Consider the following 61,285-nt stretch of genomic DNA (forward strand, 5'->3'; position numbering starts at 1 on the left):
CTTCTAAGTCAGGAGCCAAGATTCCCCCACCTTTTGCCACTTAGGCCCTCTCTTTCCCTCCCCTCCCACACATACCCTTTGTTTGACCCCATCTATACTACAATAACTATTTAATTAACAACAGTTGTTAAATTCGTTTATGGCCTGACCTTATAAGTTTGGCTGGCCAGTTAAGATGGAGCCAAACTGTTTTATATTTCAGTCACAAAAAAGCCTAGGTAGAGACCTCAGCTAAAGAGCTTTTTTTAATAAAAACTGAAATGCAAAATGCAACAAAAGAAGGTCATTCCATTTGTATCCCCCATTGGCCCCATCTACCATGGCTATCCAAGCTGCATTATAACCAAGACCTTGACAACAGAGCCCGACAGCCATTGACTCCTAAAGTTTTCTATTCCTCGTGCAGTAGAGGAGAAGGGGGACAGTCCTTTGAAGGTTTTTATTTAAGGCAAAGCTTTTTATTTAAGGTAAAAACTTTTCTTCATCTCTAACCCTGTTTTGCTTGACATTTGGAAGTTGGGTCTAATTTCTGTCAAGACAGCCCTAGGGTCTCTGACAAATCTGGGTCTCTGATGGGCACAGCTGCTTCTGTCTGAGCTTCTGATATGGTCCCAAGGGTAGGAAATTTCTGGTGTTCCCTGCAGTTACTCCTTCTTTCTCTCTCACTAGACATATTTCACTTCTCTGTTTCTATCTTTTTACCCTCCTTTGCCAAAATCTTCCTTATTTCTTGTGGGTTTATTTACAATTGCTCTTTCCTTTTTCTGCTTTTTGTCCCTCAGAATTTCCACATTAAATCACTTAAGAGTTGAACACAGAAGTCTTGGTTTAACAAAAAAAAAAAGGTGTTAGCTTTGGTTTGCCTATCTACTCCAAAGTGCAATAAATGTGGAAATCCTGCAAGGCAGAACTAAGATAGCCTCCCCAAGGACTGATAGTGTCCTAGATGAGTTCTCTGTAATTCACAAATTATATATTGCACAAATAAATCCAGTGGGATTTTCCATATTTCTTACGCTTTCTTCTTTTTCAGAAATATTCAGATAATGGTTTTGGCACTTTAGTGTTTTTAATACCTCAGTGGAAATACCTTTCCCTGAGTCCAGGATGGTTCCCCAAGCATTCTGCTGCTTAAGCAAAACTGACTTGTAAAATTTTATTTCAACTGTGTGAGGAAAAATGTGACTGCAGATGGGTCTAGAGCCAGACCATAGAAGGCTTTAGAGCGTATTTGCATGGTGGAAAAGAAAAGAAAAGAAGCAAAATCTGGCTGCAAGTGAAGGAACTCACCCGTTTGCCCTCTGAAGGCAGGTTGGTTGTCGGTGGCAAGGAGAACTGCTCTTCTTTGTGCCAATGTCACTGCTTACAGAAGAGGACACAGCACTCTTGTGGGTGCTGTCTGTGAAACAAAGCCAGCCCAGGCGATGAGAGATTTATTAGCACTTTTCATGCATACCTTGGCCAAACTGGTACTTAATTTAAAAAACAACAACAACAACAACAACAACAACAAAAAAAAAAAAAGGAGCAGAGCATGGGTGGACAAATAGGCATTCCATACTGTGAATATCAAGGTCTTCAGACACTGAAGAAAACTAGGTATTCTTACTCCTAAACAGCTCAATTCTTCTGTTGTGCAACTGAGTTCAAAACAGGTTTCTTGTGAGATCTCATCTACTTCCCAGTCACACTTGTGGTTGAGCTAGCACAGTGGAACTGCCATTAGAGTATCTCCTCACTCCAGATTCACACCAAGAGGACAAGAAAGCACAAACCTTCATTTTATACCGTGCTCTTTGTTATTCAAATGTGCAAAAGATTTCAGCTTGAAATCAGTCAGATTTTTTGACTACAGGCTCCACCGGTTTCTTCTTTTCTTCAAACAGACTTATTTCAAATTCTGTTACTATCCCTTTGAATCAGCAGTTCTCCTGCTCTTTTTTGTGTAATAAGCTGTACATGTTCCAAAACAGTCAAAGAGAATTAAATAATAAAACAGTAGATCTCTGATCCACCCGAGTGTGAATGAAAAATTAAAAACATATTTTGGAGAAAGGTTAAGGAATTGCATCAGCCACCAGTCTGGGTACTTTCAGAAGACACAGGTATATTAGAAAAGCTGAATTCAACTGGTGATACATGGTTTTTCTACAGAAGTTTGTGTTCAAGAAATTTTCGTCTTCTGTTCAATTCACTAACAATGTTGATAACAGAATCAGTTCCTTTACCTGATATGAAACTTTGGACTGAACTCATCTACATTTTCAAATTAAATTGTTCCAGATAGACACAAGATTTGAACTTGTATTCAACTATTCAAAAGAAGCTTTAATGAAACTAAATGAAAATTTATTCTATTTTTGCAGTATTTTTCTACATTATCTGAGCAATATTAAAGCACATAAACCACTATATTAAATACACATGTCTCCTAATTGCTATTACTTTTAGCATAGCTTCCCATCATTCCCACAATGGGGCAATCTGTCCTCCTCTTCTGACCTCCAGGGCCAGTTTCAATCAAATTAGAAAGAATAAGACTCAAATTGGAGTCTTACCTTAGGTTTTTAACTTGACCAAACATTTAAGAAAACTGAAGAATAAACTGTCCTAGAGCAAAGTTTCCCTCTACAGTCAGTGGAGACAGGTGAATACCTCTGGATCTCCCTGAAGGCAGACCTTATCTGCAAAAATTAGATGCCTAGTCTCAGAAAGGCAGTGATCTATTCTTGCTTTGGTAGGGCAGAAACACTGAAATAAGGCTGGCTCTCTGGCTTTCTTGAATCTAGTTAGGTCCCTCAGTTAGGCAGGCTTGAACCCCTCTCAGGCATCTATAAAACAATGAAGTTTTTCTGGAGGACAGAGGTCATCAGACAACTTGCCCTCACTGAGACAGAGACACAGTGAGCTCAGCTATGGCAGGGCCTGGGTGCCAAGAGCACACCCCAGCTCTGAGTAAGATGCAGCATGTGATGAGTCTCAGCTGGCTCAAAAAATGCAGAGGACCTGGGCAGGGGAGCTGGGGTTATGGTGAGGGAGGCTGAAGAACAAAGACAGAATTCCATAAGGAACAATTTGTTCCTTTTAGAATTTGTTTGCATTCATTAGTTCTGCTGTGCAGAAAACAACTTATTCAAGTGTGTCAGTTGCTTTTGTTTACTCTTGTAAATGCCAAGTGCATTCCAAATTCAACTGTTGGAGTAATGGGTAAGCCTGTCCTTACTGCACCAATTTTTTTCCAGGACATCAAATGAAAGTCTTCTGTTGTACAAATCTATCTTTCAGGGGCAGATTTGCTGATATTGCAGTCCAAAAGCCTAACTCTTACAGGAACAGCCATTGCACTGACTCTTGCTTACATTTTTAATCTTTCTTTGGCCCCTGGCCATATTCTAAATAAATGAAACATGCCTGTATTGTTCCATCCAGCAGACAGATGATAAAAGGTCTGTTTCAGACTATGGGCAAGTCGGTCTTCAGCCAGTCACTTCTAAAGATATGGAACAAGTACAGCAGTCTTTAAGTTTAATACAACCCTTTCACATTTTAAATCAATTTACAATCTTTCTTTGTAATCAGTTTGGTTACTTCCCAAATCCAGTACAGGGGATGTTTTATTGCCAATTCTTCATTTCTGGTATGATGTTCTTGATAAGGGTTATGTCAAAGACAATTCTTGATCTGTACAGAATCTTTGAAACAGCATCTAACACAGGTCCCTTGTTTCAATAAACCTATGGATGGTACATAAACATTAACAAGTTATTCTTCTAATTATCTGCCTTGAAGGTCACAAAATACTGTTAATCATGTTCCAAGTAACAAGGACCCCTTGCCTCCTAGAATTTCCCTTGAGAACACACTTGGCTGAAATAAAATTTTATGTATATTAACAATATAATCTTTTTGCAGTGCTCACAAAATAAGACTTGCATTAGTGAAGACACAACACTTCATAAGCCAATACATAATTCAACTGAGAATACTGGTTTTCAGTCTGAATTAAAAGTAACCTGAGAGTATAGCTAGTTTCAATATGATTAACATATGCAGCAAGCTAAGAATTCACCAAATACCTAATTACAAGTAAGATTTATTTTGCACGTGAATTCAGGAGACTTTCAAAAGATAAATAAAAAACTGTTATGAAGTGAAAAGTTTTATAAGGTACAGGAGCTTAAACCATTAACTCAGAAACAACTGAAAATCCTAAATTCTTAGGTATATCCCCACATCTCCAAAGAAAAGATCCCTTTTTCTTCCTGAAAATTTCTACTGTCAGAAAAAATATGTAGTCAAGGATTCCTGCATGCCTGGCTGTCTATTTGGAGCCATGGCAATCACTTTGCCTGGGCTGGTAGTTCTGGGTAAATGGACACCATGCATGCACCAGTACCTGCATTCATCTCTGGTTGTTACACAGTCTATTTCACACAGATGCAGATCTACAGTAAGTTTTCTTCATGTGCAGTTAAGTCTTACACTTCCAGAAATGTCAAGCTCACAGTGCATGAACTGGCCATGCCCATGAAATCTTCACCTTCAAGTCCTTGAAACAGGTGAGCCTTGCAAGATTTATTTGACTACCGATCTGTTGTGCCTGCCTGCAGTGATCCTATCTGGCAAAAATTCTCACCGGGCATGTTATGAGCCATAGTAAAGCATGTCTGTGTCTAAACTAGTAAACAAATCAACCCAGACTGACTTTCATGGACCCAAGGGAAGAAGCATGATGCTGACACTGTACTCTTCTCCCAAAACAGAATGGCCCTGTGTGGTGGGTTGACCCTGGCTGTATGCTAGATGTCCACTAAAGCAAATTTGTCATTCCCTTCATCAGCTCAGCAGAGGAAAGAAAATACAAGGAAAGGCTTGTGGATAGAGATATGGGCAGGGAAAAATCACTCAACAATTACCATCGTGGGCAAAACAGATTCAACTTCTGTCAATTAATTTATTGCAAATCAAAACAGAGCAGGGTAATGAGAAACAAACCCAAATCTTAAAACACACTCCCCTCGCTCTCCCTTCTTCCAGGCAGGGCTCAGCTTCACTCACAATTTCTCTACCTCTGCCCTGCCAGTGGCACAGGGGGATGGTGAATGGGGGCTGTGGTCTGTTCATCACACCTTGTCACCACACATCCTCAGCAGGATGACTCACTCTCTCTGCTCCAGCATAGTGTCCCTCCCACAGGAAAGAGTCCTTCACCAACTTCTCCAACATGAATCCTTCCTACAGGCTACAGTTCTTTACAGGTTGTTCCTGTGTGGGTCTTTTTCATGGGGTGCAGTCCTTCAGGAATAGGCTGCTCCAGTGTGAGTCCCCAGTGAGGCCCAGGTCCTGCCAGGAGCCTGCTCCAGCACAAGCTTTCCATGGAGAAGCCTCCTTTAGGGCATCCACATGCTCTGGGTGGGGTCCTTCACAGGCTGCAGGTGGATCTCTGCTCCATTGTGAACATCCATGGGCTGAACAGCTGCCTCATCATGGGCTGCAGGGGAATTCCAGCTCTGGTGCCAGGAGCACCTCCTGCCCTCCTCCCCACTGACCTTGGAGCCTGCAGAGCTGTTGCTCTCACGTAGTCTCACCCCTCCTTCTGCCTACAATGTTCCCCCCTTCTTAAGTGTGCTGTCCCAGAGGTGCTACCACTTGGTCAGCAGAGGGTCTGTGCTGGAGCCAGCTGGCACTGGATCTCTTGGACATAGGACACATTCTTAAAAAAGTGACCCCTGTAGCCCCTCCTGCTACCAAAACTTTGCCATGCAAACCCAAATCACACTGTTCGCTACTTATTGGGCAAAGTCTTGTTGTCACTGTCATTGTGCTGGTGCAGTGCCTGGGAAGTTTAATACTTGGCACAGGACTAAGCCTGGAGTTGCTACCAATTAGACAATAAAGATGGTTCCTGGTCAGTGTTTGAGGCCATGCTCTAACCCTGTTTATTTTACTTCTCCTGATATCACTCACAGTTACAGTAAAGAAGCCACAACCAGCAGTTATGTAACAAGCAGGAGATTCTGTGGGAACTGGTTACTACAATAGTGGAAGAACTAATAACTTCTCTTAAATACATTTCTTCATCTGCGTTTGTATTATGCGTTAAATAAGGCTTCTTTCACTTTAAACTCAGGTGTTTCAAACTGCTCTAGACCTGCCTATTCTTTCTAAACCCGCTCATATCTGTGCCTTCTGCTTAGAGCTCACCCTGCTTTCACTTGTAGGCAGAGTTCAGTTCTCACACAACCACTACGCAGCCCACACTTCTGGCTCCGTGGAGGGATTTCTGTGCCTGACCATAGATGGGCATAGGCAGATAACCCCTTCTAATATATTTAGGTTTTAGAATAACAACAAAACAATGTTCCAAATTCACCACTGAAGCTCACCTTCTAATGAATTTGTGGGTGATTGCATTTTCCTTTGAACTGTGGCATAAGCTCAAGTTCATGTTAGACATCACATAATCCATGCACATGTTAGCCATTTTACAAATGCTATTATTGAAAGCTGGGAAGCTTTCAGGAATATCTATACCTACATGTGTTGTGGTTTAACCCCAGCTGACAGCTGAGCACCCTTGCAGCTGCTCACTCACTCCCACCCTCCTTGGTCATGAGGAGAATCAGAAAATCTTCAGCCTCGTGGGCTGAGGTAGGAACAGTTTAACAATTCAAACAAAATAAAATATATTAATAATACTAATAATGTCAATTATAATAATAACAATATTCATCATGCAAAAGGAGAGGGAGAGAAATAAACCCCCCAAAAAACAAGCAATGCTCCATACATTTTTGCTCACTACACACTGACTGATGCCCAGCTGGTGCCCAAGCAGCGATCTGCCGCCTCTGGCCAACTTCCCACAGTTTAAAGACTGGCCACGATGTTCTGCAGTATGGAATATCCCTTTGGCCAGTTTGGGTCAGCTGTTCTGACCACATTTCCTCCCAGGTTCTTGTGCACCTGCTGGCTGGCGGAGCATGGGAAACTGAAAAGGCCTTAATTCAGAGTAAGCACTACTTAGCAACAACTAAAATGTCAGTGTGTTGTCAACATCAAGATATATTCTCATACCAACTTCAAAACACATCACTGTACCAGCTACTCAGAAGAAAATTAACTCTATCCCAGCTGAAAGCATGACAACAAGAAGGAATAATTAAGAGAGAGAAATCTTGGCTATGATGTTGATACTCCACTGCCTTACGGCATTTGAACATCAAAATATGACTAAGGCATTTAGAATTTGTGTTTCTTTATCCCATAATCCTCTTCTTCTCTAAAAGGCCACTAATGTCATCTGAGATACCTTAAGATATCTGACACATGTACATGCAACTAGAGGTTATGACAAAAGACCTAAGGAAGACAGTGCCCTACTGGACCAGAAGTGGGTGGCCAGGTGCTCCCAATCTGCAACCAAATTGAACCTACAGTCAGCAAATGCCATGAATTTTAGAGAGCTGATGGGCTGTCCAGAGATGGGCATCTGTTTTCGGGGGAACTGAATGTCACCTGAAATATGTTCTTTTCCTCAGCCTGGGTGTGCACTCTCATAAAATATGAACCTGCATCAAATGTGTCTGAAGTCAGTGACCACTTATTGAGGGAGGAGTCTGACATGAATACAAATAATATACTCCCCTAAGCCTCACTTCCTTAGGAGACTGCCTATAAACACCACTCAGAGTTTCCACAGTTATTTTACCATTGCTGTTGGTTCCCTGTCCCACTCTATAGATGGCAGAGAACAGAGATCTTTTATGGCAGCCTCAATGACAGAAATTCAGTGAGTCTGCTGCAAGACTAAGTCTGGGTTTGAAGTGCACAAACTGACCATCATTTGTGCTTCTCAAATTGGCACACAGTATTTGCTAGGAAAGAAATTAGGTCTGCATGGAATTATCTCTCTGTAGACAGTATTATAAACAGTTCTGTTCTTTGAGATTACACCTGGTGGGTTTTCTACAAGAGCATAAGCATGTTGGCTTAGACTTGTATGTCTGAAATCAGAAGTTAACCATTTTAGGTTTCTTAATTAACCATAAGGGACATCTTTAATGCTGTCTTAGCTGTTGTTGGATAAAAGAATTACGAATATGTTGCTTTAATATAGAATTGCTGTTAGTATACAGCAGGGAGGGAAAAATAGCACAAATAAAACTATTAATCACACAGTGGTTGTTCAGAGAGAATTCCTCAAAGTGAAGAAATAAGAACACCACAGATCTACAGAAATTATGTATGTTTAAAGATGTTTGAGGAGAAGAATAAGTGGCATTTTCTGAACTATATGGATAGTATCCTAGGATTAATAGTACTTTAGGATACACTAGGATACTCTAGGATAAACAGTATTCTCACAAATGTCTGAAAAATTTAGACTTCTTTTCCTCAGTATCAAAGGAATGAAGCCTTCAATAGAACAATGCACAAACATATGCATATACATATTTTATATGGAAGATATATATACATATTTAAATGGTTGTGTCAGTATACACATATACATGTACAGTGTATCTATCCATGTGTATAAACTGTGGTAGAAAGGTATTGTTAACATTTTTTTACCTTGAAGATATGACATTTCTAATCATTGATACTCTGGAAGGAAAATTGCAGCATCAAGACTGTCAAAGTACTTTTGGCTAATAATAATAGCAAGAATAACAATGATAACAGCAAAAATAAAAGTAATAATGCCATCACACAGCACTTATGAGGTTCACTGTAACATTCAATCTTAAGTGTTACTTTCTTTCATATCAACCTGAACAGTTTGTTTCATAGCTTTTATTCATGCTCTGCTTTTCAAGTGAACATTTGCTTTCTGAGAATGTCCTAATGGGGCTGAGAAATTTGTTGAAATAAACAGTAAAGGAAGGCATCATTATAATGTCTGCTATAATGCTTTTGATGCAACAACTTTTAATCTGAAAATATTAGAAAAGTCTCATACGTTTGGCATTTAGAAAAAGAATATTTCAGGGGCTTTGTAGGTGTTGGTTGGTTGGTTGGGGTTTTTTTTGGGTGGGTTTTTTTTTTGTTTGTTTTGTTGTTGATTGGTTGGTTTTTGGGGAGGGGTATTGTTTATGGTTTGTATTTTGTGCATGTGTGTGTTTTGGGTTTTTTTACCAGTCATATGGTATCATGGCATTATGTCTGAGTCATAATGAGGATATTTTGAAGTAACTTACTGCTGTGGATAAATGTATCAAGCACATTAAAGAAGTGTTGCTACTGTTCATTTCAAGCCAGCTCACAATCTGTATACTCATTCTACTTTTTTCTCTAAACAGTATACATCATTCTGAGCAGCTTCTATAAACAGACCAAGGTCTGCTTGCTATAGCAACACACCTCCAATAAGTGACTTTTCTAGCTGATTAAAGAGAGGAACAATAAGATTTCTTAGATCCAGCATACTTGTGTCAATAAATATCTGCTTGTGCTAACCCCACAATACGGTCCTCATCCATCCTAGGGTGTGATGGATGCACCAAAAACAGGAAGAAAGGGAGAATTGTAACAATGATCACAACTGTATGTAAACTGGGGCCTGTCCCAGTACAGACAAAAAAAAAAAAAAAAAGTAGTGGGGAAAAGTTCTTAACTTTTTTTCTGAGGTATCTTCAATTTGGTTCTTCCTCTAGATAGGTGGGCTAACTCTGACATAAACTTATGAAGTAGGCCAGATGGATGCTATTCTGTTTCTCTCCATTTAGCATAAAAAGACGCTATATAATCTGTATAAAATTAGGCAATATGAATCCCATGGTTTCTGTGGGTGTGCCTACATTTTCCTATATAATTCTGCTTTCTTCCTTTTCTCTCTCTTAATGCCATTTGACCTGACATACTGGCAAACTTTGGAACTCAACAGGTTATTTCTATTAAGGCCAAAAATTATAATTGTTACCTGTAGGTGCACAAGGTGATGCAACCTTGTTTAGTGCAAAGGACAAAGTGATTTCTCCTCAGAGCAGGTTAAAATATTTTTCGCCATTGCTTGAGTGCCTTTAAATGAACACTGTTATTTTCCTTAAAATGGACTATTTTCAATAAGAGAAATACTTGCTTAGACAAATGCTGTCATGAAGAGCTATTTAAAATAATTCTTTTCCAGCTTGATGGATTGACTTAAAATTTTAGTTAGAAATTCAAATGATGTTTTATAGGTTTGCAATGCTGGTGTGTGTTCTTTCAGGTCAATGCCATCTCTGTGTCTGGCCTCCATATTTTCAATTTTTTTCAATGCCACGCATGCTTTGTTTTGAATAAAACCAAACAAAGCAATAATTTGGCCTGTGATTAACTCAGAACAGTATTTTAAACCAGATAACTTAAAATGAATCATAATTATCATGGTACATCAGCTAAAGTTCCATTTATCACTAAGCCATTTACTGGGATTAAATATAACCCTTGCATCCCTACATACAGGTGGCCCTTAAATGTGCAGAGCAATGGATTTAAAGCTATGCATGTAAATGCTTGAACCACTGAAGCATAAAGTAGATAAACCTGTCCCATGTTTGTTGAAACAGTGTAAAATGAAACAAAATTATGTGGAAATATTTTTTGCCTTTTAAACAACAGCCTTTACTCAAAAATGAATCACGCTTCTTTCTATACAGTCTCTTTGTTTCTTGCTCTGAGCAAAGTTTAAAACTGCCTTCACTTAAAGCTAGTGTACGGGAGGAGGAAGGAGTAAATTCCGCAGCTGAAGGTGGACAAGAGGTAGTGTTTCTTTGGCACCAAAAGTAAGTAATTTTTGTTTGGCAAAAAGGGATGCTTGCTTTTGCACAAATATTTGCATTATAAGAAGCAGGCCTAGCAGAAATGAATGAACAGACAACATGCAGGTGAAGTCTGAATGCAAATCAAATGGCTCTGAAATGTGGAAAACAACTGTCCTCAGATTCGGCTAGGGCTAGTCCCATATTGGATGCATTTAACTTTCTGGACTTAATGAGTCATATGGACCCAAATGAGAATACCCATGTGCATGAAATTAAGATTTGAGTATTTAAAATGATATCACTGCAGCAGTTGAGATCAGCCTAGTGTTTTAAACGTCAGCATTTTCTTTCAGGGAGACACTACTACAATTTAAAAGTGTTGGCAAGACTGAAGGTAAAGTATTTAATTCTTAAGCAAGTAAGATTCTAGTATCATCAGCTTTTGACTGAAATCCCTAATTAGTTTATCTTTTGCTTATAATGATATAGTATATCCTCTGTTTATAAAGGGGAACAGCATATATCAAGTGTGCATGAGTAACAACAGAAAGTTTTAAATATTTAATATGTATAAATTACTGGATAATTTTTATTCCAAAACTGATGTCATTCTAGAGCCTTGTCCAGGCCTATTTGAGAATTTCCGTTTGAGACATTTCAAAGTATCTGAGAAAAACATTTCTATCTGAAAGTTCCTGGAAAAGGACATTATAGATCCCAGGGCCAATATACATCTAGAGATTGTGGGATTTGCTCGTAAATCAAAAGAAATGAACAGCTGAAATGTCCATTCAGCTCAGTTGATGGTAGGAGTACTCAGCACCTCTGAAAATTAGTTTGCTTACCAGGTGCCTAAATAAGGATCGATTGGTGCTTTGAAATATGTGAGCTTAATAAGTCAGTTTTGTAAACGTACAATGTTTGCTACATTTCCATCACACGCTACAGTCAGGGAGGAAATAGGAGCTCTGGAACAACTGCAGCTTATGCTTCTAGACTTGATCCTGACACATGCTGCATCTGGAGGCTTGCAGACTTGGATTCCTGGCTTTTCCAGAGCTTTGTTAAACTCAGTGGTGTACAACATGCTAAGACTTGTCATTTTCAGGACTAGAAGGCAAATCTTATGGAGAACCCTTTTTTCCACATGGAAGGCTTTACTTCTAGGAAGGTTTCAAACAGCAATCAATTCTATTCTGCTCTTCCAGAAGTATTGTGCAGATGACAGCACAACTGATGAGCTTCTTTCTCTCTTTGCTAACTCAAGTAGTGAGCACAGTTTTACAAGACCCATCAGTGAATGGTGCAATCCAAGCATATACCACAGCAAATTGCAATCACTCTGAGAGGAAGTGATTTCCCTGGGGACTTCAAAACATATGGTCTTTGGTATTTAAATCTTGCCTTACTTCAATCAGTGGAGAAAAAGTTAGAAAAATTAAAATAAAACAAATTTAGATTAATGTAATCTCAGTGATGAAGGTATATGCTCAAACTTCAGGAAATTATTTTTTCAGCCTTACATCAGCTCAGCTGTTTTGCATATGCTGGCCTGGGTTGGTTCTGCTCTGTTTTGGGGAATAAATGTTAGTATGTTTTTAATATTGATTTCATATCTCTGAGATTTACAATTGATATGTATACTTTAGTACTTTTGATAACATAATATTTATTCCTAAATCTCTGGGAAGGTGGCCATCAATCCAGTCTGTGTGGGTAAAGCTAAGTTTACGTACACATTGTACATACACGTGCGTGAAAATATGCATTTTGTGCTGTGGCTATGGCTCCTCAGATCGATCTGGAGGTAAAGATCCTATTTACCAGGATCATGTTGTACACTGGGTAGGATGACAGCTATGAGAGAACTGTGGCTCTGCCCTCGACCAGCCTCGTAGGACTGAGGTTCCATTGAGTGGCCAGGGCTGGCAGGCACCTCTGAAGAGGGTTTATTCCTCAGGGCTTGGTCAGCTATTCCTCACCACTTGGTCAGTGGTGGCCCAGAGCAATACCCAGCCTGATTTTTAATACCTCCACTGATAGAGACACCACAGTCATTCAGGACAACCTGTTCCACTAAAGACACGATTTCTTATGTTTAAATGGAGTTCCCTTCAGTTTGCAGCGTTTGTGTCAAGGCCTGTTGCACTGTTAGAAAGAACAAACTGCTACAGTACAGACATGCCATGAGATAGAACAAGATGTGGCTGGGGAAGGGGACCATGCAGAGGTAGGGCAGCACTTTTCCTGGACAAACACACTTGTTCTCGTTCCTGGAGATAAGCATAACCCAGTACAGTTTAGGCATGGGAATGATGAAGCCAGGAAGCAGGCATGGATTGTAAAGAAGTATCAAGGCCACTCAAGCCCCACGACCCATTTCCAGAAAGATCTGAAAGGTCGGACTGCACTTGGTAACTAACTTACATGGGAAGTGAGAAACCTGTTTTCAGGGTGGAGAAAACCTACCCATAAAAAGGTACCCCTCCCAAGCCTGGGCAGCGGCCCCTAGGACCATGAGCTGGATCAATGCTGCAATCAGGAGTGGTGATCTCTTTTCCCCTCTCCTTTCCTTTTTCTTCCTCTCTCTCTTTCTCTCTGCCCCCCTTTAACTCACCTCTTACTTTCTCTCTTCCCATTCGCCCTACCCCTATATCCAAAACCCACCGCCGTGTGCTTACACAGTAGGTCAAGGACTAAACAAAACTACTTCCACGTTAAGTGTGCAATTCAGTAATACAACTTTCTGATTGCTTGCGGACCCTGTGACTTCTGTCGCTCACTTCGGAGCCCGGGCGCTCCCTTCCCCCGTCGGGCCGGGGGAGACGAGATCTGCAGCTGCCGCCCGCCCGGTGCTTTCCGGGCAGAGGAAGAGGCGGAGCGGGCCGAGCCATGGCCGCGCCCCGCTGCCGCCCGGCCCCTTCCCGGCCCGCCCCGCCCGCCATGTTGCCGCGGCGGGAGCGGGAGCGGCGGGATCGCGGGGCGCTGGGAGCATGCGGGGCGCACGGAGCGGGCAGCCCGCGCAGTGGGTGCTCATTGCCCCAGGTAACCCGGCGGGGCCGCTCCGCGGACGGGCGGCTCTGCCGCCCCGCAGGCCGGTGGGGCAGGAGGCGGGCGCTCGTCCCCGGGGACCGGGGCAGGTGGCGGGGCTGCTGCGTGCCCCGGCCCCGGCTCGGTGTGCTGAGGCCGCTTTGGGACACGGCCTCGAACGAGGCCCCTCACGGCACCCGCCCTCCCCTCTCCGGGGATCTCGTTTCCCGCGCTGGATCACTGCGTTTAGTTTACGCGTGTCATTAGGGCTTTGCCAAGGGCTCTTGCCACCCATGTCCCTGGTGGGGTCTCGCTGTCCCCTCCCCGGAGCTGGCGGCCCGCCTGGCCTCCATCCCCTCAGTCCCTTCTTGCATTTTTTGAAGGAAACTGTTTAGTGCCCTAAGCCACAGTTGTCAAACAGACTTCAGACCTAGGCCAGAGGGAGATATCAGCTCTTTATTCTGAAGCAGCAGAGCTCCACATGGCAGCTCTGCAGTTGTGATATCCACTGTGCTGTGGAGGCTTTCTCTCTCCAATGCTGCTCTGAATCAGTGGGAGGATGCTTTTTCTCCTTTACATGTATTTCTGCCTAGTACCAGCTGTAAACAAACATCACAAAATGTTTTGCTATTGATGAGTGAAACAGGACCTGTTCAAATGCTAAAACATAAGAGGAAGGAGACATTACTGTCTTTTTCTAGTTTGGTTTTTAAGGAAATGCAACTTCCGTGATTAGCTGTGGGCCAACTTTGTACTGTATTTCTTAGCTTACCCATAACTGAAAAGCGTTAATAACCAAACCTGATAAAAAGGAGGAGTTCTTTGCAGTAATTTTCTGAGCTTTGCCTGTGATGATGTGAGAAACGCTGTAAATAGCACCACTGAAGGAAAGGTATAGCAAGAGCTTCGTTCAGCAAAAGTTGAAAATAAAGCAGGAGCTCAATCAATGAGTTGTGCCCGTAAGAAACCAGGCTTCTCTAGTTACATAAGAAACAGAACCAGTTGTTATGATTTCACTGATTCCTCTCTTCTTCTAGTTTCAATTTTTTGGTTCCACCCTTTGGTACATGACATGCTTGATGCCTAAGAAAGGAATTTATAAAGTGAGGAATTCCTTTTTTTAATATTGACTCTACGTAGACTAGGATTTAAAGCTGAATCTTTTATCAGATGACTGGCTATGCCAACAGATGTCCATACTGTGCAAATATTTACAAATATGCTTAGCTTATGCATGAGTAGTCAGTTCTGTGCAGTAAGTTAAATTCTTCAGTAAGTGTTTGCAGGATTGGAGCCAGAGCTTGTAACTTTCATGAAGCCAGACAGTTTGTATTACCAGCTATGCCAGCACAGCTCTGACAAAATTTATATAGTACTCCAGACCTGTAAGAAAGTTTATTAAGCCTTAGTTGAACTTCAAAGCACATAGTGATTTTTTTAAAAAGTCTGTGGCTGATAAATTCAGAACTCCACAGCTGATGAGACTTGCCAACCAAACAAAACATTTCATGATTTTAGTTTTGTTTTAGCATTATTTTCAGAAAAGCTTTATTAAGTTCATGTGTTACCACTTTTCAGAATTTTGCATTTCATAACTGCTCTGTTGAATGAATCTCAGAAATTTTTCATTGGCTGCTCAGCAGAATGTGTAGTAGGAAAACCTGATTATTTTCTGGAATTAAGATGGTTGCAGTTGGATTTAGAGCAAAAATGTCCTTTGACAGTAAAATTATATTCATGTGACAGTCTCTATCTTCATAATACCTGTATGGCATAATGATACACACATACATAAAACCAACTGGTGCAAATAAGTACACGTTCTGTTTCTGGTTGTGAGTTCAATGCCATTTGTTCCTGAGTCTACCAAAAAAAGCTTGTCTGCTTTGGCATTGAAGGTTATGAAATTACTACTAATTTCCTTCTTTAAGTACACATTTATATGCTGTTATATTTCATGGACAATAAATTGCTGCTCTGCCATTCAGAGCATGTGTGATGACTGAGGAGACAAATTTTAGTTTTATTTCTGTTTCATAGTTTTTATATTGGTTTCAGTGTTCTAGAAACAGTTCAGAAACAAGGAATCTCTTCTGTCAGGTAGAACTGCGCATGTTCTTTGTTGAAGTCATGATTCTGGCTAGAGGAATGCAGTCAGAGTGGATTTTTTACCAGTGGTGTGAACTGTTTTTAGAGGGACAGCCTGTCACTTTCTGTAGCAAGTGATTAATTCTGTCATGTTTCCAGTACTGTAAAAGTTTGGTAGTTAGTGGTCCTCTCATGCCTGCACATCACAGGACAGAGCTACAAACCATATGCTCAGCAGTTACTTTGCATGGTTTGTAGAGAAGGGTGAAGGTGGGGAGGGGAAGCAGGGCTGACTGAGGCAGTCTTTGCCCTCACCAGCTCTTCCGCCACACCAAGGCACTCAGGCTGTTTGGCATGGGAGAATCGCACAAAGGGAAGTCCAAGTAGGAAAGGGAGAGCCTCAGTCATAACTGTAATATCTGAGCTGACTGCTAAGCAACTTCAGGGTGAGATATCAAATTTTACCTTTAGATAAAAAGGTATTTCTTATGTACAAATTTACCAAGCTTGCCCTTGGCCTTGTGAGAGGTCTTGTGTTTCTGTTGATACTTGCATTTTTTTTTATTTTTTTTTTTTTTTACTTTTTTTCCATAAAGACAGGACAGTTTGACGTGGAAATACAATCATATTTTTGTTTTCCTTTTATAAGCATAGTGGTTCCTTGGTTAGGGATTGAACCACCAAGGACAGGACAAAGAGGGAAGTGGTAGGAGAGGAGTTAGGAAGTGCTGCTCAGGCAGGATGAGAAGCAGGTGGTAAGCATGTCAGTCACTCCAGAAAGGCTGGAAGCTGCTGATACATGTTCTGCAGCCTTATTGGGGATGTATAGTGAAAAGCTGAGGAATGGATGTGAGTGGCCAGGAGAAAAGAGTGAACAAACAGTAGATGGAGGTATTGGTTGTGGAGGAAAGTGAAAGGACAGAAAACTTGGTTGTGCTGGTAGCAGTAGAGCTGTGCATGCTGGGTTTGAAACAGTAACTGCACAGTGGATATACAAGCACCAGATTTAGCCTGGGGCAGGCTCGGCTCAGAGCTAGCAGTTTATTAGTTCAAGTACTGTGCCATGTTAACACATCTCTGCTGTTTCCAGAACCAGCTTTGCAGTGCAGCTGCTTTCAGACAGTGTCTGAACTAATAAGTCCTGGTGGACCAAGCTGGCTCTGTGTAGACCCACTTGGGTGTTTCTGTGCTGTGCTCTATGTTCCAGGGGATTTTATTAGCTTGGCTGGAAATCTGGATCTGAGCTTGCTTTGTGCAGAGTAGTTGACGTCGATGGTTAAGAAGACCTCCCGAATCTGGAGTTCTGTAGGAATCATGGTAGAGACACCAAAGTGCTAACGACTCCTGAAGGACCACATGGGCTTCATTGGCAGATGGCTAAGTTTCCAGATAGTGCTTTCCTGCATTTCTAGTGGTCATTGGATAATCAAGGCTGTTACATTACCCATGTATCCAAACTCTTTATCCCTGAGAATGTAGAAATTCCTGTACTGCCTTTCTCTTGTTGGTCTAACTACTGAACAGGTACAAGAGAAAAGTAGTAGCTCCTGGGGATTAAACCTTGGCTCTCTCACAGCTACAAAGTTACTAATGATGTACTTTAATGGAGCAGATTCTGCTGTATTTACAGAGTATCCATGTACTTTAAAAAAAAAAAAAAATAAAAATCCTGCTACTTTTTAATGTGTGTGTAGGAAATTTCTACCTGCCTTTTGAGCTGGGCCCATGGAAATACCGTTTTTTATGTGTTCTCTGAAAATCATAAGAGCTAGAAGTTATTTTTTAGACTGAGAAGTTGAGACCCAGCAGTATTTTAGGGCTATCTAAGGCAAAAGATTTTTAATTTTAGGGCTGTCTAAATCTAAAGGCAGAGCATTGGAAATCTCTCAAATACTGTGGTAAAGTCACTGTGTCTGACATAGATGTGATCTGGGCTCTGTGTAACAAATAAACATTCTTATGTAATGGCTTCAAACAGGTCTTACCAAAATCACGCTAGCTGCTTAACAGGATTGGTGTGAAGGACAGTCTCTTTTTCAGTATTCCTCAAGGATAGGTGTTATGTCAGAACTGGAACTATTTATATCCTTCACTGGTTTTAGCAAAGAGGTCAGGAATTGAAGGCAGTTTTCTAAGTCTGGTGTTCCATTCTACACCGAAAGTTAAGACTGATGTATTTAATATGTTCTCCCTTTGTCTGTGTTAGGAAAATAAGTAGGGGTTAGCTGCGTGCTGAAAATTATTCTCAACCTTTATTTTTCTGAGCTAGACAAGTTTAGCTGAGCACATTTTTTCAGTCCGCTGTTTTCTTAAACAGTAAATTGATTAGCTCTTTTATTGTTTTATGGGAACTGCCATATGAATAGAACTGGAAGGGTTGCAATGGGGGAGAGAAGTTTAACAATCCTATTATTTTTAGGAATTACTTATTCAAAAATAAAAGGAGCAGTTTCACATTAGACTTGGCAAATTGTTTGAACAAATCTTGTATATGCCAAAAGTCAAATGGAGGCAGAAATAAATGGACTGTGATGCCAAACCATGGGGCATCAGCACGCATTAAATTAATCCTCCATCCTTTCAGTTGAGACTAAGGAACTTTTGTCTCCATGCAGTAACCGAGGAAGTATTTGAGTTGAAAATTTTGGGTCATAGTGAGAGAAGGTATCATGGCCAAAGAAGCTGTGGAATACTTAATTTGTGAAAGTAGTTTGCTTTAAAAACAGAAGTAGACAGGTTTTGCATAATTTTTTTTTTCCATCCTTGCACTTTGATACAAGCTTTCATTTAGTGTTTAAAAAAAATTAAATTTATCTGCTACAAAATAGATCACACTGCTGGGGTGTTAGGGTGCTTGAATAAAAAATTGTAGTGAGCATCAAAATTGAGCAGAATAATTGAACATTAATACTTTCCAGAATAACCTGGGTAAAGAACTTGGAAATAATGTTTGCAATAAACAAATGTGTATTTTTTTTTAACAGCTGTGTCAAAACATCAGAAAGCCTATATGAAATATGTGCACATATTTATCTACCTTTTTAATAAGGGGGATGTGAACATGCTTAATTTAGAAGTTAGCAATCTGTGGGCATATTTTACTAAACCTCCCCCTAAACTGGCATTTGCATCTCCTGAACAAAGCCTTTTGCCTGCAGGTAATTTGCACTTTTTTTTACATGTCATCTCCTAAAAGGCATACTGAGCTCTGCTGTGAATAAAGCAGATATAACTGGCAAGCTAAGGAGCCAGAAGGAAGCATAGCAAATAAAATAACTGAAAAGAGATGTTTTAATGTGTAACACCATCTCCCACTTCTGCTTTCTGCCATCTGGCTTGGAAGAGACCAACTTATGCCAACTTAGGCCTCTCTGCATATGGGAATAGGGCTGATTCAGCCAGTAATACAGCTGCACCAGTGCTGACCCTATAAATATTGAGAAGGGAAGTCTGTAGTTTTTACCCTTTCAAGTGATAACCAGTTCTTGAACTTCTCAAGAGTGACCTCCCCTTTATTCAGCTGAAACTCTGCACGTTCTGCCAAGCATCTAGACTTCAGTAATGGATGAATTAGTACCGTCCATTGCTGCTAGTGAGTCCATGAACATGTTTTTTTTTTTGGCTAAGAAGTGAATTGTGCCAGCATAAGGGGAAGCCAAAAGATGCTCTCAGGCTTACGTCTTAAAATTTAGCTGTACTTCCCAGCTGTGTCCCGGAGCAAAAGACCATTCAAACTGTCAAGTCACATTTCTTTTTGAAATTGTGGTCAAGATAGAAAACGGTGCCATTTTAGATACTGTGTTTTATTGCAGAATGTTCTAAATTATGTCACATTGAACAGTGTTTCCTTGGGGCACCAAATAATAAATGTAATGATTACCAAACTGATAATCATTCTCTTTCACAATAGTTATGGCAAAAGTCCCCGTACTGAAGCAAATACTATGTACAGTCAAAGGAGTAAGGTGGTGAGGTAACATCAATTTTATATAACTGAATAACAGCTAAGATTATTTCCAAAAATAAAGTCTGAGCAAATACAAACCCATACCCTCTCTGTAAGCACCTGCAAAATATTGGCTGTTTGCAGAGGTGAATCAAGCTGTGATCTGTTTAGTGCTCCCCTGAGTACTGTGAGCCAAGGAAGCAACAGTGTAGATCTGTGGCTCATCTCCTGATTTCCCAACTCTGTAAATTCATATATGATCTGGTTTTGTAATTCATGTGCACTGGTCAGACACAAGATATGTTCTACACCGTCTTGCTCCTGCCGTGGGTTCTGCCTCTTGCTCCAGTGAGCTTACTGATAGGATTGAAAGTTGTTTACTTCTTCATTGTGGCAGGTTACTTCTCAGCTGGATGAGTGAACTGAGCTGACTTCCTGTGGGGCCTTGAGATTGCTAGTTTTGGTGGAAAAAAACAGCAGAGATGCAAAATAAGAAGGGAACCAAGTTGGGGACCCCAGAACTTTTCTGTGCACTTTTCTATGACCAGTGATCTTTGGTCATTTGAAGCCATTTATGAAACTGTATCCTCAGTCTGTACACACCTGAATTCATTTATTAAGCTTGCAGTTAATTACCTTGTAACCTAGAAAAATTACCAAAAATTTGGGTGATACAAAGTACTGGATTTATCAATTATTTTTCACTGGGCTTTTTTTAGGGCATGCTGCACAACAAAGGACATGGACACTGAATTAAAGCCATTTTCTTGAGGGTTGAGATTCTTAAAAGAACACAAATAAAATTTTTATTAGATCTAACCTATCTGTACCCTTAGGCTACATAGTTTAAAGTCTTCCATAAAATGTCTATTTAATGGGCTCCATCATAATGTCTCCATCTGACACACCTTTCATGCACACTTAGAAGTTAAGAGGGGAATGGAAAAGACTTGTGTAGGTGACGTATGGTTTAATATCTGTTTTTAAATGAAATCTTAACTTTATATTTCCAGACTTAAATAGTCCTTTTTCTTTGCAGGGTGGTAGTGGTTGGGAAATTCGTGCTCTCAGAGGGTTTTTTCCTCTTACACATTTGACAGATATTTACAGCCCTTTTGCTTGCTTGGCTGGCAGCTTTTTACATAGGAATTCCATATAACTTGATATTAGTCTGTTATATATAGTATTCTATAAGCATTTTTTAAAAAAGAAGGTGAATAGACTTTGCATCATCCATAACAGTTTCATAGCTCTTAGTGGGAGTTTTACATTGTTTTTCAATTTATTTATGTTGCTGTACCAGGTAAGGCTCTTTTGTTTCAATGACTAGATTCATTAGTGCCTCATATCTATCCATTGTGGAAGAAATTATTGCCAGAATTCCTTTGAAAGCTGGTTCATTTTCACTTCATTGTGTAGATGTATTTTATAGAATTTGCCTGGTTGTATAACTGACCTCCATGAAATACAATAATCTTTTCTCCTTTTCTTCAGCTGCCTCCTGGAGGTGTCTGCCTTCTGTCTTCCCAGGCAGTTTAAAGAGTGACATGCTGGCTGAGATGCCTCCTTGAGACAAGATTAATTGAGCCCCTCTGTACCCTCCTATCAGTTTTTTATATCATTGTAGTGTATGTTGTCCTAGGAGAAAATCACTAATGACACGTGTTAGGAAACTGACCTGACTGTGAGTCACTGTTGGTAGAGAGTATACTGGGCTGAAAGGTCTGACCTCTGTCCCGTAGAAGAACAAGTTTCTCAGGGCTGAGTTATAGGAACTGTTATAATAAGCATGGTGGCGATCATCTGATGTTTTCCTTTAGAATTTAACAAAACAGCTCTTCCTGTAATGTTATTTTTTTTCTGTTTCTTTCCCGGGAGGTGATTTCTTATCTGGAGGTGAACCTTAAAATTGAAAAAAATATAAAAATCCCGACCTACCTTAGCTCTCAGTTTTGCTAGAAAATGGCTATAGTACTGCTTTCTAAGAAGTCTGTGTTTACTTAGCTGTAAGAGATCCTTGCTGAAATACAAGGACTGATAAATGTAATGGCATTAAAGAAATCCAGTTACCTTTCCTGGCTAAAGTCCAGAACACAAATAAGTTAGGTTTGGACACCTAACATCAAAAATCCCTTGCTCAGCATTTTCCTAGTCATGAAGTATTTAAATTCAGATAAATAGGGCCTTCTTTGCCCTTAAGGCCATATTAATACTGCATCCAGTTTTCCAAGCAGGCATTCTCCCAATTGCCTTTTTTTTGTCTGCCAACTTGACATACAGTAAAGCCAATCTATAACAAAAATATACTTCAGATGCCCTTGGAAATGGAGTGGAATATTGCCTACATTTTGAGGCAACTGAACGTTAAAGAAGCTCAAAGAAACTGCTTTTGCCTTTTCCCAGTCCTTCCCTTCTCCCTTTGTGTCTGCATGTCCCTTCAGGCAAACTATTTTCCGTGGCAGCTGTGTGGAGAGTGTGACATACTGAGTCTGATTCCAACGCCATGCGATACTGGGACAGCAGCCTGCAACTCGGACAGTGTGTTAGGGTTTGGTCCCTGCTGCCCTCTGTGCAGTGGTGAGCCCCTTGGAGCCTGAGCAGCACCAAAGAACTCCATGGGCAGAGCTGTGCTGCTCTTTGCATGGGGAGGAGCTCCTGGCAGGGGCAGAGGGGCAGAGTAGAGGGTGCTGAGCCTGGGATAGCATGGGGCAGGCCCAGATGAAGGAGGGTGGTTATCTGGGTTGGGAAGGTAGAGGATTGATGAGGAAGACAAGGGACACTGTGTCCCTTGGGTTTGTTATGCTCCTTAGGTTTAGTGGCGACGGATAAATTCAGTGTGTTACTAGCAGGTTAGGAAGAGAACATCTCAACCCAGTAAAGATGCAAATGTCATTAAAAACAGCAAAAAATTGGGAAGGATTGTTGACTTAATTGCTGACAAGATGCAACTTCAGGCTCAGCTGGACTCATTCCCAGTGTTCATCAATCTATGCATGAAGAAAGCAGAGCAAGTGAGCGCTGAAAGTTCCTTTGGGGTTTTTTTTTGTTTTGCTTTTTGTTTTAAATTTTGAAACTCACATTTACTGTGTATATTTTAACATGTTCATGTGAAACACATCAAAGTAAACACATGCAGTGTGTTTCTTTCACTATCATTAATCACTTCAATGTTTTAAAAAGTAACAAAAAATACACTAATGTTAAACTGTGGTCAAGAATTGAAATATACACAGCTCTAGAAATTGGAAAGTCGCCTTTGCCAGGGCAAATGTAGCTTGACAACCATGTGTTTATGTATCAGCATATAAAGGAAGTCTGGCTAGCAAATACGGACTTTTTCCTTTAAAAGCCCTCAACTTATATTGAAACTTTTTGAAGCCCTTTTTCAAGCCACCTGAAGACTCAGTTGAGTATTGGAGGGAAGAAAATTACTTTAAATTCTCCAAACAACTCTGAGGATTATTACCCTCCAACACATTTATCACTAAACACAGTTGTTTTTTGTGTCCTGCGTATGTCTTTATCTCGGTGACTTTTGTTGATGACACAACTGAATAACAAGGAGTAGATATGAAGATTGAGAGCTATTTGGACCTTTTTTTTTTTTTTTTGCCCATGAGGTGTTTGTGAACAGCCAAGTGTGAGAAGTCCACTTGTCCTTTTCAGATATGTTGGAGCTTTCAGTCAGGGAGGAGGACAGGTACTTTTGGTTGTTTCTACTTCCCTGTTTGTCAAACAATTGTGCCAGCTTCGTCTTCCCAAACCTGCCGGATGTTACTGAAAGGGGAAGGACAATGTGGCACTTCTGTTCCTGTGAATAATCATGCAGTCTGCCTCTACTGCTCCTCTCTGCTTTCCTCAGCAGCACCGTAACACAAACATCAGCCTGATCTCTGTCAGTGCACTCTCTGGGGTCTGGATACTCATTATATGTGAAATGTTTTAGTAACTTTCCTTGCTCTGATGAATGCCTGTATGAAAAGAATTGGGGCAGAACTGGCAGTGTGCAGGCTAAGAAAGATGATGCTGTCATGGTGCTCTTTACTGAGATGTGGGAAGTTGTTTTCATAAATATAAGTTAGACTTTCCCTACAAAGAGAACTTGGCTAGAGTATAATTAACTGGGGATACTTATACATGTGTTTTTTTGTACTTGAGTCAGCATCCTTGTGGTAGCTGTTTCCTTCTTTTTTCAATTTCACAGAAAAAATTGTACTTCTATGGCTCTGCTTTTTATTTTCTGTTTGTTCGAAGATGCAGGAAAAAGAATAACTGTAAGGGGCTTCAACCAGAGGTGCTGCATTCTCTCAGCTTCTTTGTCTTGTGGAAGGAATGAAATGCAGTCTTTATTTTTCAAGTTTATACATAACAGATAAATAAGTGTGCTTGTTTTCCACAGAAGTAACAACTAGAATAGGCTGATTCCTGCATAATCTGACTTCGTGAAAGCTTTAAAGGATAGTTTTCTTCCCATATTTTACCTTTTGCACTTCTTTAGTGTCCACGTTGTGCTTGGCCTAACTAACCAAAGCATTCTTATTGTCTTTGTGACTAATCAGGGCAGCATATCAGTTCATCTTACCTAACTGGGATGTCAAATTTAGGAGCTCTCTTGCCTGAAGGCTCTCTAGGGGGAAGTGGTTTTCAAAATCTAAATCATCCCCAGGTGCATATCTTTCCTGTGACAGATAGAGAGTGCCAGGAAGTCTGGAATCATAATTTAAGTGTCTTGATCAGGTAGGATGAATTTGGGCTGAGGCATATAATTTTTAGGCAGATGTGTGTGTGTGTTTTCAAAAAAGTGTCAATCCAATTAATTCTGAATATCTTGGAGAAGCAGATGTGAAATACTTCACAATTTACATGTCGATAACTTTTTTCTCTCCCCCTACAGAGGCTGCTATTGACCCCCCTAAGACACCTGACAGCGAACCCTTGTTTACAAAACTGCGCAACCCAAGCACAGGCAAGTTCTGGAACTGTGACATCAGCCTGATAAAATTCTGGTTGATATTCTCCACCACCCAAAGATTCATATTTTGCAAAGCTGAAATAATGATGATAGGTAAAAGTCTTAAGTGCCAAAGATACTGCTGGTTATGCCAGATGTTTAATGCTGTGCAAACATTTAGGATTTCTTTTATAATTTTAATTGGTTGAACTGTTTATTCATCAGGAATATTGGCAGCACAAAAAAGGGGTGTAATTTAAGTTCTGTTTTTAAGTGCATTAGTTTTGGGGAGCTTACAGTGTTGGGTGTTGAATCCAAGCTTTTTTTTTTAAATCCAAATTTAGGCTTCTTAGCATTCATCTTATGCTATAAAATAAATAGAGTTAGAAGAAATTATTCAGTTGTACTTACCAAGCTTTTTGGGTCTTTTAATTTCTAAATCTAATTTTCTTTTCCTGGCCCAGGTCATGGTGTCTCTTTTCTCCTTAACAGAGCATGAGGCACTTTGAATTCAAAATACATTGGAAAGACCAGAAAATGCAGGCAGTACAATGACACCACCATCCCACGATTACTTTCTTGTTGTCAGATTGTTCTTTTTGTCAAGGGTTTGTAATTATGCTATGATTAATTAATAATTGGAATAGGTGATACTGCAGCAGAAACTTGCAGTAAGCCTTTATTAGGGTTAATACACCGTTTGAAAAACATTTTCATGCTGGTTTTTTTTTTTTTTTTTTGCCTAAGCTCGTTTCTTTTCTATAGATTAAAGTTTTATGGTTTTGGACTGAAATTGACTGCTTATATTTATATGTATTAAAATATATGTGTGTAACTGAGTCTTCAGATGCATTTTAGTGTCACAGTATAGGAACCATACTCGTTCTTGAAAGAGGAAAATTGTCAAAAATAATAATACAGAATGTAAAGTCATTTACTCATCATGTTACCTGTTTTTTGATTGCTCAGATTTACAGTGAGAATATCTATTTTCCACCTGTGTTATTATTGCCTGCTGTAGCATATTGGCTTTGTAGTTTGTTATGTTTTTTAAAGCATAGATGTTAATTTGTTTTTCTTCGTGTAAAAAGAGATCTGTTTACCTTGTAGAATCAGGGATCTTGGGAAAGTTTTCCGGGGAAATCCTGATGTGTACTGATTGCCTGGGTGTGTTCCTTTAGAATTTACAGGACCTTATTTATAGGCCTGCATTGACTTTCAGTTATGTAGCCTGTTATAAATACAAAGTCTGAAAAGGGAAGAATTGAGAACACACTATTAATGTATTTTCCTTACCTTTGGGTCTAACAGGTGAATTGTTGATGCCTAATTAGGCACTGAAGGACTCAGCACACTATAGAATTCATGCTAACCACTTTATTTAATAAAAGTATGCTTTGTCTTTTATATAGACAGGTAAAAAGGAGAAAATTTCTATCCCTTACAAAGACGATGAAGTAGGATCAGATTGCAGTTTGGAAGTACTACAAGAAGCATTGGTGAAGTTGTGAGCAAAGTTTCCCAGGTTCTCCCTCCATCCTCTGGAGTTCCTGTCTAACAATACTGTAGGGAACCTGTGGTGACTGTCCTTTTAGCATTATGACATAAATTAAGGAGCTGTACTTAGGTAATAAGAAGGGTCCATTTCCCAAGATTTCGTAGCTCCCCACTGGATTTGGCTAGCACACTCACTGGTAGGAGTCTTAAGTTGTTCAGTCAGCACTTCTATGAGTAGTTTGATGTGGTGTAGACCCTTGTTGAGGGTGCACATGGTAATGATTGAAACCTCTGCTCCCCCTTATGACTACTTGTTGCTCTTCTCCTCCCCTACCCAAAAGAAAAATTATTGGAGTACTGAAATTATATCCTTAAGTGAGGTTAAACATCTGGTCAGCCTTTTGGATAAAGGGGGAAAAAAATGCATTATCAGTAATTTTTTGGAATTCACATGTCTTCCCATTTTTGCTGACCTCCCTCCGCACCTGGGGATGTCTGGGGGTGTCTGCAGACTGAGAAGAGCAGTGCTGATGTCAGCTTTCAGGGCTTACACTGAGGCTTCTCTGAGCCAGCCCATGACCTGCAAGTCACTGCAGCTTTGCAATTTATGTGCTCTGAGCAGGACAGTCTTGCTGTAGTTGCTCTTGTTTCTTGAAGATGGATTGATAATCAAGATAGAAGCAGTCCAGCCAACAGACTCAGCTGACTACATTTCAGTGGCCCCTTCTGTAGCTGTGGAATCTTTCCATTTCAGATATGGAAAATGCCAGTCCTGTTTGCAATGTGTTTGTCCTCCTTTCATTGTAACCCAAAACTAATGTGAAATGGCAGAGCTGTGTTATGGGATGACCTAAAATAAAGCTTTCCTTTTCCTTTCCCAACTATTAAGGTTCTGATGGGCACTTCAAACCAACTTCTTCTAGCTTCCTTGTTTACTTTATATGTCTACCCATACAGAGTCATCACAATCCATTTTGGTGCACATAAAAAAGAATATTTCAAATTGTCCTTTAAAGGTTTGAGGCTTTTGTTCCCCTAATGCAGAGTATGATATCCTCAAGACAAACATGATGGAAGGAGAGGGAATTCTCTTGTTTTCCATCTTCCCCCTTCACTGCAGAAAAAAGCTGATTTCTTGAGTGATTTTGATTTGGGCTTGGATCAAAGGCTTTGTGTTGTAAGATGAACTATTCACACATCTTATTTATTGATTCAAATTCAGTTTCGTTTATAGAGCTGGTAAATGAACATCTGTATATAATAGTGGGTTTTGTCTGAGCTCTCTTTGTAGTGAGTTTATGTAGACTGTGTGTATGTTTGTGTGTCTGTATGTATATAAGGCACATTCTTCAAACATATTGGGTATTCTTTTGATTTTTCTGAAAGCTTACAAACACAAACCAGATTTCTTTTCAACAGGGGAAGCAACCCTTTACTTATTCAATAGTGGTGCACAGCAGCTGTTTGAAGTAAAAGCTTTTCACGAGGAACGTCGTTCCTGGTTTATAGGTCAGACTGTTCAACAAGGTGAGCTGGATAATGTGTCTTTCCCCCATCTTTAACTGATGTTTGTACACAGACCTTCCCTCTCTCTTCTAGTAAATTTACAGGTGTTTTTCCTAGTTGTTTGAGACATGCTGCATCCTATCCCCACCTTCTGATAGAATCATTTACCATATGGATTTAACCAGGGCTGAGGGCTTTGTCATTTCTCTTTAAAAGGTTGCCTTTGGCAGCCTCAATTAGACAGATGTTCATTTGTCATTTTTTGAAGGGGGAAGGAGGGGTAAGTAATTCAATTGTGTTCAAACTGAAGTGCCATAAAATAGTTAGCTTTCCTTGTCAATCACACCAGCAAGTCCTCTGTGTAAGTTAATATGTATTATCCTATGGGAAGGAAAATAAAAGGCTGGAAGGCCTTAGCTAGCCGAGCAAAGTGGTGTGTTAGAGCTCCAAGCGCTGGTGTGTATGGTCTTTAAATTACCTCTGCAGTCCCCAGCCTAAGTGCTGGGTTCTCAGGAGAGGCCTGCTGTCCAAAGCTGCCATTTCAGTGTTCTCTCTGAAGGGAGCTGGTCTGTACTATCCTGGACATTCTCTGATCCTGCTTACCTGTCTGAAAATGAGGAGGAAACTTGTGTAACTTGCTTGTGACAGCTTTCACAATCCCTTTTCAGTAAGGATGTTAATGTAGCAGTGTTTCTCTGCCAGCGTGTCCACAGACCAACATGTCCATAAGTATTAATTCAGGAGATTAAGGTATATTTATTTTATTCCTTTTCATTAGAGAAAAGTCCATTTATAGTAACAAATAAAAGCAACCCTTCCAGACATATGCCTTCTTTAACGGTAATATCCCAAAGTGTGTGCTAACTTTTAAACATCCTCTGCAGGCACATAAAGCAGTGCAAGCAGTATGTCTCTGAGCTTTTCCTTGCTCTGTCTTGGGGGTGAGCCAACAGACTGGGTCTGCTCCCTGCTCCCAATTATGTCCGTGTTGTTTTCTCTCTCCCTTTCTAACCTTTATTTTGGCCCTTGGGAAACTCTTGCCTTAAGAAATCATGCCCTCAGTTTTCTTTAAAAAAGACAGTGGAAAAATTGCTCCTGAATGTTAGGGCTGCTGTATCTCTGTAACGGTGAGGAGAAGAGCAACACCAAAAAATCTGTGTGTTTGCAGTTAAAACAAATTGTCTAGTTATCTGCAGAGAAGGGCAGAGGTCTTCATATACCTCCAGTGAGTCTGAATCTTTAGAACCACCAAAAATAGCCCTAGAGGTTCAATGAAAAGCATTTAAATGGAAGCTTTGAGAAAGTGGCTAGTGGGTTTTCCTTCCAATTTCAATATCAAAGCTTTTGTGTTTGTAAGTAGTCCTGATGCTTGCTTTGCCTCACACAGAGCATCATGTCCTTAATACACATGGTAGGTCAGATATCAGCTTTGCCCAAACCACATTCTTCCCACATGATCTTTTGTTAGTTTTAGGGACATCATAATAGGATTTCCTTTGCTTTAATTATCTTAATCATGTGATTTAAAACAAAAAAAAATACATTTATTTGTTTTTGGTTTGCTAATTGCTGTCAAATTGTCATCAATTATTTGGTCTCATTAGTGAATTTCCTTGATGTTACATTGTTTCCAATTATATGCAGTTATACAAAAAGCCTGACTAAGCCATTGTCCTGCAATGAACTCCAGATGGGCAGAGGTGTCTGTTTCAATGGGAGACCATGTTCTTCCTTTGTGTGTAACCTTGAATGCAACACACTGAGCCTTGTTTTCTGATCTAAGTTTATTTTGTTCCATTAGGAGACTGCATCAGATTCTCTCTTTACAGATGAAGACAGCTCTCACTTAATTAGCCCTTGAAATTCTTTCTTGTCCTGCCTATGTCTTCTGCCAGCACAGTGTTGCTTTGCCTAGTGTTAGAGGTGGAGTATTGCTGAGTATCTCTGGTATCCCAAACCAATTTCTGTTGCCCCCAAATCTGCCAATAGATGGCAGCTTCAATTTTGCTGGTTTTAATACAGTCCAGAAAAATGCAAAACTCAGAGTACATGAAGCAGAAGTCCTGAAGTAGAGCTTGTGCTTTGGTTTGACAGGGTAGAGAATTGAGTTATTTCTGTATTTTTAATATAAAATAATAAATAGAATTTTTCTGTTTGATTTATTGAGATATTGGTATACTTATTTAAAAAAAAAATAGTTCACACTCCTAAAAAATATCCTAAAGACCCAAAAAGTCAATATATTGTGTAAGCTTACTTTTGAATGTCTGTCACCTAGATGGGCGCCTCCTGTTTGTTACACCAATGGACCCCTTATTTCTGATACTTTACTACCTCATAAAGGCAGACAAAGAGGTAAGCCTGCTTTATTATTTTCTCTGGGATTCTCAGGAGAAAACATTATTTCTGACTTCAGTTCTGCAGAAGTTATGTTAATTTTACAAAGAGTACCTTCCATAATAATGGAAATCTAATTTGCATTTAAAGCAGAATTACATTAATACATTGAAGTATTTTTGTTTGGATCAAGTTTTTTGGTCGGTAAATTATGTTACAAGTGTCAGCTTTCAATCTCAACAAGCACTAACCACCTTCTTTTTCAAGAGAAGAGAATCTCTTTTGTCTGTTTCTGAGAGTCTGTCCCAGAACTATTGAATTTAAAATGCTGACATGTCATCAGATCAAAACAAACTAGTGCCCTTTCTGAGGCATCAGTAAAATGGTTATTTTGGGAAAGGGAAAAAGAAAGAAAAATTTGGATATTATGGAGGAGGAAGGAGGAACATTTCTGTGCCAGTTTGAACTTGAAAGGAAACAACATTTGTAGAGATGCCATGCCATGAGCAGCAATGGGATGACTGACTATCCAAGAGTTGAGTAATTAAAAAATGGCTTCATTGGTTTATCTTGGGTGTTGCAAAACCTCACTTAAATTTCTGAAGTATATCAAAAGTCATAGGCAAATTTACTGATTTTTTTTTTATAAGCAGCCTGAGAAAAAAGGGGCACAAAATAAAATGGAAATGTTTACTTTTTTGTTGTTGGCTTTTGCTTGTTTGTTTTGTTTTGTGGAGACATTGGTTTCACTTTATGCATCCTAAGAGTTTTTGCTCTAAAAGAATTTCTACAAGGTTGCTTGCTATTTTCTGCTTTAGACTGCATGTGGAGAATGCAGGAGAGCAGGTGTTTTTTATGGTGAAGATATAAAGTCTTCCTATACCTTTGTAATAGTAGCTTACTGTTCTGTTATGATTGTTTAATTATTTGAGGTATAGGGTGTACAGATGTATTCTGTATTTCTGTGGTCAGGATGGTCCATCAGAAGAGGTCATTCCACAGGTAGTTCAGCTTGTTCCCTGGGCACTGCACTCTGAATTCATCATCCCTCTGAAAGCTTTATACCAAACTTAAATTAGGGAAGTAGTAAATCTCCTCTCTTTATGTGGAGGGGCGTTGAGGTAGCCTGAGTAAAGGACAGATGCTGCTGCTCTTTTTGTGCATGGGAAGTCATGTGCTGCCCTTCACTTTTTTGGTACATTGTTTTCTGGTTTTCTGGACCAGGCATGATGCCAGATAAATGCACAGAGCTGTTTTGGGTCCTAAAAAAGGGCAAATGCATTCCTGCAGCGCCTTGCCTAAGTCAGCATATTCTAGTCTTGTGTCAAGGTTAGCCTGAATGCAGCACAGTCACTTCCAGCTTGAGCTAATGGATATCACTGGATATCATAGAATCATCCTTTGCACTATCCTTTGATTTTGATAGTGTGATGCAGGATTGCTTGGTGTGTCTCTGAGCAGAGCCATCTCCTGTACAGCGCCTTTCTTAGGCTTGGGCTCTGTGCCCATGCATGATGTAAATGCAGCTGTCTTGCTTTGGGACACAAGCAGGTAAGTTATCTATAAGGAGAGCTTACTGCAATTTTATTTTTGTGTCTCCTAACTTCTTTTTGTCACTTCTTTTTGCTATTGTGTCTTTTCCCTTTTAAGGAGAAAGCACCCTCTAAATACTTTCTTTGTTCTGCTTTTTGTGTGTTTGTTTGGGATTTGTTTCTTGTTCTTATTGTGATTTGACAATAGATGGTTACTTTTATTAAGCCCTCTGAGTGTCTAGCAAGAGAATTAATTAATAGTGAAAGCAGTGTACCCCAAGTGAGTTTTTTCATGCTGACCTGTATAATGAGTTCAGCCTTGGCTTCAGAGACTGCACACTCTCTAAGCATGAGAAGCTCACACAGTCTTTGTACTGATGCACTAAAGGATCTTTCCAAAGGGAAAGTTGCCAGTTGTGCCAAACCATGCTGAATGATTATGCATTGTTTGGCAATGGCAAAATTTGTTTGATGGTTCTGTCATGTGTGGGGCTATTTAAGTTGTGCCAAAATCACTTTATTTCCCTACTCTGGCCAAACTGGAATTGACTTTGCGGAGGTGAAAGGTTAATACTGTGTTCCAGAAGCTGCCCTTCTCCTTTGAGATTTATCTTTGTGGAAGGAAAAGCAAAATTTGAATGGAAGTTATGACACTGGATTTAATCCAACAGGTTTTGGTCTAAAACACTATTGGCACACACTGACTGCTGTGTCTTATGTCATCTTCCAAAAAATCCTGCTGTACTTCACATTAGTTTCTCCCTGTGTTGTTTTAAATTTGGCCTTTTAAGTGCAGTGTTTGAAGAGTTCAGCATTTTGCAGGTATTTACTGGTCTGAAATAAATATTTATAGCTTGCTTTGTAATCAGTTTCTGAACGTGTCATGTGTTACCATTCAAAATACAATCTTCTTTAAATCCTTTATTTTAAAACTATGGCCATTGCATGCATATATATTTATATACATATGTGTAGTGTGTATTATATGTGTCTTAACATTTTAGTAATGTTTTTGTAATCCCTTTGATGTATTTTCAGCAGCAAGGAAAGTTCCAGCCACTTGATCAAGTTGTGCTAGACCCAGAATACCCTAGCTGCCCGTTGCTGCTGAAGTGTGCAGATGTTAAACAGTACATACAGCACGTAACAGAGGAAAAAGGTGAAAAAAAGGGATGGGGGGAGGGAGGACAAAAAAAAAAAAAAAAAGCCTCAATTTGTTAGTGTCACCTCATTACAAGATAGATTTAAATACTGTTTTTTGCTTTACCAAGCAACCAAAGTGCTGGACACAGCTGTACTTTAAAAACAGAAGCTTAGGCTTAGAGCTTGTCATTGCAGTCTTGTGAACAGAAATGTGTGGATCTCAGACTATCTGCTGCAACTCTGAAAAACTCACGCACTCTTGTTGCTAGCTGTCATAAAAATGATAAACCAATCAGAGCTGGCTTCTTGACATTATTGTATATGTTGTGAACTCTCTTTGACTTGGATCAGAATTTTACATCACTCTAAATTCTTTATTTGGTGTAGGGTAGTCTGGCATGGAAGTGGTCCATTTTACTTTTTTTCATCCTTTGTCACAAAGCATTGGAACAAAAAGTTGAAAAAAATCTGGAGAAGAATGAGTATGCTGCTGAGAAAGGAGAATACAAGTTTTCTGGCTTTGCATAATTTAGTGTTGTGGGTTTAAGCTTAAAGACTTAATTGTTTTAAAATACAGGAATTGATTTGGATGTGTAAGTATATGAGAAAACTCAAATGGAAAGTTAGCAGGCTGTCAATTCCGTACATAGTTTCCTCAGCCTTTGCTCAGAATTCCCTTTGGTGTGGGGGCTTTCATTTTATTTGAGGACAATATATGCTTTCTAGGGAAGGGACAGGAACATGACATTATTTTTGCAGGTTTGCAGATATGCAAAATGTGCAAGACCTCAGTTTTTATTTTCAGTCCTTTAAACAGCATTCTACTTAGGCTTGCTAACTCCATGATAGGGAATGGAGATTTTCCTATATGCACATGGAGATCTACAGGAGAACATACAGGAATCTTTTGCACCACCAAGTGCAAAACTAGTTAGTTGTCTGATTCTTATGCAGTAGAGCTTCTCCAAGGAGTTGGGGTTAAAGAGAAAAGAACAAATGAGAAGAAATATTATGATGATCTACAGATAATTGGAAAGTGGCTTAAGGAAAGGTGATGAAAAAATAAAGTCTGCTAATTAAGAGACCACACCTCCTCCTAGCTGCATAGAACATTAAGGTGTTTGTATGGGGCAGAAGCTGGAAGTTAAGTTAGGTGCACAAGTTCAAGTATTTTGGGCTTCATATGGTGCATGTGCAGTAAGGTAGGCAAGTTGCATTTGAACTTCAGGGCAGGACATGTTTCTGTTGAAAGTGCTCACTTTCATGAGGGAGCACAAAATCTAGGCAGCAAGGCTGTTGTCACATTTTGTTTGGGACTGGGGTAGTTGGAATTGTGTGCTTCCATAAACACGTAATTGTGGAGTAATATTGCTATTCCTCCTGCATTTCCAAAAGAACCTACAGAAACATTTAGTTACATTTTGTATCATTTGGACCAAACAATCTTTTTCTTTTGGTGAGTTTTGACTTCTGAGAAGGCTTCTTTAGGACAGATGCATCTGAAGTGCAAAACCCTTTTTGCCTTCTCATGGAGTGACGGGTATTTCCATTAAAAAGTATTTTTAAGCTTTCAGGCAATTGCTGTGCCCTATAACTTGTCTAACATGTGATATGTGGCCAGGGTGAGAGAAGACCTATTAAACTTCTGTGTACAGAATGACACAATAATCAAGGTTGGAAGAAACCTTCAAAATGGTCTAGTCCAAGTGTCAACCTAGCACTACCATAATCACTCCTAAACCGTATTTCCAACTACCATATCCAGACTCCTCTTGAATGCTTCCAGAGACTGTGATTCCACCACTGACCTGGGCACTTTATTCCAAGGCCTGACCACTCTTTCAGTGAACACATTTTTCTAATATCTAATGTGAAGGAACTTAAGGCCATTTCCTTTTGTCCTTTCACTTGAGACATGGCAAAAGAGACTGACTCCCACTTTAATGCAACTCCTTTCTGTTTCTGTTAGGTGTAGAGAGCAATAATGTCCCCCCTGAGCCTCATTGAGAGGAAACACCTCCAGCACCTTCAGCTGCTCCTCATCAGACTTGTGCTCCAGACCCTTCCCCAGTTCTGTTGCCCTTCTCTGGACACAATCTTGCCCCTCAGTGTCCTTGTAGTGAGGGGCTCAGAACTGAACACAGGATTTGAGGTGTGGTCTCACCAGTGCTGACAGGGACAATCCCTGCCCTGCTCCTGCTGGCCACATCATTGCTGATAAGAGGCCAAGGGTGCATTGGCCTCCTTGGCCACCTGGGCACACTGCTGGCTCACGTCCGGCCACCGTTTCAGATGCCTTTCCTTTCCCAGATTCCTTTCTGCTGAGCAGCTTCTCAGCCCCTGCCTCCAGCCTGCAGTGTTGCAGAAGTTTGTTGTTTGTTGACCCAAGTGCAAGAGCTGACATTTGTCCATGTTGAACCTCATGCCATTCAGTCTTGGGTCATCAATCAAATCTTTCCAGATCCCTCTGCAGAGCCTTCCTACCCTGCAGCAGATCCACACCCCTGCCCAGCTTGCTCTCATCTGTGAGCTGACTGAAGGTGCACTCATTCCCCCTATCCAGATCTTTGATAAAAGTATTAGATAAAGAATTGGCCTTGGGATCACCATTAGTGGCTGGCTGCCAACTGGATGTAACATGATTCTCTGTGCCTGGCCATCCAGACTGGCTTTCACCCAGTGAAGAGTGCGCCTGTCCAAGCCATGAACTGCCAGCTTCTGTAGAACAGTGCTGTGAGAGACAGTGTCAAATGCTTTCCAGAAGTCTGGATAGACAACATCCACAGCCATTCCCTCATCCACTAAGTGGATCACATTGTCATCATGCAGGTCAGGTTGGTCACCCATCTGAGAAGGTGAAAAATGGTGCCACATCCTTTTGGCTGTCAAACCTAAATCTTCATAGGAATTTATGGTAAGGTCTGGATTATTTTTTTGAAGGGGAAACTTCCTCCAAACAACAACATAGCCTTTGGGCAGTATTTATGTTCCCAAAACAAAAAAATACTTGCTATAGAAAAGACCTTGTGTCTTGATCTAACTTCTGTACCCATTCTGATACTGTATTTGCAGTTGTTATCCATCAGAGCATCCTTCCATAAACTGTATTATGCTAGACAGTAGTGAAGATGCTTCACTGCCTGGTTTTTTTTCCATTTTAAGTAATATATTATGTATACCTATAAGTTTGTGTCATTTTTCCAACAAATTATATTAGCTTTTAAAGGTGTGTTCACTTCCAGGGTTTTGTTTTGAATTGCAAGGTGAACAATGCTTTTGTCATGGAAGCTGTACACACATGCACACATCAGCTTTATGTGATGTTCTTGGGTTTTCCCAGGCATGTACCTGCATGTATGTGCTACTTCTTTTCTTGCTCAGGTTTGGATTGGGTTACAGTTGTTCTTAGGATTTCTTTCTTTTTTTAGAACACCAAGAGTACTGTTATGCAACAAACCCATTGGCACCTGCTTGCCTGTCATGCACACATCACCTTTCTGTTTAATCCACTTCTATGTGTTTCATATTCTCATGTCTTTTATTGCTTGTAAAAAATACCAGCATTATGACTTCAGGTACTCACTCTTTTCTGGCTCCTAAGACCTGTTGTCCATTTTGTAGCCTTTCTCATTTAAAGGAGTAAAGCATTAGGGTAAGAAATATCAGTTGTGTTAGGGCTTCTGCAGCTCTGTTCTGCTTGACAGAACTTCACAACATCATTATTTCACTCTTCATTTAGTCTTAAGACATTTAACATCTGTCTAACAAATTCTTACCCCAGAGCACTCACAGTTTACTCTTACTGAATTAGCAGAAAATCCACCTTCCCTGGCCTCATTCTTGAAGGGCACTGAAAATTCATTTAGCTGAATTAAATTCTGAATTACCTGCTTTAGTAGTTGTGGAAAGGGTGTGTTACAGCTCACTAAGGCTATGGGTGAGGCAGGTTGTTTGCTAATAAATTCTGACATTGGATTGAATGTACAGTAGAGAAGGGTTATGAATTCCAGTTCCAGAGTGTTACTCTTTGTTTCATTTTGCAAGGCAAAAGCTGCACTGTGATCTTGTCTGATGTGATTAACATGAAGAGCCAAGAAAACTTACCTGATTAGAATAACTAAATAAGATTGCCAAGCTTGTATTCCCAGAAGGTAGGAAAAAAGGGGCTATATAAGTTTCAGAGTTATGGAAAACACTGAGAAAATGGATTTTAAAATGTGCTTTAGGCAGTTTGCTCAACAATACATCAGGGAAACTTCCAAGTCTACATAGCGATTACCCGATCACTGAACATATTATTTAATTGTAGAACCACTTATATTCCATCTGTATTTCTCAAACCCAATCTTTCCAGATGTCTCAGACCAGTTTTATAGGCACCAGACACATTAGGGAACAAAAGGCTTTCCAATATATACTCGTATTATCAAACCTAGTCACTAACTCTCACCAATATCAAATGTGCATCACATGTTAAATCCACATTCCAGTATTGAATCCTTTTGTCAGCAGTTTGTGACTTTCATAACTCACTTTAATTCTTCAGAGGTCTCAAATATTGTCAGTTTCTAGAGTTTAATAGTCAAAACTGTCAAGCACACAAAATATTTTCAAACAAAGTGATCTCTGAAGGGTTCAGTGTAATTATTTTTCACATGTTTTAATGAAAATGGCTTCACAGTTCTACATTTCCTTTCCCTGAGTCACTCTGAATCATGCTGTTGTGGGGGAGTCTGCCTGGGAATCCAGACTAGAATTACTTTTCAGCATGGGTTGGGGATGATGCCCAGAGGATGTCCCTTCCTCGAACTTTCGTAGATAAGAGAGGAATCCATGAATTGTACTCACTGTACTTGAACCCAAACCACGTTAGCCCTTTGAGAAGCAGGTTCAAGTATCCAGTGTCTCTCCATTTTCTGTTTCTTTTCTTCCAGAGCCATTTAGAAGCTTCTAACTCCTAAAACCTGCAGCCAACAATGTTACGGCTAATTGTTTTACCTGCAGCTCATCATAAAGCACAGTGTATATTAGTGTATTTTTTTTCATTTTTGCTCTGAAGAATTTTTGTATTTTGCTATTGTGCAACTGCTGAGACAGATTTAAACTTTTATCTTACAAACAGCTTTCCTCGACCTCTCCATACCCCCTGCCATGCACACAGAAAGAGCACATAATAGTTCACTATTTGTGTGCAATTTGGAAGAGCCAAGATAAACCCCAAAGAAGGAAATGCTGAAGGAATCATAAATAATACGTTGTTGTTTGCCAGGGGAGAAGGAAAATCCATGAAATGAGTGTTGGAATATGACACTGTATCAGTAAATGACATGAAACAGATGTAGGTATTTATGGGAACAGTATTCAGGAGATTAAAACTTATTGAAATACCTGTTAAAGGAACACTGAAGCAGCAGGCTCCAAAATCTCCTGTGAAATCTTATTAGGCATCTGATTCCATTTCCCAAATGTGGCTTTCTGTGAGTGAATACTGAATTTTTATACTGAAATTTCCCCGAGCCTTCATAATTTTCTCTTTTGCCTGGGTGTTTTGAGCTCATGTGTCTCCAGATAACTGATCACATGTGAATAACAAGTGTTCATGATGCCCTCATTATCACAGGGGAAGCACTCTCTGAAATTCTTATATCATCAAGTTAATTTGTGTTGCTCCATAAATCATGAGTGAATCATGTACTTCCTCCCACAAGGAGTGAGTTTTGCTATTTTGGATTCTGTGGTTTTTTTTAACATTATATTGAATTATGTAAAAGGGGGATAGAAGTAAAAATTCTGCTTTAGTCACTGACATGAGAGAGGAGAGCTGACAGGGAAAGGCTTTGTTGAAAAAGTGGATGGTTTAGCTTCAGTAACCAACTCTGTCCTGGCCCCTTACTAGGTGCTGGAATTCAGTACCTAAAAGTTTAAGATAATCTGTTTCAAAAAAATAAATTGTGGAATCAACATTTTGTGTTGTGAACTATGAAGTTAAAATCACCAGTGTGGTGACACTGGGCAGTGAAGTGAAACTACAAGAGCTGAGAAGAGTCTTAGTGAATTAAGGGAACCCAAAATTACACATAAATAAATAAAATCTGTGCTTTTCTGGATTAGGTACTAACTAAAGAACTGTCAAATTTTTCAGGCTTGTTCATATCAGCTCAGTCTGTTTTACCAGTTGGTTTCGTTTTTTATTTGCTTCCAATATTTTTGAAACTTATTGCCCTGATATCAAACATGTGCAAGATGCAAATTAACTTTTATATTGTATCTGCAAGTTAAAAGATTTTAAAGGTATTGAAAGTGCAATCCAAACCAGACATAACTTTTTTCCCCTTGCTTGTTTTTTCTCAGAGATTGGCAGTCAGAAATTCCACAAATACAGCCAAGAGAAGACACTGAAGTGGTTAAAGAAAAAGGTATTGTGTTTATCTTTTGCTTTAAAAATTGCTATATGTTTAAAATGGAAATGCTTATTAGCTTGTTCATATTTGCATTGTAGCCATGTGCTGTGCCTCAGTTCAAGGAATGTGTCCTGTCCAAGAAGGAAAGACATCACAGCAAAGTTGTTCCACTTGGGAATGTGATCAGGTGTTAGAGATATTAACAAGCTTGTTGCATTTCTCTTTTTGATGGGACTGGCCATGAAAGAGGCTTATGGGGTGGGGGTAGGAAGAAGCTGTCAGCTTATTTCTGTAGCCTTTGCATAAGGTGAGGGGCTTGCTTTTGCTTTGTCCCTTTCATAGATGGGCAAGAGGAGAATTTTGATTGCTACAGCTTCTAAATTCTGCCGGCTTTGAAGCTGGCTAGAGCTGTCTTGGTTTTGTGCTACAAATGTGTTTCCTGAAGTTTTGGCAGAGTTCACTCAGAATGGTCCTGGTTTGGTTGCTATTATCCTGATCCAGTCATGCTGCTGTTCAAGAGGTCTGTACAGTATGCCAGAAATAAACTAGTGTTACGGCTGAACTTGATGGGGTCTTTGTTCTGGTATAAAGAAGGTGAATTTCATTTTACTCGTGCCCATGTGCCCTCAATACTGTGCCACTCTAGAAAAAGATGGTATGCATCATATGATGAAGAGGACTTGTCATTTAGATTAATCAATGCTAGCACAAAATCTGGTCCACTTTCTGCAGTGATTAGGCATGGGAGCGAATACCTATTTTGCAATGATTACCTGAATATTTACATGGGAACAGCTACCTGTTTGTGTTGTTGAAAATATCTTCATCTGGCAGTTCTCTCTCTATTGGATCTAGCACAGTAAAGTCCTTAATCCTTGATTTCCACCAGGACTGTCTTTGCCATCCTAATGAGCTCAGGAGTGCTGTCTGAGCAGGTGCATTTCTCACCTGTATAATCATGGCTGTTGGGTCTGACCAGCTCAGCTCATCTTAGGGTGATGCAAAAGTGGTGCTGTGTTGCCACGGCAACATGTTCAAAGACATGCTAGTTTCTTTGGGTTTTTTGAGCTCATCTGCTAGTCATTACAAATGTATATTAAATTTCACCACAGTCCATAACTTGAGTGTTTTATAAGCTTGAAACAAAATTACAAGAGCTTTGTCACTGCATTAACATGTGCATAACAATACTGATACAGGCATTTCATTCTTTGGTTTTCTGTAGGTTAATCAAACAGTGAAAGCACTTAAAAGCAACGATATATCAGTAGGTGAAAGGGTGCTTGCAAGTACATTTATCAACAGTAAACAGATCACAGATGCTCAGGAAGGTAAGAAAACTAAACATAGTAATGAATTCTATTTTTGTGAAGTCACATAAGCAGAGATAAAATACATGATTAGAAAGTAAAATACATTGAAATTGGCCTTTGCAGTAAATTTATTCCCTGTACAGAAAATTCCGTATAAGTTGTGACTGTGTGGCTTGGCTTTTCCAAGTTCTTTGGTATCTTCATCAGATGACATTGTAATTAACAGTAGGTCTCAGCTGGGGTTCTCTTAACTTCTCCACAGTTCAAGGTGGAAACATTTTTCTTAGTGAAATATATGCTGAATTGCTTTGCTGAACTGAGACTGTGTTAAAGAATAAATAATATAATAAATTATATTTATAAAATATATGAGTTCCCACTCAGTAGTATGTCTGTGTTAGAACCTGATTGTTTACATTATTATTTTTATTATTTTTATTAGGATGCATGGGATATTAGCATGTTGCATTCATAGAATTCTTCAAAATGGTGAAGAGATCTTACGAAGTCATGGTCACAGAGAAAAGGCTCCTGGTCCAAACATTACTTTATGCAATAAATGTATGAGTTGGATGATTTTTGTGGATGCACTGGTGTTTTACCAGCCTCAACCCACTACAAATACACAAATGTGTTATAATTAAGGTCAAAATTTTAATAATAGGTGTATTAAATTGTATTAAATTGTAACAATCCCATTACCAAAAAGTCTGGTGGGAGCCTGTTTGCTTCTATTCACAATTTTGCTGGGAAGGACAATGTCCTGAATGTTACTGATGTGAAATTCTATAGAGAAACCTGAAAATGGAGTTGGAATAAAATCTTCAGATGTTAATGAAAATTAAGAACAGTTTAGAGCAAGATGAACCAAAGAAAATTTTTTCTTATTACAAAGACATTCAGAAGTCTTCATGCTGTTGAAAATTAAGAAGAAACAGAGCAGCTTGCTGACAAAGTGGAAAATGAGCTACCAAGTAATGATATTAAAGGAAGCAACATAAATGAGATTTAAGAGGCAAATAGACAGTTTTATAGAACAGAGATTGTAATATATTGTTTTTAAAAAGAGACAAAATTGCAAAACTTGTGACTTTAACTTCACAGTAGCTTTTCATCTTTTTCCCAGCCCCTACTTTTTTAAAGAAAGGGGAAAGTTTCAAGTTTAAATCTCTCTGATAATCTGGCAACAACTTGACTATGCTTAAATACTTTTTCTCTGAAATTTATAATTAAATTTTAATCTGCAGTGTTTTTTTTTCCACCTTGCTCTTTATTTATAGTGACATGGTTATAATAGTTTTTTTAAAAACCTTGAGTTTTCATGTTTGACAGAGCCCCATTGAAATTTGAAATACTGGGGTTTAAAGTAGGTGAGTTTTGGAGGTACTCCCACTGTGGCAAGGTGAATGACAGGAAGTCAAATGGACATTACTCAACACTTATTCCTAATAAGACTCATTTTCTCGTCTGATCCTTTCATTGCTGTGACAGTGCAATTTATTTCTGTAAAGAATTGCTTTCACGGGGTATTATGAAATTTCAGTACCTTAAAAATAGGTGAGCATATGTAGTTAGCATCTACAAATGTAGGGCAAAAATAGGGGAGGATATAATGAGAGCAGAAAGGTAGTAGGGGAAGTTTATCATATGAGACTTGACTATTACATTCAGAAGACGAAGGGAGATGTGCAAGTATTCCTGATGTTTGACAAAAGGTTAATAACAAAGCTACACTAGGGTGAGAACACAGACTCCCCAGGAGGCAAATAGAGGTATTTTTAAATTGGTAAAGGAAGTCAGTGAAGATTGCTTCGAGTCAGAAATGGAAAGGGAATGGATTTTTTATTTAGTATGAAATAATAGCAGTTGACTGGGACTCACCATTCAGTGTCATAATGCAAAGAGTGAAATGATGGGAATATTTTTCTTAAGCAATAAATTGGACATATTAAGTGCTGAGGTAAAATGTTCTTGGATTGGAATTATTTCTTGTTCTCTCCTGACCCTAAAGTGGGCTTAGAGAATGAAAAATCTTTGATTAACTAAGCAGTGAAGGAAGGAGAAGTGCAGATAGGTGATAGTAAGAATTTATTCTCAGTATAGTTGAAATGTGTTTGCTGCGGTCAGTTTGTTAATGCTTTCTCCTTCAATGCCAGTTTACATTGGACTTTTCAGGTTAAAAAAAAAGAAAATGGAAAAAAAAAAAGATAAATTTATCTCTGGCACTAAAGAACTAGATCTTTGTTACCTTAAGGTTGGTATACCTTGTGCTTCTGAACTCTCTAAGTGCATAGGCATATGAGCAGATAAACTGGCCTGTTGGAGTTGGAATTCAGAGGTGAGATTTTACCTTAATATCTATCTGGGAAATGCTTCCTGTGCATGGGTGCAGTTAATCCCTAGCAGCCTCAACAACAGCAAGTTTAAAAAGTCCAGCCCACGATCAGTAAGTGCTTGTGTAGAACGTGACCGGAAAAGATGTGGTTTAGGACTTCATGTTATAAAAGGACCACTTTTTTTTCCCCCAGTGTCTCAGAAAAACATTTATAGCAGGAGTGCCCTGTACTGAAAACAGCTTCTAGTAGTTCATATTTCCACAGATAATTATCCTGTCTTGCCAGTGATGTTTAGATAGGCCTTGGCATTTTCTATAAAGTACTGAAAATTAAGTACAAGACTTTGAAATAGACTCATTGTCTCATCTAATTGTTTTCAGTTGAAGCCAGAAAACGTTCTTTAGTACTGAAGCCCTTGCCAAATAATTGTAAGATCCAGATGCTTTAAAATTAATGATTGCATGTTCTGTTGAGTCAGCTTTTTACTTTTGCAGGTTTTTAAAATTTAATTTCTCCGGAAAATACATGATATCTAGTACTCTCAGAAAGTGAAGAGCTTTTGTAAAGTACATGCAGCAGATATTAATAACATGTGCTGACAAAGTGAGTGCAGTAAGTCTTCGCTTTTTAAATAAACCTACAAGTGTCATATAACATAAACTACTCGACACAGAGAAGCGTCACAGTGTATCCATTAGGAGTCTGTTACTATTGATTCAACCTTGTGCCTCATGGTAGTACATGCAAGATGGCTAAAGCAACAGTGACTGTGTAACATGAATATTCTTTCTCTCCTCCTCTCCACTCCTTGACCTCTTCCTGAAGATTATGTACGGTATGCCCATGGGTTAATATCAGAGTATATTCCTGAAGATCTGAGTAAGGAGTTGTTAAAATACTTGGGGTAAGTATTGTTCCAGCTAGCTTATAGTTTTCATGGCGTGGATTAATGTCCATTTAATCACTTCTGTTGAATATTGAGATTTATTCATCAAAGTTGCAGTGAATGGCACAATGAGATTATATTTGCCACACTTTAAACGTGATTTTTCAAATGTAGATTATGGGGGCTTTTTGGCTTTCCTATGGTGTTAGGGACTGTGAGCTGGGGGAGATGTAATACTAAAGTCAGATATGTCTGTTACCACCATTGTGTGATGAAACCTTGAGTAATGTATCCTATTTTAAAGCAAGTGGGAAGAAAGTCCAAAAAAGCAGTTTGTCCAGAATTGTCAAGCACAAACAGCAGAGCCAAGAATTGAGTCTTTATCCCCAGTCCTCTTTCCTTTTCCCTCTCACTTAGTGCTGCTTGGGTTTGACATATTTATCTCACCTGTGTTAGTTTGTATTTAAATCTGGAAGGTGAGCTAACATCCTCATCCTGATGTTCTCTGCCAGCAGCAGGCTTGGCTTGGATCATCACTGGGACTCTGTAGGTACTCATCAGTTCAGTTCTGTTCAAAGGCTTCTGTTATGGTGGCCTTTGGGAAAAGTGTGCAATTTGCAGCTTGAAGCCTCATAGCTGAACAGTTTCATAAGTCAGATATACAGTCCATGAGCTGCTTTTTTTTGCAAGTGCTTGCCATGTGTAAGTAGCTGATAACTAAACCAACTTTGATGAAGAAGGATTTCCAAACTTTAGGTTGTGCAATTCTTCTGTCTTAATTTTTAATTTAAAATCTTTTGTTCTGCAGGCTCCCAGAACTTAGAAGCCCAGCACCAGAGCCACCACTGAAGGTAGGAGAACATTAAGATATGGATAGATGTGTTGTAAGTTAATTTTTCTGAGCTATTATTGAAATTGGACCAGACCAAGCACTGGGTACAATACATTAAGTAAGGTGAAAGGCCTTGTGAAAAGCCAGTCTAAAATAACACAAGAAGTTTACCAGGTCACTCATATTTTTAATAAGGAGTATTTTGGTTGATTTTCCTGTTTAAAAAAAAAGGGGAAAGAAAAAGAGAAGCATATTTTATGGTTTTGGTCAACAGTCTTTTTCATATGTGTTTTGCTTATTTAGTTTTATTGAGGTTGATGGGACAATATGACCTCATAGGTTTTCTTTCATATATAATTTTGGAGGACCCTGAAAGGGACCTCCTGGGTCATGGATTCCCAGACAACCGTGTTGGATAATCTCTCATACACTGACCATTCTTCACTGTGAGTCTCATTAGGATTTTTTATTTCCATTACTTCTCTTGGAAGAGCATTCTATAACCTCATTCCTCTGATGTTCAGAAACCTTTCTGTAAATTCCACCTTGAGTTTCTTCTTGGCCAGTTTATTCCCCTGCCCTTTTGTGCTAACTTTATCATTGTTTTTTGGAATTGAAATGGCTCCTTTCCCTCCTTAACATTAGCTTTCTCAGTGTGTAAAGGGAAAACATATATGCTTTGTGTTTTCATTTTGAGAAGCCAACTTGGTTGTGTAAGATGGGTTTTTCATTCCCTCATTTTGGAAATTTCTTTACAGCTATTCCAAGATGAATTCAATTGTTTCAAAGCAGGTGACCAGAAAAATGTGTAATTATTTCTTATAAAACCTTTACTCATACAATATGATAGCATTCTTCCCTTCTTGTCTTAACTAGAAATACTTTGTCCCATTACAGACTAGAATCCCATTTGCCTCTATTGATGTGGGATCAGATAGCTCTCTGTTGTGCTGTGAATAGTTAAGGCACACAGTTGGGTTTTTTTTTTCTACTGCAGTTTTTACTTGATCAGTTCTCAGATTTATAAGAAATTCATGCAGTGAGTTTCTGTGTACATGACCTTTTACTTCTTCTGTACACTTAATCTGGTTTTAATGTTTCCAGTCTTGAAGGTTCCCTGAATTTTTTTCACAGTGTTAAAAGCTCTTTAGGTGTTCATAATGCTACTCAGTGGTGTACATTCAGCAAAAGTTAGCATTCTATTATTATCTTTAATTAGTAATTAACTAGTAATCTCCATCTGATCCAATGACATCCCTTTCTGCATTATTTGCCTTTGTTTCCCTTTTTCCCAGTTTCTCACCTACCTTAAACTTCTTATGCTGTATTTGTTTTCTGTAATTTCAGCTGCTTAAGTGGCACCATGTCAAGTCCTCTGGCAATCCTTCACATTCTGTCACCATAAAATGTGTTATATTTGAGAAAATAAAGACAAGTTAGTAGGCATTACCTTGTTTATAGGCTGAGACAGGCTGAGAGAGTTGGGGTTGTTCAGCCTGGAGAAGAGAAGGCACCAGGGAGACCTTAGAGCACCTTCCAGTACCTTCAGGGGGTTACAGGAGAGCTGGTGAGAAACTTCTTGCAAGGGTATGTAGTGACAGGACAAGGGGCAATGGCCTTAAGCTGACAGAGAGGGTAGATTTAAATTAGATGTGAAAGTAGTGAGGCACTGGAACAGGTTGCCCAGAGATGTTGTGAATTCCCATCCCTGGCAGTGTTCAAGGCCAGGCTGGATGGGGCTCTGAGCCATCTGGTCTAGTGGAAGGTACTCCTGCCCAGGGTGGGAGGGTTGGAACTAGGTGATCTTTAAGGTTCCTTCAAACCCAAACCACTCTATGATTCTGTGTTTCATTTACTCTTTAATTATTTTTCCTTCTTTCACTTTTTTCCCCTCTCTCTTCTCGTGACTCCTACGCTACCACTTTTTCTTCTTTCTTACATTAGAGATGGGTTCTTGGCTATTCTGCACTAATATGGTCCCTGCCTGATAGAACATATGCCAGGTTCTGCTTCTCATCCTGTAATTTCTGATGCAGTCTTCCAGCTGGATCAGCATATTGAGTTTGACTTCTATCTTGAATAGAGTGGTTTCTATTCTCTCTTCTGTCCCTGTACTTAACCTCTTCATCTTTATTGAAAATTATTTACTGAGGCAAAGGTGTTCTTCCATTTTGGGTCCACACATAGGTTAACTTTAATATATATCCAATTCCTACAGTATAACAGCTTCACTTTCTCTTTTTTAATTCTCTTTTTGCCTCTGTGGCTAAACAACCTTGTGCTGTTTGTTTTAATTTCCTTTCCAAGGTCTAACTCGGCTTGACTTTTTGGCAGTTCTTAGTCCCAGTATTATCTGACCCTTAAACCAATCATTTTTTTTTAATATTTCTTTTTCCCCCAGTCTTTTTTTTTCCCCATCCATTGCAGAATTCTGCTTACACCTAGTGCCAGTTGGATTTTTTGGAGGATGGATGGGGGTGGTGGAATATTTGTGCATCTGTGTGAGCAAGGAGCCGCATTTATAGTGTTTAGTCTGAGAAGCTCTTTCATCCAAGATTTTCACCTTGTTTGATGTAAAAGATCCAAAATCACTTTTTCAGTCTTTTTCTTTTACCTTCCAAGTGTCTTCCTCGCACATCAAGTCCCTTTGCTTTGCCTTAGACAAGTAAGGCGTACGGTTTGCAAAGTTTGCCCCCCTGGAACCAATAACCCCACTTTCGATTATCCTTTCCATTTAATTTAAACTGGGCAGCCTATGTCTGCTGAAATTACATACCACACTGGCCTTTCCTGCAATGTCCCTGCTACTTGCCGAAACAAAATCTAAAATAACCTCATTTCTGGCTGGTTCAGTGACTGTTCTGTTTAGCAGCATGTCAGCTAGCACATAGAGGAATAATTGAGCCCTGCTGTTATTAATAGCGTTTGTTCTCCAATGGATATCCATGGCTATGTTATTTCCATGTGGCTGGACAGTTGTTCTGGCTGCACAGTTACTTGGCCCTTTGATTCAGTTAAGAATTATCTTTATGCGTTGTAAGAAATATTAAGCACACGTCAGGAGCCAACTGATAGTCATTAGCTATATATGCATGTTAAAACAACTGTATTAAACTGCATGTGATGTACATTCCATATTGTGTACGAATAGCTTTTATACCGTTGGGATAGTTCTGAGAATCTATTTTTAAAAACAGTTTTATTTCAGCAGTTTGGTTGCAGAGGAAATGAGGCTTAGAACTGTTCAGTTGTTGGGCAGTGAGATTTTGCTGAGGATCTGATTAATTTCCAGAGCACTGACCAGGGTGTGTATGATGTTTCTGTGTTTAAGTCTTTGCAACTTCAGAGATTAAAACACTTCTTTATTTCACAATCTCAGAGGAGCAGGGTAGGTTTATACATGGAAACTTCTAGTCTCCTTCAGACCATTTTTAATCACTTGTGTTGACATGTCTCTTCATGGGGGCAAGGTGTATTAACAGACATAATATATGATTATTGCAAAATAAGAGGTTTCTAACAAGCATTTCCTGTTGTCGAAAAATAATTGCATGTTGGGACATTACGTTAGGCTCTGAAGGGAGGAGAAACGTAGAAAATTCAGTGATCAGCCGAAAAGCAGCGACACATTCTCTTTCTTGAGCAAGAACAAACTGGGTACAGCCTTCACTTTGTGATTTAATGATTAAATCAAAATTGCATGTTCTTTGTATTAATGTTAAGCCATTGATCTTGTGTTGTAATCATCGCACTGTCCACAGTGCGATGTCCTCAGCACAGGGAGTCTGGCCGTTGGCAGATGATGAGAGACATTTACAAAGAATATGTAGGCTTTGCTACAACTAAACAGCAAATATTTTGCTGAAATGCAAACATTTTTGTTGTAAGTTTTAAAAACTTGTTTATCGGATTCCAAAAAGAGGAGAAAAGTAATTCTTCATTAGATTGTCATTTGAAAATGTAATCACAGCACAGTAAACAGCCTCCTAAAGAGGCTGATCCAGATTCCATTGAAATCAAAAGAAAAGGCTGCAGTTGGATCTGGTTCTAAGAGCTGAGAAATCTAGGCTGCAGACCTGGCTTCTGTGCCAAAGGGAGAGAGGGAGGGGGAGGGAGAGAGAGAGAGATATCACAAGCACCATAAACACAATGAATAAAACAGGATCTTAAAATGTATGGTACCATCCAAGTTGCTTGCAAAATCACTCTCTTTGGCACAAAAGCTGGGAAGGCCGCGGTCTAGATTTCACAGGATATTAAGGACAGGGTAGTAATATCAGATATATAATAATAATAAAAATACAGTGTTGTAAAAAACTACATACTTTTTTTCCCTTTTGGAAACATACCAGAAAGTTTTCACCTTTAAACTAAACACATGCTCACAGTTTATGGAAAGAAATATTCATTTTTACGGCCTGATCATGTGAAGTGCCGAGAAGCATTCACGTGCATTATTTCTGAAGTTAGAAGGCACACACAGCACATGTAGAGTCAAACTTCTTAATGTACTGTTGGATTCAAGTGATGAAGCAGTCAGTGGAGCTGTGACAGTGTTTCACTGTTGCCAGCCTATAGAAACAAATTAATTCTAAAGGCTGTGAACAAACAGACAACAGACTAGATGATGATCCAGTGTGATGATCTAGTGATCATCTGGTGATGATCCAGCTTGTGTTGGAAGATAGCTACAACACTGGAGTTGCTGCACAGGTCCAAGAGATCATGAACACCACACTTCCTTGACTATCAGGCACTAACTTCCAACAGCTGCTCCAGAAAGTTCTCTAAATTGACACCAAAGTCACAATCATGGCTGATTTCTAGCAGTCATTCTTCAGAAGGCTAGGAAGAAAATGCTTCCCCTGATACTGAATTCTCTCTTCTGAATGCTGTAAAGATGGTTTAAATTCACATGTAGAGAAGACAATTGCAGACAGAAATCTTCCACTCTTGCTGCAGATTCTTCAGTTGATTGCCAGTCCTATTTTGGTGCTATGGTTACATTTTAAAGCCAAAGCTTTGAAATTCCATGTGTGTACATCATAAAAGTGGTTGACAGAGCAACTTCCTCACTCTAACATTTCAGAAAAGGAAATTGTCAGATGTCCCTGTGGAACCAGGAGAAGACTATACTAAATTTAACAGTGACAATCTGAAAACCAACAAGGTAAGCAGGCCTTGCATTCATACATGTTTTGCTGAAGTGTAGATTAATAGCAAATACTAGCACAGAGTGCTTAACTTTCTCCTTCAAAACACATCACAAATAAAAAAACAAATACAAAATTGTCTGACGTCTGTAATTATATCTCTTTGAACTTTTCTTTCAGGCTTAATGTGACTTTCACAGTTTTAGTTTCCTATTCTGAACTGTTTTATACTATTACTGCTGGGCTGTATTTCACCAGTGAACATTTCAGTGAGCCTCGCAGACTCAGACACACATGTTAAGGTGCTCAGCTAATGTTTGCAAAGCTCTTTGAGATCTTTAGATGAGAAATCCTATGGCTTAATGATAGCAACTGGTAAATTTCAGTTACTCAAAAAACAAACGAAGATGGCAGCATTTACTTAAATTCCAAGGGATGCTAGGACAGGCTTTATTTTTACCTAGAAATATTGCTTGTGCACTTACTTATGTCAACTTAATGAAGTTAAATCAACACAGAACTCACTGGTTGCCAGCTCCAACGCATGTTTGGAGGCCAATCCAAATCTGAGTCCAGGGGTGCCTGCCACTGTACTATTCCTAGGAGAGCAACAGAGATGTGAAAAGAAATAGATCCTCTCTGTGTCTGCCAGAGCTGTGAGGCTTGTACTGGCTTATTTCTCTGAACATTAAAAGAAAATGAATCTTCCTCCAATCCATGGGGAACTGAAAAGGCCCGCTGTGCTGGTCTTGTGACCTTCAGTCTATTGCTGACTGCTCATTATCCCTTTGCAAAGAGAAGCAGCTGGTGACAGATGCATTCCTTCCTCCCCCCCAAAACCCCAGTTCTTTGGTGTTTTTTTTTATTTATTGCACATTTTAGTTTGGAAGTAAGAGGATTGCCCCCTAAGTGAAGGTGATAAATCGTTCAAAATATGCGTATTTCCCCCCTCCCCACAATATATACTATAGCTTTTGAACTTAGCATAAAGATAGAATTAAACTGAGGAGAGGTAATTCATTTTAACATTAAATATGATTCACTTCTGAAATAATGAAGCACATTGGTGAGAGAATCTGGGAAAGAAAAGATATCCCTTGGACTCTGTACAGTATACTACTCCTTTTAAAATACTTTGGCAGTGGTTTTGTTTGTAGAGTAACACAGACAGTCATACAATTGTTGCCTATCTCCATCGTATCCATAACCATCTAGCCGATCCCAAGTACTGTTATTGGGAAGTCCTGCAGACTGAGGAGTGTCATAAAGAAAGGTCAATGCAAAGTTTTCTTAATAGGGAAAGCAGCTAGAGATTTAAAACATAACACTTTAAAATACAAGAAAGAAAAGAGGTCAGCTCTATAAAATGTGGTTCATAAAATGTGTTTTAGGTGTAGATGTCTGGGAAGTTGTCCCAGTGGCCTCAAAAGTGCTTTGCAAATGTTAGTTGCCTTCTTCATTACTAGTTCTTACATCTCTTTTCCCTTTATTTCACTGTGCATTGAGTCTTTGATAGTAAATCAGTGTGAATTATTCATCATCCGTAATGCAGGTCTGTAATTCAGCCTGCTGACAGCATAATCATGAGATTGAGTTGGAGGGTACAGAATGCATCTGTTCTATTGCATGCATTATTCCTCTTAATCTACACTCAAGGATTATCCCAAAGAAAACATTTGATTTGGGATACGTCATTCTGCAGAAAGGAGAGATGTTTCACGTCCTTGTAGTTGGTTTTCTGTCTTTGTTTGAGGTTAAGTAAATCATGACAAGTATACTTCAGTTTAAAGAATCTCAAATTTTTTTTTTTTAATGTTTTCCTCCCACAATTCAAAGCCTGCATAACATTATCTTTATGGCTGTACTACTAAAAAAATTCTAAAAAAGCAATTCAACTTATCGCTTGACTTCTGTGTTTAGGAGTTTGTAGCATCTGGTTCCCTCCTATAGAGATGCTGTTTAACTGTTTCTGTTTATCATTTCACTCACAGACAAACACCAAGATGTCTGCAGCACAGAAGGCTCTGGCCAAAGTTGACAAGAGTGGAATGAAATCCATTTCTTCTTTCTTCAGCTCCAAACCTAAAACATCAAAATAAAGACTTGTTCTTCAAAGAATTTTATACAGTGGTTATTTTTATGCTAAGTTAAAGATGTCTCCTGGAGTTTTTTGCTAGTATAGTGTATGCAGGGCATGTCTGGGTATGTGGGGAATGTGATGGAGAGGTCTGTGAGCTGGTAGGGCACAGAGCTGTTGGGTCTTGGTGGGACAAGGCAGCACCGTGATATCAGATATTCCAGCCTGGATTGGGAAGATGTCTCACCTGCGTTAACATTGTGCTGTGAGCTGAGAAGCAAGGCTTAGCAGGGTACCGTACTGTGCTGCTGCTCCTTCTAGAGCAAGCCCAGTCAAGCCCACCACAGAGTTTTCTCCATTACAGTTCATTCTAGGCTGAAAACTTGCCCCACTTCAATGATTTTTTTTTTTTTAATTCATATGGAATATTATTTTTTTTAAATTTTCTGAAGTTTTTTACCCACTATTACACTGGAGTAGGATGGCACCATTGCATTTTTATTTTGACCCAAATATTAGTGCTGATGCAAGCCTTGTCATTGGTGGCGTTTTATCGGAGCAAAGACACCCTCTGTATGGGATTTGGGTTGTTTTCAATCTACTGGAAACAAATGGCAATGAATGTCAGTGTACATGTAATGCAATAAAGTGCTTTGTGTAACAAACTTGTGTTTGCTGTGTGCTTCAAGAGTTAGGTTGGGTTTCAGCACATTTTTTAAGTGATTTTGGTATTTTCCTGTGTATAAATTTTAATCCTTAAAGACTTCTGGCATCTCTTTGGCTTTACGTGATAAATCTCTTAGCACATAGCAATATAGGGGTATTTTTATGTTTAGTTCCAAGGTCAAGAGGTCCTTACGAAAATAATCAGGGAAAAATTGATTTAAAGGCAAGAATGGGTGGGGTGTTTTTTTTAAAAATCCTGTTTGGCGTTGGATTCAAAATCTTAAGTATGAGTGTCTTAGATAAGGTTTAGTTTTACAAAGTTTGCACAAGGTAGGACTGTTACTCAAAATGCACTACCCACTCTTTTCCGTGTTCTTTCGTCATTACACAATATTCCTGTGTATTTAGAGGGATAGCTGATGTTGCAGCTTCCCTGAATCACAGAGCTGGAAAAATCTGATAGAGATGAGAGGCCTTTGTGCTGATTTCTGATCTGAGGTACCAGGTTTTATTTTTTCTTGCTCTATACATGCCTCTCACATCTTCTACTGTGCTCAAGGACTAAGTCTAGAGTTCTTCCCCTGTGCAGGGATGCATTTTGCTTTTGGGCCACATCTCGACTTCAGCTGTCAGCTATGCTGTAACGTACCAGAATAATAATTTTATTAGTGACTGTGCTTTTGGTTGAGCAGGAATTTGTGCATGACAAAAAAAATAAGCCATTTCCAAAAACCATTAGAGCTTTCACATGAAAACAAAAACTCTTTTCCTTTTGGGAAAGCATGAAATGCATTTAGTAACTTTGAAACTTCCTCAGCTTGTAGCTGTAAGAAGTTATGAAGAGCATATGGTGCCAAGTGCATAAAACAATATTTCCTACCACAATAAGGATTTAAATATAGTTACCCTGCCTGGCCAGCAGTAGCAGCAGGTCATTATGAAGTGCTGCTTTGCTATTTCTTCCTTGGTTAGCATAGTATGGAGCAATATGCCAGCACTATTATAGAAATGTGGTCTTACTTTATTTCTTTTTCTGGGTTAACATGACATCTCTACATGTTCATGTAAATATCTGATGAGCTGTGATGCTTTTATAGTTGTTTATTTGGGATTAAGCAACTCTTGTATTTTCACTCTTTTAGACTGCATAGCAAATGGGTTGACATTAGTGGGCATGGAAAACATGGAAATACAAGCAATGACTAAGGGACCCTTAGTAAGGGTCAAACTGGCACATCATTTCCAGTCTTAAGTAATAAACTTAGTTTTGTTTGTAGAAGTGGTTGGTGATTTGAATATTTGCAGTGGAAGAGGTGGCATAGTTGGCAGAATTTACATTCAAGATCTAAAATCTGGAAGGGTTCAGTTTGCTTGTTTTCAGGTGTTCAGTTGCATCTGACGTGATGTTTATTGAAGCAAAATTAAATGCATGGATGGCTATTTGAATAAAATAATGTTTTTGACTAGGGTTTTCTCTTTCCTTTGTAGATGCCTGAGAAAAGACGTGCAAAGAAGAAATGAAAGGGGCGTAAGGAGACTCGCTTATATTATTGTAACTTGCCATGATCACAAAGCTTCTTTTGAAGGCTTTTCTTACACACTTTCTGAAAAATAAATGCTTGACATCGGGCATCCCCCGTTCCAAGAAAAAGCAAATCTCAGCAGATTAGCATTGTTAAATATGCTGTGTGTTAAACATACACTGCTTCAAATTTTATAGCTTAAACATGATTGGTCTATCGGGCCCTTCCAGGAAAGCACTTACGAGAGCATGCCTAATGTTAAGCACATGAGCAGCGATCCTGAAGTCAGTCGTGTTGTTCGTGTGGGTAAGTGCTTTGCTGGATCCATGCCTGAAGCTCTGTTAGGTGCTGAGCATCCTGATCCATATCCAGCAAAGCACTTACATCCATGCTTATCTTGAAGTGGAAGAGCCAGTCTCATATTTGTGCATTAGTGTTCACCATAAAATCTCTCTTGGCACAATGACTCATATGCTTAAAATTAAGCACCTGCCCAAGTATTTTGCAAGGTCAGACCAACTGCATTCTTGAGCAAGTCTTAAAATACTTGATTTTCTATGAAATTTTTTGTGGTACTAATTTTTTTAATAGAATGTATGTTTTTAGTGACCATAACTAGAAGTTTTAGAAGCTGTATAGCAAGATATGTTTGTATAGCATGTTCTATGCAGTTTTCTATTTCCTTTTTCAAAATCTATTCAAATTCAAAAAGTGGCTTTTTTGGATGAGAAGTCCAATGTTCAGTCATAAAATCAACCAAAATGGAAAAAAATCCAATGTTGACTCTTTTTAGGACATTTACATTTTTAAAAATAATTTCACTGAGTTTGATTTACACTATTTTGTCCAATGCTGACCTGTGTTACAGAAGGTGTCACCTAGCTCAGTTGTGTCAGGTGTGGACAGTCTGACTCTTAAGTGCTAAAGCTTTGGGTAGGTTCTGTGTTCAGAAGGGCAGATGAAGAAACTGTATTTTTAATTTTACTTCTTTTATTCTAAGGGACTGAAGCCTTACAAACATGTATAAAATAACATGTACATAACATTTTATGTGAAGAACTAAACCAAAACCTATGTAATTCTTCAATTTAAAAAAAAAAGACCTAATTATAATTTTTTTAATTAATGTGATGCTTTTTGTGGAGTGAGCTTCAACCAAAATGTCAGCCTGAATCTACATAAAACATGCAGAAAGTGGATGCTAATGAGATCCTGAAGTGATTTGTGTCATATGCAGTCTGATGTTCTTAACTTAAATACCTGTATATCAAACTTCTATTAATATATGACCCTTTCCTGGAGAACTTTTTTAAGTTAATAATTGACAGGATTTTGAATGGAATTAATGTTTACTTCTGTAAATTCCATCTGTGACCCAAATTCACAGACGTCTAGAGCAAATGACCAAAATTCTTGGTAAAGCTTGAATGTATTTGAAGTGTTCTAGGTAAAATGTAAAGGAATATTTTACATGAACTCTAGCAAATTTTGCCTAACTTTGAGTAAAGAAGAGCTCCAGAAAGAGTTTATTATGACCTTGCTGAAAACTAAATTCCAAGACAGAGGCAATAGCTTATTCAGCTTTCTTTTCAACTGATTCTGTTCTGATCTCTGTTTCAGAATATGAAAAACCTGAGCTGTTAACTGTTTAGAAATCATAAATGAAAGAAAATGTAATCTGAATGGCTATTTTAGAAATCTGCGCTGAATTATTTTTGTTAGTCTGGTGAAGAAATGTGCACTTTCCCTTTTTAAGGAAAAAATATTTGATATCATTTATAAGAATATTGCAAGAATATTATATGCATCCAAAATGAAATTTCTATTTTTCTAGCTTGCATTAAAAAAACTCCTGAAATATGAATTAAGATTATATATATATATATATATATATGTCAGTATATGGTTCAGTATATTGTTCCATATTTTTGTAAGATTTTATTTTTAATTCATGTACAAGAAAGAAATAAATGCCTTTGGAATAATTTGTTGATTATTTCTTCACTAGTGTCACAGAGAAGTGCAAAGAAAAACACATTGCAGTCAGGCTACTGATGCTGTTACCCTCCACAGGGTAGTCGTGGTCTGAGTTGGAGGAAATAATGAATCTGGATATAAAAATGAATCTGAAGGTTCGTTAAAGATTCAGTGATGCAATTAGGCTAATCCCTGAGGACCTTGCTCTACAGGTGTTCTAAAGAGAACCCATCTCTGTGTATATACAGTTGCTGGCCTACATACCCCAGTTATTTTCATTTTCATGAACATGGTGGTGAATCTCTGAGCGATGGTGGGATGATGAGAGTGGAGGTGAAGAGAATAGTGTGATTATTTGTGTAACTTAGTACATATTTTGCGTTCTTCATCATCACATATGTCATTTATAGGTGCTCCATCACAGAACAACACAGAAAACAATTATCTTCCATGTTTTTTTAATTGCAGACAGTTAATAAAACACAGATGAAAAGCTGTTCCTCTGCCAAAACATTATCCCTGTATCACCCTGATATTATAAGTGCTGACATGAGGCTTCAAGGCTGTTAGGATAGTTACAGCCATTTCATTTATAAAATCCAGACAACAAGGGGCAAAGCAAAGGTGATGGGTATTTTATTTGGCTGTCAAGTTGGTTTATTGGTATTAATAAAACCAAACAAGAAAAGCAGTAAGGTTTGTACCATTTCATATACCCATTGCTCACCAGCACTTATGTGAAGATAAAGAAGTACCAATGGTAACAACAAAGCAATAGAGCAGCATCTATTTAAATATGAAGTAGGATTTACACTTCTTAGTTCAATGAAGTCATCTCACAAGGCTTTGCAAAGACTAAGGAAAACAGCACATTGTTTTACATTCTTAAAGAGCTTCTATAGCTTCTATAGAGATTATGGTCATTGTTTTGTTCACCATTTCTCTTTTTGATCTGAGAACCTGATTCTTTTTCAGAACATGCTAATTTGTTAGAGCCCCATCTCCCCTTGACCTCAGGCCTAGTGAGCAAATGGAATCATCACCACTTCCACTTGAATTCCTTGTGCAAGATGGCATTTCTACAAGTTCTTTCAACACAGTTCAGACTTGATTCAGTTAGGGTGAAAGTGAAAAAAAAACCCAACCTGATGAACTTTCTTTTCTTTTAGTCAATCCTACACTAGAGAAGCTGAGCAGAAAGATTAGAGAGACAACAATGAGGATGGAAATGAAGAGGAAGGCAGCAATACTAGCTCAAATAAAAAGGTGGTGTTGAAACTGAAGGAAAAGTGAGGACAGAAAGAGTGGAAAAGGAACTGATGAAGTCCATGTGGAAAAAGACCACGAGGCTGGACATGAAAGCAACAGCAATCCTGGTGCAAGTGGAAGCAGCTATCTTTAATTTCTGCTGAATTTCTCTACCTTTATTGCATCAGATATGCTTTGGCCTTGCCAGGGACCTGGTACCACCTGAGTGGGCATGCTGGATTCAGGGATTGGGCTGCTGTTATCAGCACTGGAATTTGCTGCTGCACCTTTCCTTCAGATGCAGATGCAGCAGCACTGCGCTCAACCCTGATGTTTCTTCCCTATGCGGTAGACATCCAGGTTTCATGCCCTTTGCACAGCTCACATCATCCCCAGACAGCAGCAGATGGCACTCAGCAGCTTGTTTGATGTGCACAAGTCCTTACTTGTGTTTCACCCTTCTCCTGACTTCAATTCCCAACCTCAATGTCGTGTCCCATTGCAGCATCTCTTGATGCCACATCCTTTCTTGTATTTCAAAATATCTTGGTGCCACCAGGGTCTGTAGGCTCCTAATGAGCAAGTACCACTTGCATCAAGTTACTGGTTCTGTCAAGACGCCTTCTCAAAATAGAATTTTGGCTGTCTTCCTTCCTAGTTGCATGGAAGAAGAAGTGGCTACAATTATAAGTTGCCCTGTGGGGGCTTTTGTCTTGACAAGGAAAGAAATTGTTAACATTAGGAACAATCATTCACCGGAACAACCTTTCATCTGTTGTGGTAGAATACCCATTACTGGAGGTTTTCAGGAAGCAGTTGGATAGGTTACTAGATATTCTCATCTAGACTCTTTTTCCATGAATGGTTGGTCCAGACAATGTTTTGAAGCCGCTTCCAAAACAGGCTGTTCTATAATTCTGTGAAATCTGTAATAGATGTGCCACCACAGAATTGCAACAAGAGTGAGTGCTGTGTACCTTTTTCCCAGCCCATTGGTTAGAGTGAAGCTTTGGCAGAGGAGACCTTCAGGGAGGATTATTTGCTGTGGATTTTATTTCCAAAGCAAGTTGTCCCTGTATACATATGCCTGACTTGAGTATTTCCCTTCCAGGACTATTATAAACAGCATGGGTCAAATGATCTACAGAGGTCAGAGAGTTTTGTTGTTGGTTTGTTTGGTGTTTTTTTTTGCAGGAAAATATGGGGTGGGAAAAGGACCCAAAGGCTGCCCAGGAAGGTTGTGAAGTCTCTCGCTCTGGAGATATTCAAAACCCACCTGCATGCACGCCCATGTAACCTGCTCCAAGTGACACTGCCTGAGCAGAGAACTTGGTCTAAATGATCTCCAGAGGGCACTTCCAACCTCAACAATTCTGTCACTCTGATAAGACTGGAAATAAAAAGCAGAGCTAGGAAGGGCAGAGAGAAGAGAGAGCTTGAATAGCACAGGGAAGCAAAGAGGACCATGGTTCAGCACTTTCCCATGCTCTCATTTTGTCTGGAAGTCGTGCTTTAAATGTTCTTTACTTGTGCCAGTGGTATGTGTAAACCACTAGGTAGCAGGCAACTACTAGAAAGCAGTAACTCATTAGAATGGACATGCTTCTCCATGACAAGAAGAAAATGTTACTGGATCTTTTTAAGAGAAAACCACCATACAAATGAGTTTGCCAGTAGCACTTGCAAGGATCAGAAATATTCCTGGTGCAGTTTGCCAGGGCCTTTTTCAGCAGTTCTTCATAGAGAACTGTTTATTTTTGCAGTGTGTAAAAGAGTCCTACTTGGCTTTGAAGCCACTGAGAGATGAGGTATCTGTCCCAGTGGGCTTACAGAATAACTATAAACAGTGACATTCTCAGATGTCCTCATACTTGTGTCCATGTGTTCTGCTCCATGCGTGTGTGAGTATTTTCAACTGTGCCAAAGTGTAACCACACAAATCCTATTGGGCAGAAAGGGAGTTGTGTATCTGAATTCTGCCCCAGAGTTTGGAAGCACTGAGCTTAAATTAACAGTGTGTATAAACAGTGTGTTTTTTGGTTGACATCACCTAGGCCATTATGCTCACCTGGTCTCCATGAGCGAAGGGAAAGGCTTGAGAAGGAACAGAGCTTTAATGGGTAAACACCTGGCTGCACATCTGGCACCAACAGGAATCAGGCACTGACAACTATGGAACCCACTCTGAAGACTGAGACCTGCTAGGAACAGATGGGACCCATCTGAAAAAGTGGAGAGTTTGCTCAAATGGAGAGTTGTGACAGATTGATACAAGCTCAGGAACAAAGCAGGAAAGATGCAGAGTGGGATTATTGTCTATATAAAGGAGCCTTTTGGATGCATGGAGCTCCTCTGGAAGAGGAGCTTGCTTTCTCTTTGTGAGGTGGAGAGCATAACCTCTGTCTGTACCCCAAGTTGTAACTTTTTTGGGGGAAGTTGAATAGATTGGAGTCTTTCATTCAAAATCTTGATCCTACTGAGGATTTTGCAGTTTAATATCCAAGAATCACATTCTCCCTGCTGGCCACAGTATTGTGGATGGTGAGGGTAGTCCATCATTCATACATTGAGCCCACATCATACCTTTTTTTTGCACCCATTGCTTCCTGGGATGGCCTGTGCTCTTTACACCTTGTTTTGGCAGTGCTTCATGGATTGCTTGTGGCCCACTGTCCTGACACTGTCACTAACTTGTTTACTTCCTTCAGCACCCTATCAGCTGCAAGTATTCCTAGGAAACATTTTGGACATTTTACAAGTTGTTGTAAAAGATGTATTTGCAGTGGGCCAAAAAAAGGTCATGTGTCCCTCCACCCCAGCCTTGCTTGACAGGAACCCAGCTGATGCTGGTTTGATTCCCCTTCTGCACCTGCAGGGAGCTCTATAGTTTGTGTCTGTTGGTTCATTTTTCCCTCCTGATCTGTGGGACACTGCTTTTTCCCTCCTTTTGACAAAGCTATGTGGTATTAATCTACTGGTATAAGAACAGCACTTGTTTGTCAGTGATCTTCAATCTCTTCAAGGATCGCTTCCAGGTCTCATATGGTTTATCTTCTGCAGGAGATAAAGAAAGAAAGAAATGAGACAGGAAGAAGAATGAGGAGTGGTGTGTCTTAATAAACAAGAGATACCTTACCTGGGGAGCCAGGCAAGGAATTAAAACTAGAGCCTGTGACCAGGGTTGGTGAGTGGGCAGGAAGAGGTGGAAAGCAGGAAAAGAAGGGTTCATGTCCTAAAGCAAATGACATCAACCCTGCTTCCCAACCTGAGAGCTATGGCAGCAGGCACAGTTGCCCACTGAGTCTTCCTGGGCTGCAGAGATGGGGTAGGGTCTCATGTTCAGCAGAAGTGCCCAGGTGTCAACAAGTGTTTCTGCTCTGCATCTCTAGGAGCAGCAGACACTGGATATCTGCAGCCAGCTGGACCCAAACAAACATCTGTGGGCTTTATTCCCCTCTCTCATAGGTAAAGGTGACCTGAATGGCCAGAGGAGGAGCTTAAAAGCCCCAACAGGCACCCAACAATCTGGTTACACTTCTTCCTTTGCTCCAAAACTCCGCTGAGACCTGGGATGATAGACATACCTTTTTTGCCTCATGGAGAGGAGAAAGGATAGAAATTTATCATTTTCCCCTATCTCAGTGGTTTTGTGGTGCCTTGTATTTTACTGTGAGCTCCTTGAGGTAACAGCCATTTTCTCAGCCATCTTCACGTAGCTCTTGGCTTACAGAAGTCTTGATCGTTAGTTATTCATCTCAATCTCAATTGTAATAATTTTGTTTTATTCAGGGCTACAGGATTTGCCCATCTAAAATATCCAAGAAACAAATAAATTCTCCTTGAAGAGTCCTAAGTGCTTTTCAAACTTTTCTAGAAATCCATAAAAGTGAAGGCTTGGTTTATGATGTGCATTGCTGTGCTTCTTAACAGACCTTTTTGTAAAATGTGAGGATTTGATTGAAATATTTTTAAAATACTTCGTTTTTTTAAGGTATTTTATTCCTTGGGCCCCAGATTTCTATTGCTTTCAACTAGGCACAAGTACAGTCCTTTCCCTGAGCTTACTGGCTCCTGGCTTTGGACTGCTGTTGGTCT

At 39.4% G+C, this 61,285-nt stretch overlaps 1 protein-coding gene across 5 annotated transcripts; it reads left to right on the forward strand.

Annotated features, from left to right (window-relative positions):
* Nucleotides 1-13,679: 13,679 nt before the first annotated feature.
* RNASEH2B (ribonuclease H2 subunit B) lies at nucleotides 13,680-54,569 on the forward strand. 5 transcript variants are annotated; one of them, XM_005516344.3, is made up of 11 exons: nucleotides 13,680-13,793; nucleotides 24,707-24,778; nucleotides 27,680-27,787; nucleotides 30,045-30,121; nucleotides 32,674-32,794; nucleotides 39,130-39,194; nucleotides 40,405-40,510; nucleotides 43,654-43,732; nucleotides 44,523-44,565; nucleotides 49,636-49,716; nucleotides 51,691-51,817. In XM_005516344.3, exons 1-11 carry the CDS (start codon nucleotides 13,742-13,744, stop codon nucleotides 51,796-51,798), a joined length of 912 nt encoding a protein of 303 aa, XP_005516401.2. In that variant the 5' UTR covers nucleotides 13,680-13,741; the 3' UTR covers nucleotides 51,799-51,817. The 5 variants fall into 5 exon arrangements, with proteins under 5 accessions (XP_005516401.2, XP_014113220.1, XP_014113273.1 ...); XM_014257745.2 differs by having other exon boundaries at nucleotides 32,677-32,794; XM_014257798.2 differs by lacking the exons at nucleotides 49,636-49,716; nucleotides 51,691-51,817 and adding an exon at nucleotides 53,931-54,569.
* The last annotated feature ends 6,716 nt before the right edge of the window (nucleotides 54,570-61,285 follow it).

This window comes from Pseudopodoces humilis, chromosome 2 (genome assembly GCF_049639895.1).
Source record: "Pseudopodoces humilis isolate 2021_Gansu_Grassland_sample_001 chromosome 2, ASM4963989v1, whole genome shotgun sequence".
Classification (NCBI taxonomy): Eukaryota; Metazoa; Chordata; class Aves; order Passeriformes; family Paridae; genus Pseudopodoces; species Pseudopodoces humilis.

Coding starts and splice junctions, on each gene's coding strand:
- RNASEH2B (XM_005516344.3), top strand. CDS start 13,742: ATGCGGGGCGCACGGAGCGGGCAGCCCGCGCAGTGGGTGCTCATTGCC. Junction 24,779..27,679: donor ACTGCGCAACCCAAGCACAG/GCAAGTTCTGGA, acceptor TCTTTTCAACAG/GGGAAGCAACCCTTTACTTA. Junction 30,122..32,673: donor TCATAAAGGCAGACAAAGAG/GTAAGCCTGCTT, acceptor ATGTATTTTCAG/CAGCAAGGAAAGTTCCAGCC.